This window comes from Ursus arctos, unplaced genomic scaffold (genome assembly GCF_023065955.2).
Source record: "Ursus arctos isolate Adak ecotype North America unplaced genomic scaffold, UrsArc2.0 scaffold_11, whole genome shotgun sequence".
NCBI classification, from domain to species: Eukaryota; Metazoa; Chordata; class Mammalia; order Carnivora; family Ursidae; genus Ursus; species Ursus arctos.
The window spans coordinates 73,298,839-73,370,927 of record NW_026622775.1 but is presented as its reverse complement, the minus strand read 5'-3'; the positions used below and the strand labels follow the sequence as shown (position 1 = coordinate 73,370,927).

Below are 72,089 nucleotides of genomic sequence, written 5' to 3'. Positions count from 1 at the left end.
AAATAGCTTTAGGAGAATAGGTATTATTTCTTCTTTGAATGTTTGGTAGAATTCCCCAGGAAAACCGTCCGGGCCTGGAGTTTTGTTATTTGGAAGGTTGTTTATCACTGACTCAATTTCTTCATCATTAATTGGCCTGTTTAAGGAATCAATTTCTTCCTGTTTCAATCTTGGTAGTTTATAGGTTTCCAGGAAGGATTCCATCTCTTCCAGATTGCTTAGTTTATTGGCATATAGCTGTTGATAAAAATTTCTAATAAGCCTTCCAATTTCAATGGTGTTCATCGTGACCTCTCCTTTTTCATTCATAATATTAATATTCGGGTCCTTTCTCTTTTCTTTTGGATGAGCGTTGCCAGTGGTCTGTCAATTTTATTGATTCTCTCAAAGAACCAGCTTCTAGTCCTGTTGATCTGCTCTACTGTACTTCTGGTTTCTACTTGATTGATTTCAGCTCTAATTTTGGTCAATTGCTTCCTTGTGCGTGGATTAGGCCTGTCCCTCTGTTGCTGTTCCACCTTCTTGAGGTGAGAATGTAAAAACTGCATTTTAGATTTTTCTATTCTTTTGAGTGAGGCTTGGATGGCTATGTATTTCCCCCTTAGGACTGCCTTTGCAGTATCCCATAGGTTTTTGGACTGTTGTATTTTCATTCCCATTGGTCTCCATAAATTGTTTAATTTGATTTTTGATTTCCTGGTTTATCGAGTCATTCCTGAGCAGGATGGTTCTTAGTCTCCAGGTGTCTGAGTTTCTTCCAAATTTTTCCTTGTGGTTGAGTTTCGATTTCAGAGCGTTGTGGTCTGAGAATATGCAGGGGATAATTTCAATCTTTTGGTATCGGTTGAGACCTGTTTTGTGTCCCAGAACATGGTCTATTCTTGAGAATGTTCCATGGGCATTAGAATAGAATGAGTATTCTTTGGTTCTGGGGTGTAGTGTTCTATATATATCTATGAGGTCCAACTTGTCAAGTATGGCATTCAAAGCCTTTGATTCTTTGCTTAGTTTTTGCCAGGGTGTTCTATTTCTGAGAGTGGAGTGTTGAGGTCCCCTACTATTAATGTATTTTTATTTATATGTCTCTTTATTCTGGTTAAGAGTTGGCTTGTGTATCTTGCTGCTCCCCTGTTGGGGGCATATATATTTATAATTGTCATATCCACTTGTTGAATACTTCCTTTAAGAATAATATAGTGCCCTTCTGCATCTCTAACAATAGTCTGTAGTTTAAAGTCCAATTTATCTGATATGAGAATTGCTACCCCAGCTTGCTTTTGAAGTCCATTTGCGTGAAAGATGGTACTCCATCCCCTTACTCTCAGTCTGAATGCATCTTTGGGTTCGAAATGAGTCTCTTGTAGACAGCAAATGGATGGGTCATTTCTTTTTATCCAATCTGCAACCCTTCTTTTTCTTTTGTTTTAAGATTTCATTTATTAATTTGACAGCAAAACAGCCAGTGAGAGAGGGAACACAAGCAGGGGGAGTAGGAGAGGAAGAAGCAGGCTCACAGCGGAGGAGCCTGATGTGGGGCTCGATCCCACAATGCCGGGATCACGCCCTGGCTGAAGGCAGACGCTTAACTGCTGTTCCACCCAGGCGCCCTGCATCTCACTGTCTTCTGGCATGAAAAAGGAAGCATGTGAAAAAGTGTGTACAAAAAGAGATGCATAAAGCGCGTTGCCTCACTCTATAAAAGAACACTGTATAAACATCATGTCTCAACTCACAACTTCTATTGTGAAGATGGAAGCCTTGGCAAGAGTGTGTGCAAGCACGTAGAGAAAGGGCTGTCTACTTAATTCTGAGAACCAAATCTGTCTAGATAGAAAACGATATCGAACCCACCTCCTGTCAAATGGATCAACCAGGGTTTTCTTCCCTATGTGTTGAAACTTAAGGAAAGTGCCGTAAACTTAGTAGGTGAGAGCACTGGGTAGATAGCATCTTACAAACCACGACTTCTATCATGAAGACGAAAATGTTTGCAACGTTGTGGTGAAAACATAAGGAAAGTGGCAGAGACATGGCTCCAAAAAAGGACAGTACCTAATCCATCTTTAAAGGCACGTGTTCTTTCATGAAGCTGGAAGCATATACAAGAGAGTGTTTCTCAGCTTAAGGGAATTATCGTATGCTTAACTTTACAAGAGAACTCCATAGAATACCCTCTGAAACATCTTTTCACATGACCCTGGAAGCATTGGCTAAAGGGTGAGGGAATGTGTAAAGAAATGCCATTTACTCGACTCTGAGCACCAATGTTCTGTATAGAGGAAGAGATTTCAAACATCCTGATGTATGAAGAGAGATTTTCAAATATCTCTGTTGAACCGTAAGAGAAGTGCCATATGCTTAACACTAAGAAAGAGCACCATCTAGAGACAACCTTCCAAATCACAACTACCTTCATGAAGATGGATGTATGTTCCAAAACTGTATGAAAACCTAAGGAACATGCTGTATGCTCAGGTAAGAACACCCTTGGAAAAGATCTCCCAACTCACATCTTCTGTAATGAAGATGGAAGTACATGCAGAAGTGTGAGTGAAAGCATAAGGAGAGGTCCTAAGTAGTTGTGAGTACCAGGTCAGTGTTGATAGGCAACATCGAAGTAACATGGTGACCCAGGAATATATATGCGTTGTTCAATACGTGCGTTGAACCTTAAGGAAAGAACAATATACCCAAATCTCAGTCAGAACACCGAATGGACACCCTCATCCAAGTCACATCTTCTGTTAGGAAGATGTCAAGATTTTCGAAAGTGTCTACAAATGCATAGGGAAAGGGACACCTACTTTACTCAAGGAGAGAACACTCTATATAAAAGCGTCTTGCACCTCACATCTGGTGTCATGAATTGGGAGCATTGTACAAAACTGTGCCTGCAAGCATCAAGATAATGCCTTTTGTTGAACCATGTAAGAACACTACAAGGAAAGTATCTCTCAACTCACATCAGTCATGAGGAGGAAAGCCCTTCAAAAGTTGTGTGAAAACGAAAGGAAAGTGCCATCAGTCAATTCAGCGAACCATGTTTTTGTAGAGACAAGGCAACATTGATCAGTGAAAACAGCAGGGTTTACCAATACGTGTGTTGAACCTTAAGGAAACAGCCATAGACGTAATCTCAGGAAGAAGAGTGTATGGAAAGGGTTTTCCAAGTCCCATAATCTGTCATGATGATGGAAGCATGTGTCTGATTGGGAATAAAAGCATAAGGAAAGGGACGTGAACCAACTTTAGGAAAGAACATTGTACCGAAGCCATCTTTGAAGTCACGTCTTCAGTCTTGAAGATGAAACCGTTTGTACAAGTGCCTAAGAAAACATAAGGAAAGTGCCATGTACTGAATCTACGAAGGAACACCGTAGAGAAACCATCTGGCATCTCACAGTCCTCTGTCATGAAAACGGAAGCTTGTGCAAATGTGTGTAAGAAAGAGACACATAAAGCTCCTGGAGCATGCAGGGGCGGCTGGCGGTGTTAGAAACACAGACAGAGAGACACTGGCCCTGTAGGTGAGAGCTGGGAAGCCAGGTGTGGGGCTCACATCCTGGACAGTGCAGGGTTGAGCAGCACCAACAGAAACAGAGTTAAAGTGGCCAGAACATCAGTGGAGAATGGTCCGCAATCCATCTGTTCTGAGACAGAGGCTGAGATTCGGCCACTGCTGCTCTGACTCTCAGAAGAAGCACAGCAAACCACCAGGGAAAGCCGCAAGAGAAAAGAAGCCTGGAAAGACCGGCTCACAGTGTGCCCACCCCCATCCCCCTTCGCAGGGTACACAGAGACTCTACCCAAACAGGGTTGCCCAAGTATCGGCACGGCAGGCCCCTACCTCAGAAGGCAGCCTGAAAAATCAAGAAGCCCCCATACCTAAGATCCCTATAAAACAAGGGCGCACGGCCTGGGTCGTGGTCAATAATTTGGGCTCTGGACAACACCACAACCTCTCCTCATCTGAATGATGAGGAGAAGTCCCCCCCCCCAGCAAAGAAAAGACAATGAGTTTGTGGCCTCTGCCACAGAACTTATGGATATGGATATAACCAAATTATCAGAAATGGAATTCAGAGTAACAATGGTCAAGATGATTTGTAGACTTGAAAAAAAATATTGACAAAATTGTTAATGAGAACATAGAATCTCTAAGGGCAGAAATGTGAGCGAATCTGGCAGAAATTAAAAATTCTAGGAGCCAAATGCAGTCAAAACTAGAGGCTCTGTTGGCCAGGGTGAATGAGGCAGAAGGACGTATCAGCGAATTGGAAGATGGGTTAGTAGAGGAAAAAGCTAAAAGAGAATCTGGACTCAAAAAAATCCACACACAGGAATGTAGGTTACGGGAAATGACTGACTCAATAAAACATTCCAGTGTCAGAATCATCGGCATTCCTGAGGACGTAGAGAAAAACAGAGGTCTAGAAGAGATATTTGAACAAATTGTAGCTGAAAACTTCCCTAATCTAGCAAGGGAAACAAACATTCGTGTCCAAGAGGCAGAGAGGACCCCTTCCAAGCTCAACCATGACAAACCCACGCCACGTCACGTCATAGTGCATTTCGCAAATATTAGATGCAAGGATACGGTATTGAAAGCGGCCAGGGCAAAGAAATTTCTCACGTACCAAGGCAAAGATATCAGAATTACGTCTGACCTCTCTCCACAGACCTGGAATGAGATAAAGGGTTGGGGGGCATTTTTAAATCTCTTTCAGAGAAAAACATGCAGCCAAGGATCCTTTATCCAGCAAGGCTGTCATTCAGAATTCATGGAGAAATAAAGACCTTCCAGAATCGTGGTCATTGACCAATTTTTTTAACCACAAAACCAGCCCTACAGGAGATATTAAGGGGGGGGGGGTTCTATAAAAGTAAAAAGGCCCCAAGAGTGATACAGAACATAAAGTCACAATCTATGGAAACAAAGACTTTACTGGCAATATGGCATCATTAAAATCACATCTCTCAATAATCCGTCTCAATGTAAATGGCCTAAATGCTCCCATAAAACACCACAGGGTTGCTGATTGGATAAAAAGACATGACCCATCTACAAACACTCATTTTGAACCTAAAGATACATTCAGACTAAAAGGATGGAATACCATCTTTCATGCCAATGGACCTGAAAAGAAAGCTGGGGTAGCAATTCTCATGTCAGACAGATTGGATTTGAAACTAAAGACTATAGTTAGAGACACATAAGGGCACTATATTATTCTTAAAGGATGTATCCAACAAGTGGATATGACAATTATAAATATATATGCCCCCAACAGGGGAGCAGCAAGATACACAAGCCAACTCTTAACCAGAATAAAGAGATATATAGATAAAAATACATTAATAGTAGGAACCTCAACACTCCACTATCAGCAACAGACAGAGCACCGGAGCAGAAAACCAACATAGAAACAAGAGCTTTGAATGCCATGCTAGACGAGTTAGACCTCATAGATATATATAGAACACTGTACCCCAGAACCAAAGAATACTCATTCTATTCTAATGCCCATGGAACATTCTCAAGATTAGACCATGTTCTGGGACACAAATCAGGTCTCAACTGATACGAAAAACTGAAATTATCCCCTCATATTCTCAGAGCACAACACTCTGAAATTGGAACTCAAAAACAAGGAAGATTTTGGAAAAAAACTCAAACACTTGGAAACTAAGAACCATCCTGCTCAGGAATGACCCAATGAACCAGGAAATCAAAAATATATTTAAACAATTTATGGAGACCAACGGGAATGAAAACACAATGGTCCAAAACCTATGGGATACTGCAAAGGCAGTCCTAAGGGGGAAATACATAGCCATCCAAGCCTCACTCAAAAGAATAGAAAAATCTAAAATGCAGTTTTTATATTCTCACCTCAAGAAGCTGGAACAGCAACAGAGGGACATGCCTAATCCACTCACGAGAAAGCAGTTGACCAAAACTAGAGCAGAAATCAATGAACTAGAAACCAGAAGTACAGTAGAGCAGATCAACAGGACTAGAAGCTGGTTCTTTGAGAGAATCAATAAAATTTACAAAACACTGGCAAGACTTATACAAATGAATAGAGAAAGGACCTAAATTAATAAAATTATGAATGAAAAAGGAGAGGTCATGACCAACACCAATGAAATTGGAATGATTATTAGAAACTTTTACAAACAGCTACATGCCAATAAATTCAGCAATCTGGAAGAGATGGAGGCCTTCCTAGAAACCTATATACTACCAAGACTGAAACAGGAAGAAATTGACTTTTTAAACAGGCCAATTAATTATGAATAGATTGAGCCAGTGATAAACAACCTTCCAAATAACAAAACTCCAGGCCCGGACGGTTTTCCTGGGGAATTCTACCAAACTTTCAAAGAAGAAATAATACCTATTCTCCTAAAGCTATTTCAAAAAATAGAAACAGAAGGAAAGCTACCAAACTCATTCTATGAGGCCAATATTACCTTGATCCGCAAAACAGGCAAAGACCCCCTCAAAAAGAAGAATTACAGACCAATTTCCCTAATGAATATAGATGCCAAAATCCTCAACCAGATTCTGGCTAATAGAATCCAACAGTACATTAAAACGATTATCCATCATGAACAAGTGGGATTCATCCCTGGGATGAAAGCGTGGTTCAATATTCGCATATCGATCAGCGTGATACATCATATCAACAAGAAAAGGCTCAGGAACCATATGATCCCCTCAACTGATCCAGAAAAAACATTTGACAAAATACAGCATCCTTTCCTGATTAAAACCCTTCAGAGTGTAGGAATAGAGGGTTCATTTCTCAATCTCATAAAAGCCATCTATGGAAAGGCTACAGAAAATATTCTCAATGGGGAAAAGCTGGAAGCCTTTCCCTTAAGATCAGGAACTCAACAAGGATGCCCACTCTCGCCACTATTATTCAACATAGTACTAGAAGTCCTTGCAACAGCAGACAACAAAAAGGGATAAAAGGTATCCAAATCAGCAAAGAAGTCAAAATGTCTCTCTTCGCAGATGACATGATACTCTATATGGAAAACCCAATAGAATACACGCGCAAAATATGAGAAGTTATAGAGCAATTCAGTAATGGGGTGGGATAGAAAATCAATGCTCAGAAATCAGTTGCATTTCTATACATGAATAATGAGACTGAAGAAAGAGAAATTAGGGAATCCAGCCCATTTACAATAGCACCAAAAACCATATGTTACCTAGGAATTAACCAGAGACGTAAAGGACTTATATTCTAGAAACTATAAATCACGTTTGAAAGACATAGAGGAAGACACAAAGAGATGGAAAAATACTCCATGCTCATGGATCGGAAGAATTAACATCGTTAAAATGTCCATGCTACCCAGAGCAATCTACACTTTCAATGCTATCCCGATCAAAATACCGATGAGATTTTACAAAGAACTCGAAAAAACAGCCCTTAAATTTGTATGGAACCAGAAAAGGCCCCGAATCGCCAAGGAATTGTTGAAAAGGAAAAACAAAGCTGGGGGCATCACAATGCCAGATTTCAAGCTGTACTACAAAGCTGTGATCACAAAGACAGCATGGTACTGGCACAAAAGCAGACACATAGACCAATGGAACAGAATAGAGAACCCAGAAATGGGCCCTCGACTCTGGGCAACTGATTTTTGACAAAGCAGGAAACAACATCCAGTGGAAAAAAGACAGTCTCTTCAATACATGGTGCTGGGGAAATTGGACAGCTACATGCAAAAGAATGAAACGTGACCACTCCCTAACACCATACACAAAGATAAACTCTAAATGGATGAAAGACCTCAATGTGAGACAGAAATCCATCAAAATCCGAGAGAAGAGCATAGGCAGCAACCTCTATGACATCAGCCACAGCAACCTTTTTTATGACACATCTCCAAAGGCAAGAGAGACAAAAGATAAAATGACCTTGTGGGATTTCATCAATATAAAAACTGTTGCACAGCCAAGGAAACAGAAAAACAAAGAGGCAGCCCACGGAATGGGAGAATACATTTGCAAATGATACTACAGAGAAAAGATAGGTATCCAAGATCTACAAAGAAGTTCTCAAACTCAATACGTGAGAAACAAATAAACATCATAAAATGGGCAGAAGATATGAACTGACACTTTTCCAGTGAAGACATAGAAATGGCTAACAGACACTTTAAAAAATGTTCAAAATCATTAGCCATCAGGGAAATTCATATCAAAATCACACGTAGATACAAACTTAAGCCAGTTAGAATGGCAAAAATTGACAAGGCAAGAAACAATTGTTAGGATGTGGAGAAAGGGGATCCCTCCTACATTTTTGATGGGAATGCAAGTTGGTACAGCCACTTTGGAAAAAGTTTGGAGGTCCCTTAAAAGATTAAAAATAGAGCTACCCTGTGTCCAGCCATTGCATTACTGGGTATTTAAACCAAAGATACAGACATAGTGAGGAGAAGGGCCATATGCACCCCAATGTTCATAGCAGGGCTGTTCACAATAGCTATATCGTGGAAGGAGCCAAGATGCCCTTCAACAGATGACTGGATTAAGAAGTTGTGGTCCAGGCAGGAGGGGTTAAGATGGCGGAGGAGTAGGGGACCCCTTTTTCAGCCGGTCCCCTGAGTCGAGCTGCATAGGTAACAGACCAGCCTAAATAACCACAGAATCAGCCTGAGATGCAGGAGGATACATCTGGATCTCTACAAATGAACATCTCCAGCGCTGAGTATTGAGGTACCAAGAGGGGAGCTGTAAACCGTGCACAGATATCGGAAGATAAACGGAAGGGGGAGGGAGCTGCCGCGTTTGGGCGCCGAAAAGCGGCAGCCACCTGCACAGGGGAGCGGGCGGACTCATGGAGGGCACCCGCGAGAGAGTGGACTGAGACCGGTGAACCGTGAACGCGCTCCACCAGGCATCTCCCGGAACACCGGAATCCCGGTGTGCTCACGGGATCCAAACTGAGACCGGGAGCTCCCGGAGCGCGCGCGGGGCGGCTGGCGGCTGTCGGGCCACCTGCACGGGGGAGCGGGCGGACTCGCGGTCGGCACCCGCGAAACAGCAGACTGAGACCCTGAACCGGGTGCGCGCGCCACCAGGCTTCTCACGAAACTCCGGAATCCTGGTGTGCTCACCGGGCATAGACTGAGACCAGGAGACCCGGGAGCGCCAGGGGCGGCCGGTGGCTGGCGGCATTAGAAACACAAAGGACAGAGATGCGCCGGCCCTGGAAGTGAGGGCAGGGACGCCGGGTTGGTGCGCACATCCCGGGACGCTGCAGGGTTGAGCAGCACCAACAGTAACAGAGTTAAAGTGGCCAGAACATCAGTGGAGAACGGGCCACAATCCCTCTGTTCTGTGACAATGCAGCCTCTGCTGCTCTGACTCTCAGAAGAGGCATAGCTGACCGCCAGGGAAAGCCGCCAGAGAACAAAAGCCTGGAAATACCAGCTCAGAGAGTGCCCATCCCCATCCCCCCTCGCGGGGGACATGGAGACTCTAACCAAACAGGGTTGCCTGAGTATGGGCGTGGCAGGTCCCTCCCCCAGAACAAGAAGGCAGGCTGAAAAATCAAGAAGCCCACAACCCCAGGCGCCTGGGTGGCGCAGTCATTGAGCGCCTGTCTCCGGCTTAGGGCGTGATCCCAGCGTTCCGGAAAGGAGTCCCTCATCGGGCTCTTCTGATGGGAGCCTGCTTCTTCCTCTCTCACTCCCCTGCTTCTGTTCCGTTCTTGCTGACTGTCTGTCTCCCTCTCTCAGATAAGAAAATAAATAAAATCTTTAAAGAAGAAGCCCACATCTCTAAGATCCCTATAAAACAAGGGGCACGGCCTGGGACCCAGTCAATAATTTGGGCTCTGGAAAACCCCGCAACCTCTCCTCATCAGAATGACAAGAAGGAGAAGCCCCCCACCCCAGCAAAGAAAAGACAGTGAGTCTGTGGCCTCTGCCACAGAAGTAACGGATATGGATGTAACCAAATTATCAGAAATGGAATTCAGAGTAACAATGGTCAAGATGAGTAGACTTGAAAAAAGTATTAAGGAAAATGTTACTGAGAATATAGAATCCCTAAGGGCGGAAATGAGAGCGAATTTGACAGAAATTAAAAATTCTATGAGCCAAATGCAGGCAAAACTAGAGGCTCTGACGGCCAGGGTCACCAAAGCAGAGGAAAGGGTTAGTGAATTGGAGGATGGGTTAATAGAGGAAAAAATGAAAATAGAAGATGGTCGTAAAAAAATCCACGCCCACGAATGTTGGCTATGGGAGATTACTGACTCAACGAAACGATCCAATGTTAGAATCATCGGCATCCCCGAGGGGGTGGAGAAAAACAGAGGTCTAGAAGAGATATTTGAACAAATTGTAGCTGAAAACTTCCCTAATCTAGCAAGGGAAACAAACATTCGTGTCCAAGAGGCAGAGAGGACCCCTCCCAAGCTCAACCACGACAAACCTACGCCACGTCACGTCATAGTGCATTTCGCAAATATTAGATGCAAGGATACAGTATTGAAAGCGGCCTGGGTGGCTCAGTCGTTAAGCGTCTGCCTTCGGCTCAGGGCGTGATCCTGGCGTTCCGGGATCGAGTCCCACATCGGGCTCCTCGGCTAGGAGCCTGCTTCTTCCTCTCCCACTCCCCCTGCTTGTGTTCCCTCTCTCGCTGGCTGTCTCTCTCTGTTCTCTGTCAGATAAATAAACTCTTCAAAAAAAAAAAAAAAAAAAAGAAAGCGGCCAGGGCAAAGAAATTTCTCACGTACCAAGGCAAAGGCATCAAAATTACGTCAGACCTGTCTACACAGACCTGGAATGAGAGAAAGGGTTGGGGGAGCATTTTTAAAGCTCTTTCAGAGAAAAACATGCAGCCAAGGATCCTTTATCCAGCAAGGCTGTCATTCAGAATTGATGGAGAAATAAAGACATTTCAGAATCGACAGTCACTAACCAATTTCGTAACCACGAAACCAGCCCTACAGGAGATATTACGGGGGGTTCTATAAAAGTAAAAAGGCCCCAAGAGTGATACAAAACAGAAAGTCACAGACAATACAAACAAAGACTTTAATGACAACATGGCAGCATTAAAAGCATATCTCTCAGTATTCAGTCTTAATATTAATGGTTTAAATTCTTCCTTAAAGCGCCACAGGGTTGCAGATTGGCTAAAAAGAAATGACCCATCCATTTGCTGTCTACAAGAGACTCATTTCGAACCCAAAGATGCATTCAGACTGAGAGTAAGGGGATGGCGTACCATCTTTCTCGCAAATGGACCTCAAAAGAAAGCTGGGGTAGCAATTCTCATATCAGATAAACTGGATTTTAAACTACAGACTATAGTTAGAGACGCAGAAGGGCACTATATTATTCTTAAAGGAAGTATTCAACAAGTGGATATGACAATTATAAATATATATGCCCCCAACAGGGGAGCAAGATACACAAGCCAACTCTTAACCAGAATAAAGAGACATATAAATAAAATACACTAATAGTAGGGGACCTCAACACTCCACTCTCAGAAATAGACAGAACACCCTGGGAAAAACTAAGCAAAGAATCAAAGGCTTTGAATGCCATACTCGACGAGTTGGACCTCTTAGATATATAGAGAACACTACACCCCAGAACCAAAGAATACTCATTCTATTCTAATGCCCATGGAACATTCTCAAGAATAGACCATGTTCTGGGACACAAAACAGGTCTCAGCCGATACCAAAAGATTGAAATTATCCCGTGCATATTCTCAGACCACAACGCTCTGAAATCGAAACTCAACCACAAGGAAAAATTTGGAAGAAACTCAAACACTTGGAGACTAAGAACCATTCTGCTCAGGAATGACTCGATAAACCAGGAAATCAAAAATCAAATTAAACAATTTATGGAGACCAATGAGAATGAAAATACAACAGTCCAAAACCTATGGGATACTACAAAGGCAGTCCTAAGGGGGAAATACATAGCCATCCAAGCCTCACTCAAAAGAATAGAAAAATCTAAAATGCAGTTTTTATATTCTCACCTCAAGAAGCTGGAACAGCAACAGAGGGACAGGCCTAATCCACGCACAAGGAAGCAGTTGACCAAAATTAAAGCTGAAATCAATCAAGCAGAAACCAGAAGTACAGTAGAGCAGATCAACAGGACTAGAAGCTTTGAGAGAATCAATAAAATTGACAGATCACTGGCAAGACTTATCCAAAAGAAAAGAGAAAGGACCCAGATTATTAAAATTATGAATGAAAAAGGAGAGGTCACGATGAACACCATTGAAATTGGAAGGATTATTAGAAATTTTTATCAACAGCTATATGCCAATAAACTAAGCAATCTGGAAGAGATGGAATCCTTCCTGGAATCCTATAAACTACCAAGATTGAAACAGGAAGAAATTGATTTCTTAAACAGGCCAATTAATGATGAAGAAATTGAGTCAGTGATAAACAACCTTCCAAATAACAAAACTCCAGGCCCGGACGGTTTTCCTGGGGAATTCTACCAAACATTCAAAGAAGAAATAATACCTACTCTCCTAAAGCTATTTCAAAAAATAGAAACAGAAGGAAAGCTACCAAACTCATTCTACGAGGCCAATATTACCTTGATCCCCAAACCAGGCAAAGACCCCCTCAAAAAGGAGAATTACAGACCGATTTCCCTAATGAATATGGACGCCAAAATCCTCAACAAGATACTTGCTAATAGAATCCAACAGTTCATTAAAAGGATTATCCACCACGATCAAGTGGGATTCATACCTGGGATGCAAGCGTGGTTCAATATTCGCAAATCAATCAGCGTGATTGATCGATATGGTGTATCAGCGTGATACATCATATCAACAAGAAAAGACTCAGGAAACATATGATCCTCTCAATTGATGCCGAAAAAGCATTTGACAAAATACAGCATCCTTTCCTGATTAAAACCCTTCAGAGTGTAGGAATAGAAGGTACATTTCTCAATCTCATAAAAGCCATATATGAAAAGCCTACTGAAAATATTATTCTCAATGGGGAAAAGCTGGAAGCCTTTCCCTTAAGATCAGGAACACGACAAGGATGCCCACTCTCGCCACTATTATTCAACATAGTACTAGAAGTCCTTGCAACAGCAATCAGACGACAAAAAGGGATCAAAGGTATTCAAATCAGCAAAGAAGAAGTCAAAATGTCTCTCTTCGCAGATGACATGATACTCTATATGGAAAACCCAAAAGAAGCCACTCCCAAACTATTAGAAGTTATAGAGCAATTCAGTAACGTGGCGGGATACAAAATCAATGCTCAGAAATCAGTTGCATTTCTGTACACGAATAACGAGAACAAAGAAAGAGAAATTAGGGAATCCATCCCATTTACAATAGCACCAAAAACCATACGTTACCTTGGAATTAACTTAACCAGAGACGTAAAGGACCTTTATTCTAGAAACTATAAATCATTCTTAAAAGACATTGAGGAAGACATAAAAAGATGGAAAGATATTCCATGCTCATGGATTGGAAGAATTAACATAGTTAAAATGTCCATGCTACCCAGAGCCATCTACACTTTCAATGCTATCCCGATCAAAATACCGAGGACATTTTTCAAAGAACTGGAACAAATAGTCCTTAAATTTGTATGGAACCAGAAAAGACCCCGAATCTCCAAGGAACTGTTGAAAAGGAAAAACAAAGCTGGGGGCATCACAATGCCGGATTTCGAGCTGTACTACAAAGCTGTGATCACAAAGACAGCATGGTACTGGCACAAAAGCAGACACATAGACCAATGGAACAGAATAGAGAGCCCAGAAATGGACCCTCAGCTCTTTGGGCAACTAAAATTTGATAAAGCAGGGAAAAACATCCGGTGGGAAAAAGACAGTCTCTTCAATAAATGGTGCTGGGAAAATTGGACAGCCACATGCAAAAGAATGAAACTTGACCACTCTCTCACACCATACACAAAAATAAACTCCAAATGGATGAAAGACCTCGATGTGAGACAGGAATCCATCAAAATCCTAGAGGAGAACATAGGCAGCAACCTCTACGACATCGGCCAAAGCAACCTTTTTCATGATACATCCCCAAAGGCAAGAGAAACAAAAGATAAAATGAATTTATGGGACTTCATCAAGATTAAAATTTTCTGCACAGTCAAGGAAACAGTCAGAAAAACTAAGAGGCAGCCCACGGAATGGGAGAAGATATTTGCAAATGACACTACAGATAAAGGACTGGTATCCAAGATCTACAAAGAACTTCTCAAACTCAATACACGAGAAACAAATAAATCAAAAAATGGGCAGAAGATATGAACAGACACTTTTTCAATGAAGACATACAAATGGCTAACAGACACAGGAAAAAATGTTCAAAATCATTAGCCATCAAGGAAATTCAAATCAAAACTTCACTGAGATACCACCTTACGCCAGTTAGAATGGCAAAAATAGACAAGGCAAGAAACAACAATTGTTGGAGAGGATGTGGAGAAAGGGGATCCCTCCTACATTGTTGGTGGGAATGCAAGTTGGTACAGCCACTCTGGAAAACAGTGTAGAGGTCCCTTAAAAAGTTAAAAATTGAGCTACCTTATGATCCAGCCATTGCACTACTGGGTGTTTACCCCAAAGATACAGACGTAGTGAAGAGAAGGGCCATATGCACCCCAATGTTCACAGCAGCAATGTCCACAATAGCTAAATCGTGGAAGGAGCCGAGATGCCCTTCAACAGATGACTGGATTAAGAAGTTGTGGTCCATATATACAATGGAATATTACTCAGCTATCAGAAAGAACGAGTTCTCAACATTTGCTACAACATGGATGGCAGTGGAGGAGATAATGCTAAGTGAAATAAGTCAAGCAGAGAAAGACAACTATCACATGATTTCTCTCATCTATGGAACATAAGAACTAGAATGATCAGTAGGGGAAGAAAGGGATAAAGAAAGGGGGGGTAATCAGAAGGGGGAATGAAACATGAGAGACTATGGACTATGAGAAACAAACTGAGGACTTCAGAGGGGAGGGTGTGGGGGAATGGGATAGGCCGGTGATGGGTAGTAAGGAGGGCACATATTGCATGGTGCACTGGGTGTTATACACAACTAATGAATCATCGAGACTTACATCGAAAAGCGGGGATGTACTGTATGGTGACTAACATAATATAATAAAAAATCATTATAAAAAAAAGTGTCTACGAATGCGTAGGGAAAGTGTCACCTACTTTACTCAAGGAGAGAACACTCTATGTGAAAGCATCTTGCACCTCACATCTGGTGTCATGAAGTGGGAGCATTGTGCCAAACGGTGTCTGCAAGCATCAAGATAATGCCCTTCATTTAACGACGTAAGAACACTACACAGAAAGCATCTCTCAACTCACATCAGTCAAGAGGAGGAAAGCCCTTCAAAAAGGTTGTGTGAAAACGAAAGGAAAGGTCCATCAGTCAATTCAGCGAACCATGTTTTTGTAGAGACAAGGCAACGTTGATCAGTGAAAACACCAGGGTTTACCAATACGTGTGTTGAACCTTAAGGAAACAGCCATAGACGTAATCTCAGGAAGAAGAGGGTATGGAAAGGGTTTTCCAAGTCCCATAAACTGTCATGATGATGGAAGCATGTGTCTGATTGGGAATAAAAGCATAAGGAAAGGGACGTGAACCAATCTTAGGAAAGAACATTGTACCAAAGCCATCTTTGAAGTCACGTCTTCGGTGGTGAAGATGAAACCATTTGTACAGGTGCCTAAGAAAACATAAGGAAAGTGCCATATACTGAATCAATGAAGGAACACCGTAGAGAAACCATCTGGCATCTCACAGTCCTCTGTCATGAAAACGGAAGCATGTGCAAAAGTGTGTAAGAAAGAGACACATAATGCTCCTGGAGCATTCAGGGGCCGCTGGTGGCTGGCGGTGTTAGAAACACAAAGGACAGAGACACACTGGCCCTGTAGGTGAGAGCTGGGATGCCAGGTGTGGGGCTCACATCCCAGACAGTGCAGGGTTGAGCAGCACCAACAGAAACAGAGTTAAAGTGGCCAGAACATCAGTGGAGAACTGTCCGCAATCCCTCTGAGACAGAGGATGAAATTTGGCCACTGCTGCTCTGGCTCTCAGAAGAGGCACAGCAAAACACCAGGGAAAGCCGCCAGAGAACAAAAGCCTGGAAATACCGAATTACTCTGTGCCCATCCCCATCCCCCCTTGCAGGGGACACGGAGACTATACCCAAACAGGGTTAACCTTAATATCGGCTTGGCAGGCCCCTCCCCCAGAAGGCAGGCTGAAAAATCAAGAAGCCCACATCCCTAAGATCCCCATAAAACAAGGGCTCATGGCCTGGGTCCCAGTCAATAATTGGGCTCTGGACAAACCCACAACTTCTCATTAGAATGTCTAGAAGGAGAAATCCGCCCCAGCAAAGAAAAGAAAATGAGTCTGTGGCTTCTGCCACAGAACTAATGGATATGGACATAACCAAATTATCAGAAATGGAATTCAGAGTAACAAAGGTGAAGATGGTGTGTAGACTTGAAAAAGTATTAACGAAAATATTGATGAGAATATAGAATCTCTAAGGGCAGAAATGAGACCAAATCTGGCAGAAATTAAAGTAAAAAAATAACAAATAACGTACAGTATCTTTGCTCAGTGTAGAATCCCTATCGTAAGTGGTTGTGGCAACGTAAAGAACATGCCATAAACTAATCTGTAAGAAACAACAGTGTACAAGAACAAATTAGCCCTAACACCATCATTCGTGAACATGGAAGCATTAACGAAAATGGTCGTGGAAGCCTACGAAAGTGCAAAACACGTATCTCTGAGAGACAACACTATACAAGGAAAGACCAATGAACACCATCTTTCATGATTATGGAAGCATGAATGAAAAGGTTCTGGAATTACCAAGACTTTGCCCCATCCTTTAGGTAATAAACCACCGTGTACAGGAAAACACCTTCAACTCATATCAACCTCCTCAATAGTGATCCCAACTCAACACTGGGTGTGTTGGCCTAGGGAAATGTCCACATACTTAGAGATAAGAAACAACGGTGTCAGGATAATTCCCTTCAAGTCACATCAGACTTCCTGAAGATGGAAGGAGGAATCAAAGTGGTTATGGTACCGTTAGGAAAGGCCTTCGAACATAAAGCTGAGAAAAAACAGTGTACAGGAACCCTCTTACAACATACAGTATCTTTGGTTAATGTGGAATCTCTATCATAAGTGGTTGTGGCATCGTAAAGAAAATCCTTAAGCTTTTTTATATGAAACAACAGTGTACAGGAACCCGCTTAGCCCTAACATCATCCTTCGTGAATATGGAAGCAGTAACCAAATTGGACGTGGAAGCCTGACTAAAGTGCCAAACACTTATCTCTGAGACACAACACTATACAAGGAAAGACCAATGAACATAATCCTTCACAAGTAAGGAAGAATTAATGAAAAGGTTCTGGAATCTCGGGGACTCTGCCCAATCCTTATTGCTAATGAACCACTGTGTACAGGAAGACACCTTCAACTCACATCAGCCTCCTCAACACTGATCCCGATTCAATTTTGGCTCTGTAGGCCTAGGTAAAGGTCCACATACTTATAGCTAAGAAACAACGGTGTCAGGATAATGCCCTTCAAGTTACATCAGCCTTCCTGAAGATGGAAGCAGGAATCTAGGTGGTTATAGTACCATTAGGAAAAGCCTACTGAGGGGCGCCTGGGTGGCACAGCGGTTAAGCGTCTGTCTTCAGCTCAGGGCGTGATCCCGGCGTTACGGGATCGAGCCCCACATCAGGCTCCTCCGCTATGAGCCTGCTTCTTCCTCTCCCACTCCCCCTGCTTGTGTTCCCTCTCTCGCTGGCTGTCTCTATCTCTGTCGAATAAATAAATAAAAACTTTAAAAAAAAAAAAAAAAGGAAAAGCCTACTGAAATATACCTGAGAAACCACAGTGTACAGGAAATATATTACAACGTACAATTTTTTGTAAGTGGTTCTGGCAACATAACTACAATGCCAAAAATTTATCTGTAAGAAACAACAGTGTACGGGAACCCACTTAGCCCTGACATCATTAATAATGAGTACGGAAGCATTCACCAACGTGGTCGTGGAGCCTTACGAAAGTGCCAAAAACTTATCTCTGAGACACAACAGTATACAAGGAAAGACCAATGATTTCTCAACATTTGCTGCAACATGGACGGTACTGGAGGAGGTAATGCTAAGTGAAATAAGTCAAGCAGAGAAAGACAATTATCATATTTTTTCTCTCAATTATGGAACATAAGAACTAGGAAGATCGGTAAGAGAAGAAAGGGATAAAAAGGGGGGGTAATGAGAAGGGGGAATAAAGCATGGTAGATAATGGACTCTGAGATAGAAACTGATTGTTTCAGAGGGGTGAGGGGTGAGGGAATGGGAGAGGCTGGTGATGGGCATTAAGGAGGGTACGTATTGTATGGTGCACTGGGTGTTATACGCAACTAATGAATCATTGAAATTTACATCAAAAACAAGGGATATACTGTATGGTGACTAACATAAAATAATTTAAAAAACACTAAAAAAAAGAAAATAGGAGGTTATGAATCACCAAAGGCACGCATACATATATCTAAGAAACAACAGTGTACAGGAAAGAACCCCTTACAATGGATATCAGCATTCACGCATATGGAAATATGATCCAAGGTGGAGGTGGAATTAGAGGGAAAGGACCACATACATATCCCAAGACAATACCACTTTAGAGAATAGCATTAACAATTAACATCATCTTTCATGAATATGGAAACATTAATGAAAAGTTTTTATTTTTTATTTTTATTTTTTAAAGATTTTATTTATTTATTTGACAGAGATAGAGACAACCAGCGAGAGAGGGAACACAAGTAGGGGGAGTGGGAGAGGAAGAAGCAGGCTCATAGCAGAGGAGCCTGATGTGGGGCTCGATCCCATAACGCCAGGATCACGCCCAGAGCTGAAGGCAGACGCTTAACCGCTGTGCTACCCAGGCGCCCCTAATGAAAAGTTTGTAAATCTTGAGGACCGTGCCCGAACCTTATTGGTAATATACCACCGTATACAGGAAAACACCTTCAACTAATATCAGCCTCCTCAACACTGATCCCTATTCAAGATTGGGTGTGTACGCCTAGGGAAAGGTCCACATAATTATAGCTAAGAAACAACAGTGTCAGGATAATGCCTTTCAAGTCACATCAGCCTTTCTAAAGACGGAAGCATCGGTCAAGGTCACTAGGGTACCCTCTGGTAAGGTCTATGAACATAAAGCTGAGAAACAACAGGGTACAGGAGCCATCTTACAACGTACAATATCTTTGGTTAATGTGGCATCCTTATCGTAAATGGTTGTGGCAATGTAATGAAAAGGCCATAAACTTATCTGTAAGAAACAACAGTGTACGGGAACCCACTTAGCCCTAATATCAAAATTCATGAATATGGAAGCATTAACCAAAATGGTTGTGGAAGCCTGACAAGAGTGCCAAAAACTTATCTCTGAGATGCAACACTATACAAGGAAAGACCAATGAACATCATCTTTCAAGAGTAAGGAAGATTTTACCATAGTGGTCTTGAAACATGAAATTTGTGCCCCATTCTTGTACGTAATAGACAGCAGTGTCTTTGAACCATCCTCCAATTAAAGCAACCTCCTGCATAGGGATCCCTTCGCAAAATTGTGTTGCAGTCCTAGGGAAATTACCGCACCCTTCTCTCTAGGAAACAACAGTGTCAGGATAATGTCTACCAATAATATCACTGATTAGAAATAGGGAAGCATGACTCAAAGTGGTTGTCGAAGCTTTAGGAAATGTCTAAGTACATATCTGTAAGAAAAACAGTGTATAGGGACTGCCCTCAGCTAAAATCACCCTCATGATTATACAATCCTTCAGAAAATAGGGGGTGTATGAATCACCAAACCGCATACATATATCTAAGAAAAAACCGTGTAGAGGATAGAACCCCTTACAATGAACATCACCATTCACGAATATGGAAACATGAACCAAGGAGGAGGTAGAATCAGAAGAAAAGGACCACATACCTATCCCTTGACAACACCACTTTACAGAATAGCATTAACAATTAACAGCATCTTTCATGAATATGGAAGCATTAATGAATAGTTTCTTGAATCTTGAGGACTATTCCCCATCCTTATTGGTAATGAACCATCATGTACAGGAAAACACCTTCAACTAACATCAGCCTAATCAATACTGATGCCTATTCAACATTGTGTGTGTAGGCCTAGGGAAATTTTCCCATACTTATAGCTAAGAAACAATGGTGTGAGGATAATGCCCTTCAAATCACATCAGCCTTCTGAAGATGGAAGCCTGAATCAAGGTGGTTATGGTTCCATTGGGTAAGTCCTCCGAACATATAACTGAGAAACAACAGTGTACAGGAACCATCTTACAACATACAATATCTTTGGTTAATGTGGACTCCCTATCATAAGTGATTGCAGCAACCTAACCAAAGTGCCATAAACTTATAGGTAAGAAAGAACATTGTACAGGAACCCACTTACCCATAATATCATCATTCATGAATATGGAAGCATTCATCAAATTGGTCACGGACGCCTGATGAAAATGAAAAACACTTATCTCTGAGACACAACACTATACAAGGAAAGACACAACACTATACATGGCTGCCATTTGGGACTCCAGAAAGCACTCTGAGACGGAGAAACCTCAGGGAACACCTGACCCAAGCCCAGACGAAACCAATTCCAGCAGATTCCTGGCCCCTAAACACTGTGCCGACAGTTTCCCCAACCCACTCTCCTCAGCCCCGATAGGGTCGCAGAGCCAGCCGATTGAGATTTCCATCCTCCTAGGGCCTGACATTAACATTAGGTTGGGTTCTCAGGGTTTCACTCCTAGAGACACAGCACAAAGATATAGGTATTGGGGAAGCCTGAGCCCGATTGGGGCCAAAGCATGCCACACAGAAAGAAAGAGTGCCATCTGGGACTCTAGAGGCTATTAGGAGCAGGAGAAATCTGCATATCCCACACAGTCAATCCCGTCCAGCTCCCGCATTCAGGAGACCCTTGGATGAAAACCCTGAGCCTTCCTTTCTCCACAACCCACCTACTCAAATCAGGACACGGCAATGCTGAGTTCAAAACCAAGATATGGTCTTTCCCATGCTCCTGAGCCCTAAGCCAAATGCTCCGTTGGGTTCCCAGAGACCATTCCAGGAGCCAAGCACCAAACACACAGGGACTGGGGAAACCTGAGCCACATTGGTGAATCAGCATGCCACAGAGAGGGAAACCGTACCATTTGGACCTGCAGAGGAAGAGAAATAAGAATGCCTACCTGATCCAATCCCAGCGAGACACCACTTCCACAGACCCCCTGTGGGCAACTCCTGTGTCTGACATTCAACCCAAAGCACACCCTCCTCTTAGGCCCCTGGAATCTCACATCGGATGGCTCATCTGAATAGCCATACACCTAGACCCTTGCCCTTACTACACGTTGAGTAGTGTGAGGTCCATTCCGAGACATCTAGCTCCAAGGACCAGGGAATGGGGACTGCTGAGCAATGTCAGGACACAAAGCCTGCCACACAGAAGGAAAGGTTGTCATCTGGGACTCCAGAAAGCACTCTGAGAAGGAGAAACCTCAGGGAACACCTGACCAAAGCAAAGAGAAAATCACTTCCAGTGGATTCCTGACCCCTAAACACTGTGCCGACAGTCTCTCCAGCCCACTCTCCTGAGCCTCAACAGGGTGGCAGAGCCAGTCGATTGGGCTTTGCAGCCTCCTAGGGCATGACACTCACCCTAGCTTGGGTACTCAGGGGTCCACTCCTAGAGAGATGGCACAAAGATATAGGGATTTGGGAAACCTGAGCCCTATCTGAGGCCTCAGCATGCCACACAGAAAGAAAACGTACCATCTGGGATGCAGAGGTATTCGGGGGCTGAAAAATCTGCATATCCCACTGAATCAATTCTAGCTGGCTCCCGCATTCAGGGTCCCCTTGGACCAAAACCCTGAGCCTTCCCTTCTCCACAACCCACCTACTCAAATCAGGACACAGCAATGGTGAGCTCAAAACCAGGAGATGGTCCCTCCCAGGCTCCTGAGCCCTAAGCCAAATGTTCCGTTGGCTTCCAAGAGGTCTTTCCAGGAGGCAAACACACAGCGACTGGGGAAACCTGAGTCATACCTGCAAATCAGCATGACATGCAGATGGAAACTGTGCCATTTGGACCCGCAGAAGGAATGCAGAGCAGAAGTTATGAATTCCCAGCTGTTCCAAACCCAACGAACCCCACATTCAAAGCCCCCCTGCCTGCAACTGCTGTGTTTCAGATGCAACCCAAATCACGCCCTACTCTTGGCCCCTGGAAGGTCACATCTGCTGGCTGATCTTTAGGGCCATGCGCCTAGACCCACGCCTTAATTCTAGTTTGGGGTCTGTTACGTTTATTCCCATACGCCTGACTCCAAAGCACAGGGATCAGGTACCACTGAGCAATGTTAGGCAGTAGCCTGCCACACAGAACTATAATATGCCATTTGGGACTCCAGAAAGTTTTGCGAGAAGAAACCTAAGTGAACACCTGACCTAAGCCCAGCGAATCTCCACTTTCAGCGGAACTCTAGGCCCTCATCCGTGACACTGGCACTCTCCTCAGCCCCCAGGTCAGTTTGTTTAGAGCCGGTCAATCGGGCTTTCCATACTCCCCTCCATGACAGTAATCATAGGTTGGATTCTGAGTAGTCCACTCCCAGAGGTCTGCCTCCAAAGATACGGAGATGAAGAAGCCTGAGTCATACCTAAGGCCTCAGTATGCCACCCAAAGCGAAACCGTTTTATTTGGGACTCCAGAAAGGAGGTCGAGGGGGAGAAATCCTAATTACTTCTGTACTTGATTCCCTCGATCCCCTGCATTCACTGGCTCATGGGCACAAACCCACTGCTTCACACTCACCCCAACCCATGCCATCAATCCCCGCCCCCACCGTGGAAATTCTGGACACATCCACCCTATTGGAACTCTCATTCTCCTATGCCTTACCCCTAACCCTAGATTTGGTGTGAGAGGTCCATTCTGAAAAGGCTGGAGTGGGAGACATGGATCCTGAGGGCGGACCTGTGGCCCCCCTCCAAGGCCGGGCATCATCCTTGCCTCACAGGGGATCCATGAAAGTGTTCTATCAGATGACTGATGGGGCTCCCTCCTGAAGAACTCAGACACAGAAAGGCAATTACAGATGCTCACATGTACATACAACATGGGGAAAGAAATTACTGAACGCATAGATTCGGAGAATAGATTTGTGGGTGCCTGATTCAGAGGAGGATGGGAAGGGTGAAGGTGGTCAAAGATACAGGTTTGTGTGTTAAAATCCAACAGCCATGGAATGTTCTGTGCAGCATGGAGACTAAAGTGAACCCCGCAGGATGGGGTACAGGTTCCCCAGCTCTTTGAAAGTACAGTACTCCTAGGAAACCTTTCAGAGCAGAAAGGGTGTAAAGAAGGAATGACCATTAATTAATATGGAAAAATTAGTGACCATGCTCAGACTCCTAAATTTACTTATTGTTGGCATTTCTCAGGACCCAGGACACAATTCCTAATGGATGCCGAAAATAAATGGAGAGAAAGCACAGCAGATGCTCACAAACAGAATTCAAAGCGCTGGTGGCTGGACACGGAGAGCGGTTTACAGGAAGGAGCTGGTTACGGTGCACGCTGCATCTGTCGTGCTTCTCCCCAAACAGATGCTGAATGCAAAGCTCACCGTTCAACTCTTTTCATAAGGAACATCCTCTTCAGGTTTCTTCCCATTAGTGAAACCAGGTGATAATGGAGATATTTCCAAAAAGCCAAGTGTCTTCCCATGAACTTTTAAAAAATGGGGAATACTTATACTTCACCGTTGCTGAGGGAGGAAATGTGAAAGCTTCTCCTGGAAACAAACCTCAGCAGATCCACCCAGAAAGGCACCTTCCTCAGCATGCCGAACGCGGACTACCTCCTACCCCCAGATACCTTCTCCTTCCCCTCGCTCAGGACAACCCACAACAGCTGGGAGTTACCCCAGGTCCTCCTTTCTCCCATCCTCAATATCTAAGCTGTCGGCAAATTCTGTGAGCTCCATCTTCAAGACGTACCCACCGTAGGACTCACCACTCCTTTCAAGGCCGCCTGTCTGGACCACACTGGAGCCCATCTCTTGCCTGAGTTCCTGGAAAAGAGTCATCATTGACCTCCCTCAACCCTCTGTCATCTGTTCTCAACCCTGCAGCCAGGATGACCCAGTGAAACAGGGTCCCATGGGGTCACAGCCCTGCTATGGCTTTCTGTCACACTCTGTCACCTTGATGATGCAAGTCCTAAGCTGTTGCCTGTGGTCACAGGGCCATCTTGTAGCTCATGGATGCACCTGGTATGCTCCTTCCCTGGGGCCTTTGCACATGCTTTCCATTCTGTTTAGAATGCTCTTCATGTGATATCACTGACCTTCCCTAGATCTTGACTCAAGCATCACCCTCCTAGTGAAGTACCACCTGACCCCTATGTGAATACCAAACACCACCCCCACCTTCCCTTCAGCACCCCCAGTCCTGTCTCCTCCTTTATATTTCCATAGCACTTATTATAATCTCCAGTTCATCTTGGCAGGGAAGAAACTGAGGCATCAACTGATGGCTTCATCACCTACTGCTCCCAATTTCCTGGTCCAAAGTCCAGGGGAAAAGGTGCCCCAGGACTCTTACACAGCCAGGATGCCCGGGACGAGGGGGTCCATCCACCTCCTGCACCCTGAACACCATCAGGTAAGGGAGCCATATGAGGAATTCACCTGTACACGAAACCTGAAACCAGAAACCTTCCTCGATGACAGGTGAGCACACACATTTACTCCTCTTCCCTGAGGTGCTCATCCAAGAAACCTGAGCAGAGATGCTGCCCAGAACCCAAATATCCCTCTGGCCAAAATCCTGGGAAACAGACATCTGATCTCAGCACCCTGCCAGGCTTGGATCGGCTCAGTGAGTCCTAAGACCCAGAGACTTCTTTCCACTCCAGCTCAATCCTTCTCACAGAGAAGCAAACTCCAGCCTCACAAACATGCTCATCATTAGCTCTGGAATTCCCTGTGTTGTGTCTACACTGGCCCACACAGTGGTCCCATGCAGAACACTCCACAAATGTCCTAGGTTTACAAGCCACTTTCAAGCTGCCCTTAGAAAGGCAGAAACTGGCCCAAGAGGCAGACCAGCCAAGTGATTTGATGTGCTGCAAACTCGGACAACATCCTCCCTGAACACCAATGCTTCCGAGTCCAAGTGTCCAAACTTCGCTCACTGGGCACTGAGAACCATGTAAGCATGAACACTGCTCTTTCGATTCACTGACCTCCCAGGCCTTCCAATCAGAACCAAGCTCCAGTCACCACTCTATTTTCCCTTCAGAGAGAGAGGTCAAATGATGGAATAAAACACTCCCTGTGTACAGCACACTTTTATCCACATAGAATTCCTTGGTCTTTCTCATTCGGGCAGCCCTACAAGACCCACACCAAAGAGAGATACCACAAGTTCAATCATCATGTATATATTTGACCTTGTGTTCTTTCTTCTGATAATTTTATTTCAAAGTCAATGTCTCTCTTGCTTCTTAAAATAATAATTAATAATTAATAATCATGATAATGATGATGATGATATGGTCACCTAAGGATTTGGATCTCCATTGCCAGATGGCATGGCTCTTGTCCAGATAAGGATGAAGACAAAACCTCAGCCCATAAAGCAAAGCCCACAACCTCAGGGATCCCGACACGCCTCATGGGTGAAGAGTTCCGATGCTACATGGACTTGTCTGAGTCCAAACGATACAGGCAAACTCCAGCATTCATTCTGTTTTCTTCATTAATTCCCCAGCTCAAGTCGCAAGTGACTCACCAGGTCAAGCTTCCAGAGCCCTGGATGGGTCTCCGGGTAAGCACCCCCACCCCGGGGGGGGGGGGGACATGAACACCAACAAAGGATTCTTTTAATACTTCACAAGACTGTTTTCCCATTCTTTAATTAAACTGGGAAATAAAAACGCACAGATAGCCCCTTCTACTAGCCGGTCCGATTCACTTCACTGGTCGATATAAGAGCAGGAAATAAAAGAGTTACGGATTTTCTGAGGACCCATCATGTCCATCACTTCAGGTTTGAAACTTCACACACATGCAAGGAAAGAAGCTCCAGCAAACATCTCAGCCTGGCAACTCTGACTGCCTGAATTGGAGTGACAGGGACAAACGATGATTCTGTGTGTGCTGGCTGAGGCTGGTGGCCCTGAAGAAGGGACTCGGCCAGCTCTCCACCTGTGCCTCAACTGTCCTCAGCCAGGAACCAGCTCACAGCCCTCACCTGTCACAACGTTCACATGGGAGACCACAGCCACCCCAGGAGCGCGCCCTGCCCATACCCTGCTGCAGAATGCACTCAGCTCTCCTCTGGGACCCGTCACCTCTACCCAGACCTGGAACCCCCATCTGCTGCAAAGCTCCAGGATTCCCCCTCCTTTCCCAAAATTACACTGGCCCAAGGCTTTCCTGAGAAAGGGAGAAGGCTACCTAATGAATGGTTCACACCTTCTTTCCTTTTCTTTCATATTTATCTCCACTTACCTTCCTACCTGGGCAAACTGTTAAGTGATGTATGCATGGAACATGAACGTGTTCTGAGATCTCAATCTTTCATTGCAGCCTTCTCAGGCCTCCTTATGCAATAAAATACCATATCCCTAGGACAGGGAGTTTTAAAATTATTATTTACAGAATAATAGAGTCCAAATCACCTCGTTTTTAGTTGCTCTTCAATAGGCAGAAGAGTTTCTGTGTAAAGACTTTCCACAGATATGACCTTCCATCAATTTCTTTATTTTCTTTTTAAAATTTTTTTTATTATGTTATGTTAGTCACCATACACTACATCCTTAGTTTTTGATGTAGTGTTCCATGATTCATTGTTTGCGTACAACACCCAGGGCTCCATGCAATACGTGCCCTCCTTAATACCCATCACCGGCCTATCCCAACCCCCCACCAAACCCCTCTGAAGCCCTCGGTTTGTTTCCCAGAGTCCATAGTCTGTCGTGGTTCATTCCCCCTTCTGTTTACCCCACCCTTCATTCTTCCCTTCCTTCTCCTACTGAGCTCCCTGCTATTTCTCCTGTTCCATAAATGAGTGAATCCATATCAAAATTGCCTTTCTCTGCTTGACTTATTTCACCTTCCAGCAATCTCATAAGGAGGAAACAGAAACTCTGTGGGATAACCTGACTCACCCAGCGTCAAGCAAGTAGTTCCAGAACTCAGCCCAGGGCTCCCGTCACCAGGCCCCTTGAAGCCACCAGCATGACTCTATCCAAAGGAATTCCCAAAGACTCTCCTTCTGACTGCACCACCAAAGAAATGACAGAGAGAATATGGCACCTCAAAATATTGAGTTGATACATCTAGTAAAGCTAGATAGTCAAGCTTAACTTTTAAACAGGAAAAGGCTGCTTTGAATAATTTTGAATTTTCCCTCGACCCTCATTGTAATTCTTGGGATGAAAAGACTAATCAGTAATGAAACATCACCTTTGACAAATGACAAGACATCATCCATATCTGTATCTGACGACAAAAAGCCATCTAACCCTAAATGGTGGCCACTCACCCATATCGTAGGCCCAACTGAATAAACACTGTTAGATGTATATCTTAAAAATACACAAAGAGTAAATCTAACCTTCCCTTTCTAATGAAAGAGTGTTTCTAGGAAACAGCTGTTCAAAATACATTCATAAGCAGTCAATGAACAGAGAAAATGGGATCCCCTGCAAAGTGCTCTAAGCTCAGAAACTAAGTACCTCCTTCACCAAATTCAGAACACTGACAACTATTACTTAAGTTTTACTTCATGGCTCAACTAGAGAAAAGAGAAAAGCCCAGGAGATAGTGGGTTAATGAGAGGTGTTACCTCCAGTCCTGACGTGGATATGACATTTCTCCAAATGGACCTGCCGCTTTCTCTGAATGCTGGTGTCCTGTGTCAAGCTGCCTCACTGACTCAGATGCAGACGTTCAAAACCTCGGGACTCATGGAGCCAGAGAAGAGAAGTGTTGTTAGGTGGGGAGAAGGCGGCTCCTCGGACCTAAAACCAGCATGCCTGCTGCAGTTTCTGGGAGAAGGGGAAACACAGACTTGTCTTTTAGTAGTAATTATCTTCCAGCCCATTGCCACCATTCCCAGGGAACAGGCAGCACAATGCTGAAGTTGGGTAACGGCTCTGGGGCTTCCTAGTGCCACACATGTGCCTGAAGGAACAGGGAACACCCTGCTGAACTTGGGGAACTGCTCAAGGTCCATTACCTGCACTGTGTCGGGGTACAGGGGCACCGCACTGAAGTTGGGGACCGTGCGGTCCTTACTCTCGCTCTTGCTGGGGAACAAGTGAAACCCTGGAATGTCTGCGACCAATACCACAAAAGCTCTGCTGAGCAGGTGCCCTGGAGTCCATGGGTTTGCTATGTAAGGCCAGTTGACAGAGAGTAGGCAGAAGAGACTATCAAGGGAAAAAGAAAACTCAACTGAGTCTCCAAATGAACTCCCTCCACATGCCCTTCCAGAACCCCACCTCTCACCCGGCGTGCCCCTACTCCCAGACCATGCCCCACACAGGCACACAGCATGCATTCACTCAGCCAGGAACTCCACACGTTGAATCTCTCAGAGCTCCCCTTCCCTGGTTCCTAGTCTGCATCCTAGGTCTGCTCTGGGTTTGCCCACAGAGACGTAGCTCCACCCCCATGGGGTGATTGCTTGGGGAGTATGATGCTTCCAACTCCTTGAATGCCAGGCAACCGGCCCCATGACTCACAACTCTGGGAGTGCAGAGGTCCAGGAGGCACCTCCTTGGCTAAACGCCCTGAGCAGGCATGACGGGGATCATGGGCAGGGCTGCAATCTCACACACACACACACACACACACACACACACGGCCCCTTTCGCGGACCCCTCTAGCTGCAGACCACCCTCAGAGCCCTGCCCCTTCCCTTCTGCACCAACCCTTCCTACAGGTGTGTGCCTGGCTTCTGGCTAGGTCAGCTGCTCTCAGACTGTTCCAGCTTTGGGCTTTAGGAAATGGCAATGCTTTCATGCATGTCCAAGGCAATTTTAAGCCCCAAAAGGAATGCTCCAAGCGGGAATAGCTTTGCCTTCTTGTCTCACCCATGGAGTGGATAGTGCTTCTCAGACCTTCAAAGCATCCTTCTAGGATGAGCCCATTTGTGCTGGAATCTATATACACATGCTTGGTTCTGCAGGGTAGGGGCCAGGAGGAACAGCCGGCCTTCTGTGCTGTCACGGTTGTGAACCAGGAACATTTATTTTTCACTTGAAAAGAAAACATAGTGTTATTGTCAACACTAAAGGAAGGAACATTTTAAAACATTTTAGAGAGAAATGAAGAGAGTTTTATTCAAACCCAAGTCAGGTCAGATGCCTGGGAGACACAGTCTTCACAAAGAAGGGAGTGCTCCAGGGAAGGAACATTTAGGGCAGGGTTATATATTTGTTCTGTTTTGTGTTAGGTACAGTTACCCATCACGATGAGGCAGAAGATTCCAGAAAGTGACAGACTTATCTTTTCAGTATGTACAAGTCGGTATGACTTTAATCTTACGGGGGACAGAGAGGTTCTTTTGTGTTCTCACCTTGATGTTGGCAAGGGCATTTTTTTGTTCTCTTTTTTCTTTTTGAAACAGATGGACAATATGTGCTGGGGGCAGAAATAGGGCCCATGCTTTGAGGGTTTGCCCGGTCATTTTGAGCTGGGTGAAATGATAAAGGAGGGTTTCCCTAGGAAGTCAAGATCAGGGTCCACAGATGGTATGAGATAAAAATTACTCTTATCCTTATCACCACTACCAAATGGAGGAGCTTGAGATGAAAGCACCTTTCCCATAGCTCAGAGACATCAAAAGGACCCCTACAGAAGGTTACCTGCTCCATGGTCAACACAGGTAACAGAGGCGTTTACGGTCTCTGGACTCCTCCCTTGTCCTGCCCAAATCTCTGAAGCATAGAGATCATTTACAGTCAGAATTTTAGACATCTTAGAGATGTCTGGCACCATTCCCTTGGACTACAGAATACAACAGAATAGCTCACTGTCACAATACGAAAGTGCCCCTGGATACACTAAGTTCTTTCTCCGCAACTTTTGCCTCATGGAAATCGTAATCCTAACATAGAAACACTGCGATAGTTGGGAAGTAAATAATCAGAGGTAAGGGAATATTTTAGCAATCTTTAGAGGCATTGTCTCACTCTGTAGAAGAGGCTGAGTGTTTTCAAATAGTCTTTCCGACCTTTTCACCAAGAGCTTCCATCAATTAAAAAAGGATAGTTCTTTCAGGCACTTTAATATCAGAAAAATAGTATAGTATCTCTATTCTAAGGGATCTTTAAGTCTCTTACTCAAAGGTCCTCCACTGAGATAATTATCTTCATGGTCATGATGGGCAGAGGTGAAAAGGCAGCCGAATTCGTTCCATTTGGCCACACAACAAGAAAATCCTAATACTTCCTAGGTTTCCAGATCAACAAGACCAGAGGTAAGAGCGAAATGGTACCCTGTATGGAAGAACAAGGGTTTTGGAGTCAGTTTGGAGATCCCACTTAGGTTTCTGACACTAAAATCCTCTGTAATTCATATAATCTCTGAGCCCTTGTCTATCCATCTAGGAAATAGGACTCATTCTATATACACCCTAGTTGAGAAGTTTAAGAGGGAGAATGCTAAACAGAGCCACTATGCAATCTCCCAAGAGCAGGTGCTCAGGAGCCATAATTACCATTGGGTCTATTTCTTTTCCAGAGAAAAGGACACATGGTGAAACCGTTTTTTGAAAAGATGACTCACAAGATGATTTTTAAACCTTAAGGAAGGTCAAGAAGCTGCTGTTGTGTCGTAATTCTCTCAGAAATCATGTTGATAGACTGGTGGGGACAATAGCACCATCATCACTAGGAGAGGGGAGCTCCCATCTCCATATGGCTATGTTGACTCCCTTAACTCAATGCCACCAAGAAGGAAAGCTGGAGGGAGGTGGTGGTGGGCCCAGGCCAAGACTGCCAGGTGTGGCTGGCACATGCAGAACTCTGATAGGAGGCTTAACTCCTGTCTACGTTAGGATAGTCAGTGTTCTTCAGAGACAAAGGGCCATTGTGTGTGAGCCCTGATGTAGAAAAGGTGGCAAATATCCACTGCGATCCCCTCTCTGACCCTTAAGATATGCAGCAAAGTTACATTGAATTTTTAAACATAGAGGGACTGCCTGGTCTTCTTTTGATGAGGACTAGGGCTCTATTCCTTGGAGGCCTAAGAATAGAATCTAGTTATTTTCAGTATTTTAAAATGTAGACATGATTCATGGTCCAACATATCATCTGTTTGGGTAAATAGTCTATGACCGCTGGAAAATAATGTATTCTGCACTTATTATCGAATGTTCCATAGACGTCAATTAGGTCATAGTTGTGACCGAGTTTTGTCTGCTCTATCAAATATTAAGAAAGGCATATTAAAATTTCCAAACAAAATTTCCAAAGAAAAGGAGGAAAGCCATTAGAAAATGTTGTGTGAACACGAAAAGAAAGTGCCATCAGTCAGTTCAGAGAACCAAGTTTGGGTAGAGAGACGGCAACATTGATCAGTGAAGAGAGCAGGGTTTCCCATTACATGTGTTGAACCTTAAGGGAACTGCCATAGATGTGAAAGAGCACCATCTAGAGACAACATTCCAAATCATATCTACGTTCATGAGGATGGATGGATGTTCCAAAAGTGTGTATGAAAACGTAAGGAACATGCTGTATGCTCAGGTAAGGACACCCTTGGGAAAAGATCTTCCAACTCACATCTTCTGTAATGAAGAAGAAGTACTTGCAGAAGTGCAAGTGAAAGCAGAAGGAGAGGTCCTATCTAAGTAGTTGTGAGAAGAAGTTGATAGAAGGCAACATCAAACCAACATCAGGACCGATGAACACACCCAAGTTTTCCAAAAAGTGTGATGAACCTTAAGGGCAATTTTCACAAATCTCAGTCAGAACACCGAATAGACACCATTGTCCAAGTCAAGTCTTCTCTTAGGAAGGTGGCAAGTTTTTCAAAAGTGTCCATGAATGCATAAGTAAGGTGTCACCTGCTTTACGCTAGGAGAGAACACTCTATATAAAAGCATCTTGCACCTCACATCTGGTGTCATGGATTGGGAGCATTGTGCAAAATGGGGTCTGCAAGCATCAAGATAATGCCCTTCGTTTAACTACTTAAGAACACTACACAGAAAGCATCTCTCAACTCACATCTGTCATGAGGAGGAAAGCCGTTTGAAAAGGTTTTGTGAAAAGGAAAAGAAAGTGCCATTATTTAATTCAGCGAACCAAGTTTGTGCAGAGAGACAGCAACATCGATTAGTGAAGGCACCAGTGTTTCCCAGTATGTGTGTTGAACATTAATTAAACTGCCATAGACGTAACTCTCAGTAAGAAGAGGGTATGGAAAGGGTCCTCCGAATCCTAACGTCTGTCACGATGATGGATGCATGTTTCCGAGTGGGAATGAAAGCATAAGGAAAGGGCCATTAACCAGTCTTTAAGAAAGAACAATGTGGCAGGATACAAAATCAATGCTCAGAAATCAGTTGCATTTCTATAAACAAATAATGCGACTGAAGAAAGAGAAATTAGGGAATCCATCCCTTTTGCAAGAGCACCAAAAACCATATGTTACCTTTGCATTAAGTTAACCGAGACTTAAAGGATCTGTATTCTAAAACTACAAATCACTCTTGAAAGACATTGAGGAAGACAAGAAAAGATGGAATAATATTCCATGCTCATGGATCAGAAGAACTAACATAGTTAAAATGTCCATGCTATCCAGAGCAATCTACACATTCAATGCTATCCTGATCAAAATACCGATGACATTTTTCAAAGAACTGGAACAAATAGTCCTTAAATTTGTATGGAACCAGAAAAGGCCCCAAATCTCCAAGGAACTGTTGATAAGGAAAAACAAAGCTGAGGGCATCATAATGCCGGATTTCGAGCTGTACTACAAAGCTGTGATCACAAAGACAGCATGTACAAGAACAGACACATAGACCAATGGAACAGAATAGAGAACCCAGAAATGGACCTTCAGCTCTTTGGGCAACTAATCTTTGATAAAGCAGGAAAAAACATCCGGTGGGAAAAAGACAGTCTCTTCAATAAATGGTGCTGGGAAAATTGGACAGCTACATGCAAAAGAATGAAACATGACCACTCACTCACACCATACACAAAAATAAACTCCAAATGGATGAAAGACCTCGAAGTGAGACAGGAATCCATCAAAATCCTAGAGGAGAACATAGGCAGCAACCTCCACGACATCGGCCAAAGTAAACTTTTTCATGACACATATCCAAAGGCAAGAGAGAAGATAAAACGAATTTGTGGGGCTTCATCAAGACAAAAAGCTTCTGCACTGCCAAGGAAACAGTAAAAAAAAACTAAGCACCAGCCCACGGAATGGGAGAATTTATTTGTAAATGACACTATAGATAAAAGACTGGTATTCAAGATCTACAAAGAACTCCTCAAACTCAATACACAAGAAAAAAATAAGCAAATTATAATATGGGCAGAAGATGTGAACAGACACTTTTCCAATGAAGATGTACAAATGGCTAACAGACACATGAAAAAATGTTCAAAATCATTAGCCATCAGGGAAATTCAAATCAAAACCACACTGAGATAATACCTTATGCCAGTTAGAATGGCAAAAATTGACAAGGCAAGAAACAACAATTGTTGGAGAGGATGTGGAGAAAGGGGATCCTTCCCACTCTGTTGGTGGGAATGCAAGTTGGTATAGCCACTCTGGAAAACAGTGTGGAGGTCCCTTATAAAGTTAAAAAGTGAGCTACCCTATGATCCAGCCATTGCACTACTGGGTATTTACCTCAAAGATACAGACGTGGTGAAGAGAAGGGCCATATGCACCCCAATGTTCATAGCAGCAATGTCAGCAATAGCTAAATCGTGGAAGGAACCGACATGCCCTTCAAGAGATGACTGGAGTAAGAAGTTGTGGTCCATATATACAATGGCATATTACTCAGGTAACAGAAAGAACGAGTTCTCAACATTTGCTGCAACATGGACGGCACTGGAGGAGATAATGCTAAGTGAAATAAGTCAAGCAGAGAAAGACAATTATCATATGATTTCTCTCATCTATGGAACATAAGACCTCGGAAGATCGGTAGGGGAAGAAAGGGATAAAGAAAGGGGGGTAATCAGAAGGGGGAATGAAGCATGAGAGACCATGGACTCTGAGAAACGAACTGAGGGCTTCAGAGAGGATTGCGGTGGGGGATTGGGATAGACTGGTGATGGGTAGTAAGGAGGGCACATATTGCATGGTGCCTTGGGTGTCATACGCAACTAATGAATCATCGAACTTTACATTGGAAACCCGGGATGTACTGTATGGTGACTAACATAATATTAAAAAAAACTTAAAAAAAAATTGTATCAAAGCCATCTTTCAACTCACGGCTACGTGAGTGCCGGACTCACCCTGCCTCCCCACCAACATCGGGCCCGCTGGTGCGTCGCTGGTCATTCAGGGTGGGAGAACGGGCAGAGCCCTCAAGTCTCTGGTGAATTTTGAAGGCCATCTGCGCCAAAACACTGGGGCCCACGCTGGAGCTTGCCAGCACCCTCACCTCGGCCCGCCCCTCCGCTCTGCGCTCTCCGCACAGCTGGCGGATCGGGCCTGCCAGCCTCCTGGGGGCTAACTCTAACCCTAGGTCGGCCCCAGAGGGGCCCCTCCAAAGGGGCCTGCTGCCACAACGCCAGGGATTGGGGACCCCCGAGCCACAGCACCGGACTCACCCTGCCGCACCGCTGGCACACGAGCCCCTAGGGGTACCGCCGTTCATTCAGGGCGGGAGAACGGGCAAGGCTCACCATGCCCACGGCGACTTTCAAAGGCCCCCGGCACCAAAACGCTGGGGCCCACGCTCCGGTTTGCCAGCGCGTTCACCTGGGCCTGTGCTCCACTTGGCGCACAGCCGGCGGTTCGGGCCTGCCAGCCTCCTGGGGGCTAACCCTGACCCTAGGTTGGCCCCCGAGAGGCCCCTCCCAAGGGGCCTGGCACCACAATGCCAGGGATTGGGGACCCCAGAGCCCCAGCGCGGGACTCACCCTGCTGCCCCTCCGCCACCCAAGCCACTAGGGGCGCCGCCGGTCATTCAGGGCGGGAGAAAGGGCAGGGCCCTCCAAGCCGCCCCCGACCTTCGAAGGCACCCGCACAAACAAGCTTGGGCTATTGCTCAGGCTCGCCAGCGCCCTCACCTCAGCCCAACACTCTGAGAGCCGCACAGCCGCGGATCGGGCCTGCTGGCCTCCTGGAGGCTAACCCTAACCCTAGGCCAGCCCCAGAGGGACCCATCCCAAGGAGCCTGGCGCTGCAACGCTGGGGATTGGGGACCCTCGAGCCTCACACCGGACTAACCCTGCCGCCGTGCCACCACCCGGGCCGCTAGGTGTGCCGCCGGTCATTCAGGGCGGGAGAAGGGGCAGGGCCCTCTGAGCCCCCAGTTAACTTTGAAGGCCCCCCGCGCCAAATCGCGGGGGCCCACGCTCCCGCTCACCAGCGCCTTTACTTCAGCCCATCCCTCCGCTCGCCATCTAGCCGGCGTATCGGGCCTGCCGGCCTCCTAGGAGCTAACCCTAACCCAAGATCGGCCCAAGAGGGGCCACTCCCAAGGGGTCTGGCGCGGGAATGCTGGGGATTGTGGACCTCTGAGCCACAGCGCCGGACTCACCCTGCCGCACTGCCGCCACCCAGGCCGCTAGGGGCACTGCTGGTCATTCAGGGCGGGAGAACGGGCAGGGCCCTAGGAGCCCCCAGCGACTTTCAGAGGACCCCCGTGCCAAAACGATGGGGCCCATGCTCCCGCTAACCTGCGCCCTCACTTCGCCCGCCCTCCGCTCGCTGCACAGCTGGCAAATCGGGGCTGCCGGCCTCCTGGGGGCTAACCCTAACCCTAGGTCGGCCCCTGAGGGGCCCCTCCCAAAGAGACTGCCGCCGAACGCCGGGGATTGGGGACCCCCGAGTCGCAATGCTGGACTCACCCTTGCGCCCCGCCGACACCCGGGCCACTAGGGCACCGCCGATCATTCAGGGCGGGAGAACAGGCAGGGCCCTCCCTGCCCCGGTAACCTTCGAAGGCCCCCAGCGCCAAAAAGCTGGGGCCCACTCTCCCGCTCGCCAGAGCCCTGATCTTCGACCGCGCCTCCGCTCGCCCCAGACGGCGGATCGTGCCTGCCGGCCTCCAGGGGCTAACCTTTACCCTAGGTCGGCCCCTGAGGGGCCCCTCCCAAGGGGCCTGGCGCTGCAACGCTGGGGATGGGGACCCCCGAGCCCCAGCGCCGGACTCATCCTGCCGCCCCGCCGTCACCCGGGCCGCTAGGGGAGCTGCTGATCATTCATGGCGGGAGAACTGGCAGGGCCCTCCAAGGCCCGGCGACCTTCTAAGGCCCCCCCGCCAAATGCTTGGGCCTACGCTTCCCTCGCCAGCGCCCTCACATCGGCTTGCCCCTCCGCTCGTGGAACAGCAGAGGGATCGGGCCTGCCGGCCTCCTGGGGGCTAAGCCTGACCCTAGGTCGGCCCCCAAGGGGCCCTTCCCAAGTGGCTTGGCGCCAAACGCAGGGGATTGGAGACCCCTGAGCTGCAGCGCCGGACTCACCCTGCCGCCAAGCCGACACCGGGCCTGCTGGGGCGTCGCCGGTCATTCACGGTGGGAGATCCGGCAGGGCCCTCAAGACTCCGGCGTCTTTCGAATGCCATCCGCGCCAAAACGCTGGGGCCGATGCTCACGCTCGACAGTGCCCTCAACTCGGCCCGCCTCTCCGCTCACCGCACAGCCGGCGGATCGGGACTTCCGGCCTCCTGGGGGCTAACTCTAACCCTAGGTCGGCCCCAGAGGGTTCCCTCCAAGGGGCCTGGCGCCGCAACGCTGGGGATTGGGGATCCCCGAACCATAACGCCGGACTCACCCTGCTGCCCCGCTGCCACCCGGGCCGCTAGGGGCGCCGTCAGTCATTCAGGTCAGGAGAACGGGCAGGGCCCTCCGAGCCCCCAGTGACCTTCGAAGGCCCCCAGAGCCAAAACGCTGGGGCCCACGCTCCTGCTCTCCAGCGACCTGACCTCGGCCCACCCCTCCACTCGCCGCACAGGCGGCGGATTGAGCCTGCCGCCTCCTGGAGGGTAACCCTAACCCTAGGTTTTCCCCCCGAGGGGCCCATCCTAGGGGCCTGGCGCTGCAACGCCTGGGATTGGGGATTCCGGAGCCACAGCGCCGGACTCACCATGCCGCCCCACCACCACCTGGGCCCCTAGGGGCGCCGCCGGTCATTCAGGGCAGGAGAACGGGTAAGGCCCAACTAGGCCCTGGAGACCTTCCAAGGCCCCCCGTGCCAAAACGCTGGGTACTACGCTCCCGCTCGCCAGCGCTCTCACCTCAGCCCACCCCTCCGCTCGCTGCACAGGGGCAGATCGGGTCTGCTGGCTTCCTGGGTGCTAACACATACCCTAGGTCAGTCCCTGAGGGTCCACTCCCAAGGGGCGTGGCCCCGCAAGGCCCGGGATGGGGACCCCTGAGCCCCAGCAATGTACTCAACCTGCCGCTCCGCCACCACCCAGGCCACTTGGGGCGCCGCCGGTCATTTAGGGTGGGGGAACGGGCAGGGCCCTCCGAGCCCCCGGCGACGTTCGTAGGTCCCCCGCACCAAAACGCTGAGGCCCACGCTCCTGCTCTCCAGCGCCCTCACCTCGGCCTGCCCCCCTACTCTAGCCGCACAGCTGGCGGATCCAGCCTGCCAGGCTCCTCGGGGATAACCCTAACCCTAGGTGGGCCCCAGAGTGGCCTCTCCCAAGAGGCCTGGTGCCGCAACGCCATGGATTGGGGACCTGCAAGCCGCAGCGCCGGGCTCACCCTGCCGCCCCGCCGCCACGCAGGCCGCTAGGGGCGCCGCCGGTCATTCAGGGCGGGATAACCGGTAGGGCCCTCCGAGCCCCTGGTGAAATACGAAGGCCCCCCACGCCAAAATGCTGGATACCACGCTACCATTCGACTGCGCCCTACCACGGTCCATCCCTCCGCTCACCGCACAGCCAGCGGATCGGGTCTGCCGGCCTCCTGGGGGCTAACCTAACCTTAGGACAGTCCCCGAGGGGTCCCTCCCAAAGGGCCTGGCGCTGCAACGCTGGGGATTGGAGACCCCCGAGCCCCAGCGCCGGACTGACCCTGCCACCCCGCCGCCACCCGGGGCACTAGGGGCGTCGCCGGTCCTTCATGGCGGGAGAACGGGCAGGGCCCTCCGAGGCCCTGTGACCTTCGAAGGCCCCCCAAGCCAAAATGTTGGGGCCCACGCTCCCACTCACCAGCGACCTCATCTTGGCTCACCCCTCCATTCGCCGCAGAGCCGGTGGATTGAGCCTGCCGGCCTCCTGGGGGCTAACTCTAACCCTAGGTTGGCCCCCGAGGGGCCCCTCCCAAAGGGACTGCCGCGGAACGCCAGGGATTGGGGACCCCCGAGTCGCAACGCTGGACTCACCCTTCCACCCCACCAACACCGGGCCGCTAGGGCACCACCGATCATTCAGGGTGGGAGAACAGGCAGGGCCCTCCCTGCCCCGGTGACCTTCGAAGGCCCCCAGCGCCAAAACGCTGGGGCCCACTCTCCCGCTCATCAGATCCCTGATCTTCGACCTCGCCTCCGCTCGCCACAGATGGCAGATCGTGCCTGCCAGCCTCCAGGGGCTAACTTTTACCTTAGGTCAGCCCCGGAAGGGCCCCTCCCAAGGGGCCTGGAGCCGCAACGCCTGGCATTGGGGACCCCTGAGCCTCAGCGCCAGATTCACCCTGCTGCCCCGCCGCCACTCAGGCCGCTAGGGGCGCCTCCAGTCATTCAGGGCGGGAGGAGGGACAGGGCCCTTCGAGCCCCCAGCGACGTTTGAAGGCCTCCCACTTCAAAACGCTTGGGCCCACACTCCCTCTCGCCAGCGCCCTCACCTTGGCCCACCCCTCCGCTTGCTGCACAGCCGGCAGATCAGGCCTGCCGACCTCCTGGGGGCTAACCCTAACCCTAGGTCGGCCCCCGAGGCGTCCCTCCCAAGGGACCTGGCGCCACAACGCTGGGGATTGGGGACGACCGAGCCCCAGCGTCGGACTCACCCTGCAGCCCCGCCGCCACTCAGGCAGCTAGGGGTGCTGCCTTTCATTCAGGGCGGGAGAACAGGCAGGGCCCTCCGAGGCCCCGGTAATCTTCAAAGGCCCGTTGTGCCAAAACGCCAGGGCCCACGCTTTCGCTCGCCAGTGCCCTCACCTCGGCCCGCCCATCCGCTCCCCGCACAGCAGCGGATCGGGCCTACCAGCCTCCTGGGGGCTAACCCTAACCCTAGGTCGGCCCACGAGGGGCCCCTCCCAAGGGGCCTGGCGCCGCAACGCCGGGGATTGGGGACCACCGAGTCGCAACGCTGGACTCACTCTTATGCCCCGCCGACACCCGGGCCCCTAGGGTGCCGCTGATCGTTCAGGGCGGGAGAATGGGCAGGGCCCTCTGAGCCCTCGGCGACTTTCGATAGCAGCCTGTGCCAAAACGCTGGGGCCCACGCTCCCGCTCGCCAGCGCCCTCACCTCGGCCCGCCCATCCGCTCGCCGCACAGCAGCGGATCGGGCCTGCCGGCCTTCTGGGGGCTAACCCTAACCCTAGGTCGGCCCCCAAGTGGCCCCTTCCAAGGGGCCTGGCGCCACAACGCTGGGGATTTGTGACCCCCGAGCCCCAGTGCCGGACTTACCCTGCCGCCCCGCAACCACCCGGGCCGCCAGTGGCGCCACTGGTCATTCAGGGTGGAGGACCGTGCAGGGCGATCCGAGCCCCCAGCGTCCTTCAAAGGGCCCCCGCGCCAAAACGCTTGGGCCCAGGCTCCCGCTCACCAGCGCCCTCACCAGGGCCCGCCCCTCCGCTCGACGCACAGTGGGCAGATAGGGCCTGCCGGCCTTCTGGGGGCTAACCCTAACCCTAGGTCAGCCCCCGAGGGGCCCCTCCCAAAGGGCCTGCACCACAAAGCCGGGGATTGGCGACCCCCGCGCCCCAGCACCAGACTCACCCTGCCGCCCTGCTGCCACCTGGGCCGCTAGGGGCGCCACCAGTCATTCAGGGCGGAGGAACAGGCAGGGCCCTCCGAGACCCTGGCAAACTCTGAATGCCCCTGAGTCAAAATGCTTTGGCCCATGCTCCCACTCGCCAGCGCCCTCACCTCGGCCCGCCCCTCCGCTCACTGCACAGCTGGCGGATCGGGCCTGTCAGCCTCCTGGGGGCAATCCCTAACCCTAGTTCGGCCCCCGAGGGGCCCCTCTCAAGGAGACTGGCGCTGAACACTGGGGATTGGGGACCCCCGAGCCTCAGCACCGAACTCACCCTGCTGCCCCGCTGGCACCCGAGCCGCTAGGGGTACCGCCATTCATTCAGGGTGGGAGAACGGGCAGGGCCCTCCGAGCCACCGACGACCTTCGAAGGCCCCCCACGCCAAAACGCTGAGACCCACGCTCCCATCGCCAGCGCCCTCACCTCAGCCCTTCCCACCACTCACCGCAGAGCTGGCAGATCAGGCCTGCTGGCCTCCTGGGGTCTAACCCTAACCCTAACTCTAAACCTAAACCCTAAACCCTAACCTTAACACTAACCCCTAAACCTAACCCTACCCTCAACCCTACACCTTCCCCTAAACCTACCCATAACCCGTACCCTAACCCTAACCCGTACCCTAAACCTTACCCTAACCCTAAACCGTACCCTAACCTGTACCCTAACCCGTATTCTAACCCTAACACATACCCTATCCTGTACCCTAACCCTAACACGTACCCTAATCCGTACCCTAACCCTAACCCAAACCCATACCCTAACACTATCCCTAAACCGTCCCCTAACTCGTACCCTAACCCTAAACCCTAAACCCTGAACCTAACCCGTACCCTAACCCTAACCCGTACACTAACCTGTAGCCTAACACTACCCGTATACTAACCCTAACCCTAAACCCTAACCCTAACCAGTACCCTGCCTTAACACTAACCCGCAGCCTATCCCGTACCTTAACACTTACCCTAACCCGTACCCTATCCCTAACCTGGACCCTAACCCATACCCTAATCCGAACCCTAACCCTAACTAGTAACTTAACCTGTACCCTAACCCATACCCTAACCCTAAACCGTACCCTAAACCTAACCCGTTCCCTAAACCGTACCCTAACCCTAACCCTAACCTAAACCTAACCCGTATCCTAACCCATACCCTAAACCACACTCAAACCCAAACCCGTACCCTATCCCTAACACAAAACGTAACCCTAACGATAACCCATACCCTAACCCTAACCCATACCCTAATCCATACCCTAACCCTAACCCGTACCCTAACCCTAATCCTAAACCGTAACCTAACCCGTACCGTAACCCTAACGCATACCCTAACCTTAACCCATATCTTAACCCTAACCTGCACCCTAAACCGTACCCTAACCCGTCCCTAAACTGTACCCTAACACGTACCCTAACCTGTACCCTAACCCTAACCCATACCCTAACCCGTACCCTAACCCTAACCCGTACACTAAACCCAAACCTTAAACCCTAACCTGTACCCTAAACCCTAATCCGTACCGTAACCCATAACCCCTAACCTGTAACCCCTAAAGCCAACCCTAACCCGTAACCTCACCTTACCCTAACCCTAACCCCTACCCTCACCCGAACACTAACCGTAACCCGTACACTAACCCTAACCCGTACCCTAATCCGTACCCTAACCCCGGGGATTGGGTACACCTGAGCCCCACCACGGGACTCAGCCTTCCACCCCTCAGGAAACCATGCCCCTTGGGGCGCCGCAGAGCATCCCGTGCAGGAGAACTAGTAGGGCCCCCCTGAGCACCCAGCGATCCTCGGCGGCCCCCTACACCCCAACTCTGAGGCCCACGCTCATCCCGCCCCGCACCTTCCCTTCAGCCTGCCACCAAGCTCGTCGCAGAGCTGGCAGATCAGTCCTGCCCGGTTCCTGGGGCCTAGTGCTGACCCTAGGTCAGCTAGGGAGGGCTCCTCCCCCGGGGCCCGGTGCCGCAGCCCCGGGGACTGGGGACACCTGAGCCCCACTGCAGGACAAAGCCTGCGACCCCACAGGAAACCGTGCCTCTTGGGAGGCTGTAGAGCATTCAGGGTGGGAGAACCGGGAGGGCCCCCAGAGCCCCCGGAGAACTTCAGCGATCCCTAAGCCCCAACCTTGATGCCCATGCTCACCCCACCCCGTACCCTCACCTCAACCCGTGGCAGAGCTCGCCACATAGCGGGCAGATCTGGCCTGCGGGGTTCCTGGGCCCCAACCCTAACCCTAGTTCATCTGTGGAGGGGCCCCTCCCCAGGAGCCTGGAGCCGCAGCCGCGGGGATTCGGGACACCTGAGCCCCACCGCAGGACTCAGTCTGCCACCCTGCAGGAAACCGTGCCCCTTGGGAGGCCATAGAGCATTCAGGGCGGGAGAACCAGGAGGGCCCCCCTGAGCCCCCAGTGAACTTTGGCAGCCTCCCGCACCCCAACCCTGAGGCCCACGCTCACCCTCCCCACACCCTCACCTCAGCCTGTGTAGCTCACCATACAGCCAGCAGATCGGGCCTGCGGGGCTCCTGGGGCCTAACCCTAACCCTAGGTCAGCCGCGGGTTTGGCGGCCTCCCCAGGAGCCTTACACCGCAGCCCCGGGGAATTGGGATACCTGTGCCCCGCCTCAGGACTCAGCTTGCCAGTCCACAGGAAACCGTGCCCCTTGGGGCGCTACAGAGCATACAGGGCACGAGAACGTGGGGAGGCCCCCGGAGCCCGTCCCCACCTTTGGCAACCCCCGTGCCCCAACCCTGAGGCCCATGCTCACCCTCCCCCATGGCCTCATCTCAGCCCTCCACGGAGCTCGCCGCACAGCTTGCTAGATTGGCCCTGCCGGGCCCCTGGACCCTAACCCTTACCCTAGTTTGGCCACAGAGGGGCCCCTCCCCAGGATCCTGGCGCCCAACTCCGGGGGATTGGGGACACCCAAGCCCCACCGTAGGACTCAGCCTGCAGCCCACAGGAAACTGTACCGTTTTGGGGCACAATAGAGCATTCAGGGCAAGAGAACTGGGACACCCCCTCAGAGCCCCTGCTGGTGAACCCCGACCTTTGTGAGCCCTTCCGGATCAAACCCCAAGGCTCACACTCACCCGCCCTTGTGCCCTCATCTCAGTCGGCCTGGGAGTTCTCTGAGCACTGGGCAGTTCGCACCTGCTGTCTCTTGAGGCCTAACCTAACCCTGGGTCTTCTGCTGAGGGTCCCCTCCCCGTTTGCCTGCCTCCAAGGTACCAGGCATTGGGCTCACCTCTGCACGACTAGAGGACTCAGCCTGCCCCACTGCAGGAAACTGTCCGTTTGGGGCTGCAGAAAGGATTCATAGCAAGAAAATCGGAGGGCCCCCCTCAGCCCATCCCAGGGAACCCCCACTTTCAGAGATCTCCCCGGATCCAATTAGTAGCTTCACACTGACCTTTAAACTTGCTCTCCATGGAGATCTTTTGAAATTCTCCACAATTCCAACCGATGGCATCATCCAGCTTCAGTGCCTTACCCAGCTTTAGGTCTTGAGATGGATTAAAATGGGAAGTCATTTCACTGATGACGATGTACTGGTGACCAAAAGATACATGCATAAATGCTTCATATCACTTGGCTTCAGGGAAATGCAAATCTAAACCCCTATAGATGCCATATCACACGAGGCCGAATATCTAAAAATAAGAAGACATGAAACTATACATGTTGGAGAGGATGTGGAGAAACGGGAACCCTCTTACACCCCTGTGCGAATGCAGTCCGGTACAGCCACTCTGGAAAATGGTACGGAGTTTCCTCAAGACGTTATAAATAAAGCTACCCTATGTCCCAGCAATTGCACTACTGGGGATTTACCCCAAAGAGACAGAGGTAGTGAAGACGGGACACATGCACCCCAGTGTTCATAGCAGCAATATCCATAATAGACAAGCTGTGGAAAGAGTGCAGATGACCATGGACAGATGAATGGATAAAGAAGATGTGGATCATATATATAATGGAATATTACTCAGCCATCAGAAAGGATGAATACTTACCATCACACCGACCTGGGTGGAGCTGGAGGGTATTATGCTGAGTGGAATAAGCCAATGAAAGAAAGACAATGATCATATGCTTTCACTCCTATGTGGAATATCAGAAACAGGGAAGAAGACCATAGGGAGGGAAAATAGAAAGGGAAGTCATCAGAGGGAGAAAACCCATGATAGACTCTTAACTATCGCAACAAACTGATGATTGCTGGAGGAGAAGTTGGGGGGGGGGTAACTGGGTGAGTGGCATTAAGGAGGTCACACGATACAATGAGCACTGGGTGTTCCACACGACTGGTAATTTATTGAAGACTACATCTGAAACTAATGATGTACTGTAAGTTGGCTAATTGAATTTAAATTAAAGAATAAAAGACCTCGAATAAACAATCCTAAACATTTGTATGGAACCACTAAAGATACTGAACAGCCAGTGCAATGTGGAAAAGAAAAACAAAGCTGGAGGACTCACAATTTCAGATTTCAGGTTATACTACAAAGCTGCAGTCATCCTAACAAGAGAGTACGGCACAAAAATAGACACAGCGACCAAAGGAACAGGATACAAGTTCAGACAGAAACCCACAATTATGTGGTCCATGAATCTTCCACAAGGCAAGCAATGATATCAAAAGGGAAAAGGACAGTCTCTACAACAAATGGTGTTGGGAAAACTAGACAGCTACGCACAAAAGAATGAAATTAGACTGCTTTCTTACACAATACAGACAAACACAAAACAGTTTCAAGACCTCAATATGAGACCTAAATCCACAAAAATTCTACAGGAGGGAAGACAGTAACTTCTTGACATGGACCATACCAACGTTTTTCTAGACTGTCTCCTGAGGCAAAGGAAATGAAAGCAAAAATTAACTATTGGGAATAGAGCAAAATAAAAAGTTTCCACACAGCAGAAGAACAATGAAAACGTAAAAATAATAAGACAACCTACTCAAAGGGAGAAGATGTTTGCAAAGATCATATGCAATAAAAGGATAGTGTCCAAAACATAGAACTGATACTACTCGACCCCCAAAAAACAAATAATTCAGTTAAAAAATAGGCAGAAGACATGAAGAGACATTTCTCCAAAGAAGAAATACAAATGGCCAACAGTCCCGTGAAAAGATGTTCACCATCACCCATCATCAGGAAAATGTAAATCCAAAGGACAATGAGGTATTACCTCACACCTGTCAGAATGGCTAACATCAAAAGCACAAGAAAGAGCAGGCGTTGGGAGGATGTGGATAAAGGGGAATCCTCGCGAACTGTGGGTGGGAATGCAAACTGTGGTGGCCACTGTGGAAAACAGTATGAAGGTTCCTCAAAAAATTAAATATAGAACTACCCTACAATCCAACAATCACACTACTGGTATTTGCCCAAAGACTATAAAAACAGCAACTTAAAAGGATACGTGCACCCCTATGTTTCTTGCACCATTATTTACAATATCACAATATGGAAGCAACCCAAGTGTCTGTAGAAAAATTGACAAATGAGATGATAGATGTGTGTATTCACACACACACACACACACACACACACACACACACACACACACAATGGAGTATTACTAGGCTTGAATGAAACCTTGCCATTTGCAGCCACATGGATGGAGCTCGAGAGTATTATCCTAACTGAAATCAGTCAGTCAGAGAAAGACAAATCCCATATGATGTCACTCTTATACGGAACTTAAAATAAACAAAACTAAATAAATAAAAGAGAAAAAGGAGACACACCAAAATACAAACTCTTAACAATAGAGAACAAATGGATGCTTACCAGAGAGGAGGTGGATAGAGGGATGAGTGAAATAGATGAAGCGGATTAAGAGGACACTTTTCTGGATGACCACTGAGTAATATATAGAATTACTGAATCACTCTCTTGTACACCTGAAACGAATGTAACACTGTATGTTAGCTCTACTGGAATTAAAATAAATTTTTTAAAAAGATTTTTCTTTCAGGAACCTCTTTGAAAAAGCTTTTCCTCTGCAATGTGCATAAGCCCTACTTGGGAGGATTCACTCTACAATAATTATTCATTCTATGCCTCGAATTCAGATTTCACTGAGTTCTTACTGTGGATCCCAGCCCACGGGAGCCATGGTCCTTTTCTGTCCAGGCTCAGCACCTATGCCTTCAAGATTGGAAGTAGAGACACATGTCACTTCACAGTCCAGAAAGCTATTATTGTTTCTGTTTCAGTGTGAGAGAGTCACAGACTTTGGGACAGGTTTCAGAACAGGTTTATTATGGATCCTGGATCTCTACTTCAATGTTCATTACCTGGGTCCATTTGGCTAATAGGTTCCCTGTGGATGGGCTTGCTTCCAAGCACATACATGGAGGATACAAAGGTGGGTGGGCTTGGTGCGGGACAGGAAGAAGACCAAAAACAGACAAGGGTCCGACCCCTCCCCTGATCCAGGAACTGCTACAGGAGAGGGTATGGGAGGTAGAATCCATGCGAAACTCCAAGGTCACCAGCTGAACACAAGAGGCACAGGTCAAGGGATCTGGAGATGCAGGGGTTGAAGGCTGCTCTGAGCTACCTCTGGGAGGAAGGGAGGGAAGGAATGGGAAGGAGACACTGCCTGCCCCTGGCCCATGCCAGCTGCCCACCGCTCCGACACGCATCCGTCTACACAGCTGACACACAGCCTGGGCTCAGGATGGGCTGGCTCGGGTCCCTCAATCCTCAGTGGGACAGCTGGCCCCAGGGCTCAGAGACAGGCTGAGGGAGATGAGAGGGAAAGCTGCCCCACCCAGATCATCCCCTCCTTGAGCAGACAGCCCTTCAGAACTGCTAAAAAAAAAAAAAAAAACCCACTAACGGCGTTGAAAGACATGCCATGGATGAACTAAGGCATAGAGATATGTAAAATAACATTCACTTTTAAGTTCAGAGCTGTCATCTCAGGAAGTGGGGAGAGCTTCCCTGAAGAAGACTGAGGGGAGGGCAGGCCATGCTGAAAAGGGAGACATGGCTCTCCTGATTGGGGACCTGCAGCCCCCTTCCAGGGCAGGACATCATCCTCGCATCACACGAGATCCATGGAAGTGTTCCATCAGGGCCAGATGTTTGTCTCGAGAAGGCTACCCTGGCATCGGACTGCACAGGGCACCAGGGACGAGGGCCAGATGGAGGACGGACAATACCCCGGAGGCCATGGGGCAAGAGCAGAGGCACACGACCTTGAAGATGATGATGAAAAGCAGGAGGTGGCAGCATGGAGCCGGCCCAAAAGTGCCATGGGAGCAGTGCCCACAGCTACACTGACTGGGGGCCTTCTGTGCCAGGTGTGGCTGACTTCAGTGGGCTCCAGACTAGTCCTGACCACAAGTCTAGGAAGTGTGCACCACCCCCGGCCTCCTCTCCCCTTGCAGCTGCTAGGAATCACGGTCACAGACCCTGGTCAGCTTTCGTGGAAACCAAGCAGTGGCTCCCCCGCATGCTGCACCTCTGGTGGTGGTCCAGTGCGACCCTCGTGCCTGGCCAGACACTGATGTCTACCTGTCTCCACACAAATCCACAGACAGGAGGGTGTCCCTGAATTCCACAGCACCTGATGAAACAGATCCACGGAACCCAACACCCAGTGGGTCACTCGGGACCTCACCTATGAGGTCATGGAGCTCACCATACCCTATTTCCGTCACTTCCCACAGAAAGCCTGGTTCTGATCCCCCACAATACCATACATCCTGGTTGCTGACCTGGGGTCATGCCATGAACCCACATGGCACCTTTCTTTTAGAGAAGCCTATGCCTACACCTCCTAGAAAATATTTCTAATGAAGTACAAGCCCATCAGGACTACGGTGTGAACGGTAGCACACAGCCTGCATGGTAGTAGTCAGTAATTCTAACAAGGGTTAACCCCACCCCCCGTCTCACAAAACCTTCCTCCGTCCCCACGGAACTCATGGTCTGCCCTCAGAAAACCCTCCAGGAAACAAACCTTTCGTCTGAATGCTCTCTTCACCTTCTGCTACAAATCTTGTCCAACCACAATGATATGAAACTAGAAATCAGTCTCAAGAAAAAAATGGGACAGTCAAAAACAGGGGGAGATTGGGGGGCCTGGGTGGCTCAGTCATTAAGGATCTGCCTTCAGCTCAGGTCGTGATCCCAGGAGCCTGGGATCTAGCCCCGAATCAGGCTCCTTGCTCAGTGGGAAGCCCGCTTCTCCCTCTCCCACCCCCCTGCTTGCGTTCCCTCTCTCGCTGTCTCACTCTCTGCCAGATACTTAAATAATCTTAAAAAAATATGTGGAGATTTAACAACATGCTACTGAACAACCAACAGTCAAAGAAGAAATCAAAAAAAAATTTAGAAGTACCTTGACACTGATGAAAAAGACAACCTACAAAAACTTATGGGATGCAGCAAAAGTAGCTCTACGGGGGGGACGTTCATAGAAATTCAAGTCTTCATCAATCCATGAGAATGCTCTCCAATAAACAACCTGATTTCTGTGGTAAAGAAGTAGAAAAAAAAACAGCAAACAAAGCCCCAAATTAGTAGAAATAAGGAAATAACAAAAAGGAATGCATAAATAAATCCAACAGAGACTAAAAAGACAAAAAAAAAAAAACCACACACACACACACACACACACACACAATGAAAATGAGAGCTGCCTTTTTTGGAAAGATAAACAAAACTGACAAACTTAGCTAGACTCACCAAGAAAGACAGAGGACTCGAATGCAATCAGGAAAGAAAGATAATGGATTCCTGTCTCATATCAAAATCAAAAGAACTCTTCAACCTTGGACACAACAACTTCTTGCAAGCCACGTCTCTAAAGGCAAAGGAAATAAAAGCAAAAATGAACTATTGGCACTTCATCAAGATAAAAAGTTTCTGCACGGCAAAGCAAACGATCAACAAAACAAAAAGGCAACCTATGGAATCGAAGAAGATATCTGCAAATGATATTACAGATAAAGGGCTGGTATCCAAGATCTATAAAGAACTCCTCAAACTCGACACCCAAAAAATGGGCAGAAGACACAAAGAGATACTTGTCCAGAGAAGACATACAAATGGCCAACAGACACATGAAAAAATGCTCCACATCACTTGCCATCAGGCAAATACAAATCAAAACTACAATGAGATACCACCTTACACCAGTTAGAATGGTTAAAATTAACAAGGCAGGGGGCACCTGGGTGGCACAGCGGTTAAGCGTCTGCCTTCGGCTCAGGGCGTGATCCCGGCATTATGGGATGGAGCCCCACATCAGGCTCCTCCGCTATGAGCCTGCTTCTTCCTCTCCCACTCCCCCTGCTTGTGTTCCCTCTCTCGCTGGCTGTCTCTATCTCTGTGGAATAAATAAATAAAATCTTGAGAAGAAATTAACAAGACAGGAAATAAAAAAAAGTCAGAGAGGATGTGGAGAAAGGGGAGCCCTCTAACACTACTCGTGAGAATTCAAGCTGGTACAGCCACTTTTGGAAACAATATGGAGATTCCTCAAGACGTTGAACACAGAGCTATCCTACGACCCACCAATTGCACTACTGGGTATTTACCCCATAGACACAGAGTAATGAAAAGAAGGGGCACCTGTATCCCAATGTTCATAGCAGCAATGTCCCTAATAGCCAAACTGTGGAAGGAGCCAAGATGTCCTTCAGCAGATGAATGGACAAAGAAGATGTGGTTCATCTATACAATGGAATATTACTCAGTCATCAGAAAGGATGAATACCCACCATTTACACCAACGTGGATGGACCAGGAGGGGATTATGCTAAGTGAAATTAAGTCAAGCAGAGAAAGACAATTATCATATCGTTTCACTCCTATGTGGAATGGAAGGAATAGCATGGAGGACATTAGGAGAAGGAAGGGAAAAGTGAAGGTGGGGAATGAGAGGGGGAGATGAACCATGAGAGACTATTGACACTGGGAAACAAACTGAAGGTTGCAGAAAGGGAGGGGTAGGGGAATGGGTTATCCTGGTGATGGGTATTAAGGAGGGCACGTGTCATAATGAGCACTAGGTGTTATATGCAAACAATGAATCCTGGAACACTACATCAAAAACAAATGAAGTACTGTAGGGTGACTAACATAATTTTAAAAAAAGAGAAAGATATGAAATCCATACAGGAAAACGGTCACTATTTGCAAATGACATGAAATCCCAAAAGATTCCACAAAAAAAAAAAAAAAAAAAAACTGTTAGAATAAACAAATTCAAGAAAGCTGCAGGATATAAAGTCAATATACAGAGACCTGTTGTCTTTATTTTTTTTCAGATTTTATTTATTTATTTGACAGGAAGAGAAAAAGCACGAGCCGGGGGAGTGTCAGAAAGACGGAGAAGCAGACCCTCGCTAAGCGGGGAGCCCAACACGGGGCTCGATCCCAGAACTCTGACCTGAGCAGAAGGCAGACGCTTCACCTATGGAGCCACCCAGATGACCCAACTTCTTGCATTTCTGTATACTGATGACACACTTTCGCAAAGAGAAATTAAAAAAGCAATGCCATTTACAATTGCATCAAAAAAAAAAATCTAGGAATAAAAGTAACCAACAATGAGAAAGACATAGTACACTCAACACATGGCAGAAAAGAAATGAAAAACATGTGTGTCGAGGGGGGGCAGAATGTATGGGTCAAAGATTTGGAAGGCAACACAAACAAATGGAAGCATACGCCATGCTCCTTAACTGGAAGAGTTAATTATGTGAACATGTCCATCGTACCCAAAGCAATCGACAGATGTGATGAAATCCCCATCTGAATTCCAGTGGCATTATTCGAGGAAATAGAAAACAGTCCTCAAACTTGTATGGAATCACAAAAGACCCCAAATACCCAAAGCAACCTGGAGAAAGAAAGGTGCAGTCAACACACTCCTGGATTTCAAGCTAGATTACAAAGCTGTTGTCATCAAAACAGGATGGTGCTGGCAGAAACACAGACACCAGGTCAGTGGAACAGAACAGAAAGCTCAGAAACTTACCCACACGTAGATGACCCTAACTTACGACACAGCAGCAGAAGATATGCCATGAGGGAAGGACTGTCTCTTCAGTGAGCGGTAACAGGCAAACTGGACACTAAATGCAGAAGAATATAACTGGGTCACTTTCTTACACCACACACAAAATTTTTAATGGGTGAATGATTTGAACATAAGACCCGAATCCATAAACCTCCAAGAAGACACAGGTACTAAGTCTCTCGACATTGGTTTTGGCAAAGAGTCTTCAGATCGGACACCAAATGCAAAGGCAACAAAAGCAAAAATAAACAAGTGGAACAACATCAAACTGAAATCTTCCACACGGCAAAAGAAACCATCAAAAACTTAAAAGCCCACTGACCCAATAAGAAAAAAATATCTGCGAATCATATGTGTGAGAAGAGGCTAATATCCAAAATGCACACAACACTCATACAAATCAAAACAAAAAAAACTGTATAAAAAATGGGGTGAATATGTGAATAGATACTGTCCAAAGATGGCACACAGGTGCCAACAGACAGAAAAAGTTGTTCGACATCACTAATCGTCGTCAGGGAAACATCAGTCAAACCCACAATCGGCTATCCCCTCACAACTGTTGGAACAGCAGTTGTCCCAGAGACAGACACCAGGTGGGGTCAAGGGTGTGCAGACGAGGAGACACTGTGCGCTGTTGGTGGGAATGGAAATTGGTGCAGCCACTGTGACAAACGGTATGGAGGTTCCTGAAAAAATAAATGCAACTACCACATGACCCAGTAATGGCTCTACTGAGTATTGATTTGGAGAACACAAAAATACTGCCTCAAAAAGACAGATGCACTCCCACGTTCACTGCAGCATTATTCACAAGAACCAGACATGGAAACACAGACCTTGGGGGCCTTATGCCAAGTAACTCAGACACAGAAAGACAAATACCAGATGCTCTCATGTACATTCCACGTGGAATAAACAAATACTGAACGCACAGATACTGAGAGCAGATTGGTAGGTGCCAGATTCGGGGATGGGGTGGTAGAAACGGGTGAAGGTGGTCCAAGTCTCAATGTTTGAGTGAGAAAATCCGACAGTCATGAAATGTTCTGTCCAGCGTGGAGACTAAAACTAACCCCGCAGCATGGGGTATAGGTTTCCCTGCTCTTTGAAAGTACAGGGCTTCTGAGAAACCTTGCACAGCAGAAATGGTGTAAAGAAGGAATGACCGTTCATTTACACGGAAAAATTGGACAGTGTGCTCAGACTCCAAGATTCCTTCTCTTTGGCTTTTCTTAGGCCTCAGGACACAAGTTTCTAACGGAGGCCCAGCATAAATGAAGATAAAGCACAGCAGAGGCTCACAGACACAATTCAAAGTGCTGGTGGCTGGATGCGGAGAGCGGTTCCCAGCGGAAGGAGCTGGTTGGGGTGCACGCCGCCTCTGTCGTGCTTCGCCCCAAAACAGATGCTGAACGCGATTCTCACTGTTCACCTTTTTTCATAAGAGGGAAATCCTCTTTAGGTCTCTTCCTCTCACTGAAGCTGGGTAATAACGTAGTTCTTTCAAGAAAGCCAAGTGTCTTACTGTGAACGTTTAAAAGCTGGGGGATACTTGTACTTGAGCATTGCTGAGGGAGGAGATGTGAAAGGTTCTCCCAGACACAAACCTCAGCAGATCCACCGGGAAAGGCACCTTCCTCAGCATGCGGAACACGGACTACCTCCTTACCCCAGAAACCCTCTCCTTCCCCTCGATCAGGACAACCCACAACAGCTGGGAGTTACCCCAATTCCTCCGTTCTCCTGCTCCTAATAGCTAACTCATCAGCAAATCCTGTGAGCTCCATCTTCAAAATGGACCCAGAATAGGTCTAACCACTCCATCCAAGGCCACCTGTCTGGTCCACAGTGCCTGAGTTCCTGGAAAAGCTTCGTCATTGACCTGCCTTGCCATCTTCAACCCTCTGTCATCTGTTCTCAACGCTGTAGCCACGATGGCCTAGTGAAACAGGGTCTCATGGGGTTAGAGCCCTGGAATGGCTTTCTGTCGCCCTCTGTCACCTCCCTGAGGTCATGTCCTAAGCTGCCCCCTGTGGCCACAGGGCCTTCTTGCTGCTCCTGGACATATCTGGAATTCTCCTGCCCCAGAGCCTTTGCACATGCTTTCCCTTCTGTTTCGAATGCTCTTGATGTGTTCTCACTCGCCTTCTGAGAAGTCTGAATTGGAGTGACAGGGACAGAAGGTGAGGCTGTGTGTGTTGGGTGAGGCTGGTGGCCCAGAAAAAGGTTTTCTGCCAGCTCTCCACCTGTGCCTCACTTGTCCTCAGCCAGGAACTTGCACACAGCCCTCACCTGTCACAACTCTCACACAGGAGACCCACAGCCACCCCTGGAGCCCACCCTGCCCACACCCTGCTGCAGAATGCATTCAGCTCTCCTCTGGGACCCCTGTCAGCTTTACCCAGACCTGGAACTCCCCCGTCTCCTGCAAAGCTCCCGGATTCCCCCTCTTCTTGCAAAATCACACTGGCGCAAGGCTTTCATGAGAAACCTATAATGCTAACTAATGAAAGGTTCACACCTACTTTCCCCTTCTGTTGCCTTTCTCTCCTTCTGTCCTACCTGTGCAAACTGTAACATATCAGTGGAACATGAACATGCTCTGAGATCTGAATCTTTCATTGCAGCTTTCTGAGGACTCCTTATGTGATAAGAAACTAGTGTATCTTACAACAGGGTGTTTTACAACTATCATCTATAGAACAGTACAGCCCAAATCACTACAATTTTACCTCACTCTTCATGAAGCAGAACACTTTTTCCTTTCTTCTTTTACTTAAATTCCAGTTAGTTCACATGCCATGGAATATTCGCTTCAGGGGTAGGATTTAGTGATTCCTCACCTGCATACAGTACCCAGTGCTCATCACAAGCGCCCTCCTTAATACCCCTCACCCATTTAACTCTTCCCCCCACACCCCTGTCCTGCAGCAACACTCAGTTTGTTCTCCAAGGTTGAGTCTATTTCCTTGTTTGCCTTTCTCATCACCCCTCAACTCTGTTCATCTGTTTTCTTTCTGAAATTCCACAAGCGTGAGAGCATAGGATATTTGTCTTTCCTCACTAATTTTGCTTAGCTTAATACACTCTAGATCCATCCACATCCTTGCAAATGGTAAGATTTCATTCTTTTTGAAGCTGGGTCATATTCCTATATATATATATATATATATACACTCACACTCACACACACACACACACACACACACGCACACACACACACACATATACACGTATCCCACATCTGCTTTATCCATTCATCAGTGCATGGACTTTGGGATTCTCTCCAACATGTGGACATTGTTGCTATAAACATCATGGTGCATGTACCCCCTTCGAATGTGCATTTTTGTATCTTTTGGGTAAGCACCTAGGAGAGCAATTGCTGGATCATGTGGTTGTTCAATGTTTAACTTTTTGAGGAACCCCCACACTGTTTCCCAGACTGTCTGCACCACTCTGCATTCCCACCAACAGGATGGGAGGGTTCCCCTTTAAGCAGAACATTATCTGCTGGCAATTTCATAAGAGGAAACAAAACCTCTGCGAGATGCACCCAGGGTCAGGCAAGCAGTTGCAGAATTCACCCCAAGGCTCCTGACGCCAAGCCCCTTGAAGCCACCAGCATGCCACTATCCAAAAGAATTCCCAGACTCTCCTTCTGACTCCACCACCAAAGAAACTACAGACAGAATATGGCACCTCAAAATATCGAGATAATAGTAAAACTAGAAAGTCAAGCTCAACTTTTAAACAGGAACAGGCCCATTTGGATAATTTTGAATTTTCCCTCCACCCTAATTTTAACTCTTCTGGTGAATAAACTAATCAATGATGAAACATCACCTTTGTCAAATGACATCATCCAAGTCTGTATCAGATGAAAAAAAGCCATCTAACTCTAGATGCTGGCCACTCAACCATATCTTAGGCCCAATTGAATAAACACTGTTAGACGAAGGAACAAATTAGATGTTACAAACAGGCACAGAGTGAATCTCACCTTCCCTTTCTAATAAAAGAGGGTTCCTAGGAAACAGATAGTCAAAATACATTTGTAAGCAATAAATGGACAGAGAAATTGTGATCCCCTGCAAAGTTCTACCTGCAGGGAAACTAAGTAATTCTTGCACCAAACCCAGAATGCTGACAGCTACTTCAATTTTACTTTGTGGCTCAACTAGAGAAAAGAGAAAAGCCCAGGAGGTTTTGGGATAATGAGAGGTTTTACCTCCAGTCCTGACATAGATAGGACATTATGCCAAAATAGCTGTGTTTTCTCTGAACACTGGCGTCCTGTGACAAGCTGCCTCCCTGACTCAGATGCTGACGTTCAAAACCTCGGGTCTCATGGAGCCAGAGCAGAGAAGTGCTGTCAGCTGGGGAGAAGAAGGCACCTCTGACCTAAAGCCTGCACACCTGCTTCGGTTTCTGGACGAAGGGGCAACACATACTTGTTGTTTAGCAGTAATTATCTTCATTCTCAATAGACCAATGACCTTGCCTTTTCTGGAAAGCAGACTTACTCTTCTAAAGAAACCCTCAATTCGTCTATTCCCAATGCAACTAGAGTGGGGTCTGGTTTACGCCCGCCTCCAGGCCCCCACCTGGAGGATTCTCCTGCATGATTCTAACAGCCAATTACCACTAACTCGGGGGCACACGGGGCATAATGCTGAAGTTGGGGGATGGCTCTGGGGCTTGCTACTGCCACCCCTGTGCCTGGGGGACCAGGGCACACCCTGCTGAACTCTGGGTACTGCTCAAGATGCATCACCTGCACTGTGTCAGAGAACCGGGGGACACCCCACTGAAGGTGGGGATTCTGTGAGGTCCTTACCCGCACTCTTCCCGGGGAACAGGGGAAACCCTGAAATTCTGCAACCCATCCCACAAAAGCTCAGGTGAGTGGGCGCCCTGGAGTTCACGGGTATGGGGAATAAGGCCAGTTGAGGACATGGGGCGGAAGAGACTTTAAAGGGAAAAAGAAAACTCACCTGAGTCCCCACCATGAACCCTCTCCACGTGCCCTTCCAGAACCCTGCCTCCCACCTGGGGCGCACCCTACCCCCCCGACCCCCACCCCGGGGCATGCTGCTCACTCACCAGCCCGGACCTCCGCAGGGCAACTCTCTCTCTCCCAGTGCCCCTTCTTCTGCCCCAGGTCTGCAACCCGCTGCAACTCTGGGACCGCCCACAGAGACGTAGCTCCACCCCCAAGCGGTGATTGGTCGGGGAGGGTGGTGCCCTAGCCCCTTGGATGCCGGGCAACCCGCCCTCAAGCCCCTGGAACCCTGAAAGTGCAGGGGGTCCAAGAGGCGCCTCCTCTACTCAACACCCAGCACAGGCATGGGTGGGGTCGTGGGCCGGGCTCCCCCCACACACCTGGCCCCTTCCAGGGACCCCTCTAGCTGCAGACCACCCTCAGCGTCCTGCCCCTTCCCTTTCTGCACCAGCCCTCCCTGCTGGGGTGTGCCTGGTTCTGGGCAAGGTCAGTGGCTCTCAGACCCTCCAAGGCTTGGGCTTTAGGACATGCAATGATTTCATGCATTTTCAGTATGTACATGTCAGTATGACTTTAATCTTATGGGAGCCAAAGAGGTTCTTTATTTTTTCTTATCTTCATGTTGGCATTTTGGGTTATTGTTTTCTTCTCGAAACAGATGTACAACATGTGCTTGCGGCAGAAATAGGGCCCATGCTTTGAGGTTTTGCCCAGTCATTTTGAGCCGGGTAAAATGTTAAAGGATAGCTTCCCTGGGAGCCCAGGATCAGGGCCCACAGATGATATAAGATAAACATTACTTTTATCATTATAATTGCTCCTAAGTGGAGGAATTTGAGAGGAAAGCACCTTTCACAAGAGTACCAAGAAATCAAAATGATGCCCACAGAAGGCTACCTGCTCCATGGTCAGCACAGGTAACAGAAGTGTTCACAGTCTCTGGACTCCTGCCCTTCTCCTGCCCAAATCTCTGAAGCACACAGACCACTTAAAATCAGAATTGTAGAACTGCTAGACACCTTAGACATGTCTGGCACCATTCCCTTGGACTGCAGAAGAAAACACAGTAGCTCGTTGTCACAAACTAATTTCAACATGAAGTGCCCCCTGGATGCACTAAGTTCTTTCTCCGCAAATGTTGACTAATGTAAGTCACAGTCATACCAGTTAAACACTACGATGGCTGGGAAGTCATCGTCGGTAAGGGAATATTTTAGCCATGTTTATAAGCATTGGCTCACTTTGTAGAAGAGGCTGAGCTGAGTGTTTTTAAATACTATTTCAGGTACAAGAGAGGAGTTAAGATGGCGGAGGAGTAGGGGACCCCTTTTTCACAGGTCCCCTGAGTCGAGCTGGATAGGTACCAGACCAGCCTAAACAACCACGGAATCAGCCTGAGACGCAGGAAGATACATCTGGATCTCTACAAATGAACATCTCCAGCGCTGAGTATTGAGGTAAAAAGAAGTGGGGAGCCGTGAAACCGGGCACAGATATCGGAAGATAAACGGAAGGGGGAGGGAGCCGCCGCGTTCGGGCGCCGGGAAGCGGCAGCCACCTGCACGGGGGGAGCGGGCGCACTCACAGAGGGCACCCGCGAGAGAGCGGACTGAGACCGGTGAGCCGGGAGCGCGCGCCACCAGGCATCTCGCGGAACCCGGGAATCCCGTGTGCTCACGGGATCCAGACTGAGACCGGGAGCTCCCGGAGCGCATGCGGGGCAGCTGGCAGCTGGCAGGCCACCTGCACGGGGGAGCGGGCGGACTCACGGTCGGCACCCGCGAAACAGCAGACTGAGACCCTGAACCGGGTGCGCGCGCCACCAGGCTTCTCACGGAATTCCTGAATCCCGGTGTGCTCACGGGATCCAGACTGAGACCAGGAGCTTCTGGAGCGCGCGCAGGGCGGCTGGCGGGCCACCTGCACGGGGGAGCGGGCGGACTCGCGGTCGGCACCCACGAAACAGCAGACTGAGACCCTGAACCGGGTGCGCGCGCCACCAGGCTTCTCACGGAACTCCGGAATCCTGGTGTGCTCACGGGATCCAGACTGAGACCGGGAGATCCGGGAGCGCGCGGGGGCGGCTGGCGGCTGGCGGCATTAGAAACACAAAGGACAGAGACGCGCCTGCCCTGGAAGGGAGGGCAGGGACGCCGGGTGTGGGGCGCACATCCCGGGACGCTACAGGGTTGAGCAGCACCAACAGTAACGGAGTTAAAGTGGCCAGAACATCGGTGGAGAATGGGCCGCAATCCCTCTGTTCTGTGACAATTCAGCCTCTGCTGCTCTGACTCTCAGAAGAGGCACAGCAGACCGCCAGAGAAAGCCGCCAGGGAACAAAAGCCTGGAAATACCGGCTCACAGCGTGCCCACCCCCATCCCCCCTCGCAGGGGACACGGAAACTCTACCCAAACAGGGTTGCCTGAGTATGGGCCTGGCAAAATACAAACTCTTAACAATAGAGAACAAACGGATGGTTACCAGAGAGGAGGAGGTGGATAGAGGGATGAGTGAAATAGATGAAGCGGATTAAGAGGACACTTTTCTGGATGACCACTGAGTAATATATAGAATTACTGAATCACTCTCTTGTACACCTGAAACGAATGTAACACTGTATGTTAGCTCTACTGGAATTAAAATAAATTTTTTAAAAAGATTTTTCTTTCAGGAACCTCTTTGAAAAAGCTTTTCCTCTGCAATGTGCATAAGCCCTACTTGGGAGGATTCACTCTACAATAATTATTCATTCTATGCCTCGAATTCAGATTTCACTGTGTTCTTACTGTGGATCCCAGCCCACGGGAGCCATGGTCCTTTTCTGTCCAGGCTCAGCACCTATGCCTTCAAGATTGGAAGTAGAGACACATGTCACTTCACAGTCCAGAAAGCTATTATTGTTTCTGTTTCAGTGTGAGAGAGTCACAGACTTTGGGACAGGTTTCAGAGCAGGTTTATTATGGATCCTGGATCTCTACTTCAATGTTCATTACCTGGATCCATTTGGCTAATAGGTTCCCTGTGGATGGACTTGCTTCCAAGCACATACATGGAAGATGCAAAGGTGAGTGGGCTTGGTGCGGGACAGGAAGAAGACCAAAATCAGACAAGGGTCCGACCCCTCCCCTGATCCAGGAACTGCTACAGGAGAGGGTATGGGAGGTAGAATCCATGCGAAACTCCAAGGTCACCAGCTGAACACAGGAGGCACAGGTCAAGGGATCTGGAGATGCAGGGGTTGAAGGCTGCTCTGAGCTACCTCTGGGAGGGAGGGAGGGAAGGAATGGGGAGACACTGCCTGCCCCTGGCCTATGCCAGCTGCCCACCGCTCCGACACGCATCAGTCTACACAGCTGACACACAGCCTGGGCTCAGGATGGGCTGGCTCGGGTCCCTCAATCCTCAGTGGGACAGCTGGCCCCAGGGCTCAGAGACAGGCTGAGGGAGATGAGAGGGAAAGCTGCCCCACCCAGGTCATCCCCTCCTTGAGCAGACAGCCCTTCGGAACTGCTAAAAAAAAAAAAAAAAAAACCACTAACGGCGTTGAAAGGCATGCCATGGATGAACTAAGGCATAGAGATATGTAAAATAACATTCACTTTTAAGTTCAGAGCTGTCATCTCAGGAAGTGGGGAGAGCTTCCCTGAAGAAGACTGAGGGGAGGGCAGGCCATGCTGAAAAGGGAGACATGGCTCTCCTGATTGGGGACCTGCAGCCCCCTTCCAGGGCAGGACATCATCCTCGCATCACACGAGATCCATGGAAGTGTTCCATCAGGGCCAGATGTTTGTCTCGAGAAGGCTACCCTGGCATCGGACTGCACAGGGCACCAGGGACGAGGGCCAGATGGAGGACGGACAATACCCCGGAGGCCATGGGGCAAGAGCAGAGGCACACGACCTTGAAGATGATGATGAAAAGCAGGAGGTGGCAGCATGGAGCCGGCCCAAAAGTGCCATGGGAGCAGTGCCCACAGCTACACTGACTGGGGGCCTTCTGTGCCAGGTGTGGCTGACTTCAGTGGGCTCCAGACTAGTCCTGACCACAAGTCTAGGAAGTGTGCACCACCCCCGGCCTCCTCTCCCCTTGCAGCTGCTAGGAATCACGGTCACAGACCCTGGTCAGCTTTCGTGGAAACCAAGCAGTGGCTCCCCCGCATGCTGCACCTCTGGTGGTGGTCCAGTGCGACCCTCGTGCCTGGCCAGACACTGATGTCTACCTGTCTCCACACAAATCCACAGACAGGAGGGTGTCCCTGAATTCCACAGCACCTGATGAAACAGATCCACGGAACCCAACACCCAGTGGGTCACTCGGGACCTCACCTATGAGGTCATGGAGCTCACCATACCCTATTTCCGTCACTTCCCACAGAAAGCCTGGTTCTGATCCCCCACAATACCATACATCCTGGTTGCTGACCTGGGGTCATGCCATGAACCCACATGGCACCTTTCTTTTAGAGAAGCCTATGCCTACACCTCCTAGAAAATATTTCTAATGAAGTACAAGCCCATCAGGACTACGGTGTGAACGGTAGCACACAGCCTGCATGGTAGTAGTCAGTAATTCTAACAAGGGTTAACCCCACCCCCCGTCTCACAAAACCTTCCTCCGTCCCCACGGAACTCATGGTCTGCCCTCAGAAAACCCTCCAGGAAACAAACCTTTCGTCTGAATGCTCTCTTCACCTTCTGCTACAAATCTTGTCCAACCACAATGATATGAAACTAGAAATCAGTCTCAAGAAAAAAATGGGACAGTCAAAAACAGGGGGAGATTGGGGGGCCTGGGTGGCTCAGTCATTAAGGATCTGCCTTCAGCTCAGGTCGTGATCCCAGGAGCCTGGGATCTAGCCCCGAATCAGGCTCCTTGCTCAGTGGGAAGCCCGCTTCTCCCTCTCCCACCCCCCTGCTTGCGTTCCCTCTCTCGCTGTCTCACTCTCTGCCAGATACTTAAATAATCTTAAAAAAATATGTGGAGATTTAACAACATGCTACTGAACAACCAACAGTCAAAGAAGAAATCAAAAAAAAATTTAGAAGTACCTTGACACTGATGAAAAAGACAACCTACAAAAACTTATGGGATGCAGCAAAAGTAGCTCTACGGGGGGGACGTTCATAGAAATTCAAGTCTTCATCAATCCATGAGAATGCTCTCCAATAAACAACCTGATTTCTGTGGTAAAAAAGTAGAAAAAAAAAACAGCAAACAAAGCCCCAAATTAGTAGAAATAAGGAAATAACAAAAAGGAATGCATAAATAAATCCAACAGAGACTAAAAAGACAAAAAAAAAAAAAACACAAACACACACACACACACACAATGAAAATGAGAGCTGCCTTTTTTGGAAAGATAAACAAAACTGACAAACTTAGCTAGACTCACCAAGAAAGACAGAGGACTCGAATGCAATCAGGAAAGAAAGATAATGGATTCCTGTCTCATATCAAAATCAAAAGAACTCTTCAACCTTGGACACAACAACTTCTTGCAAGCCACGTCTCTAAAGGCAAAGAAAATAAAAGCAAAAATGAACTATTGGCACTTCATCAAGATAAAAAGTTTCTGCACGGCAAAGCAAACGATCAACAAAACAAAAAGGCAACCTATGGAATCGAAGAAGATATCTGCAAATGATATTACAGATAAAGGGCTGGTATCCAAGATCTATAAAGAACTCCTCAAACTCGACACCCAAAAAATGGGCAGAAGACACAAAGAGATACTTGTCCAGAGAAGACATACAAATGGCCAACAGACACATGAAAAAATGCTCCACATCACTTGCCATCAGGCAAATACAAATCAAAACTACAATGAGATACCACCTTACACCAGTTAGAATGGTTAAAATTAACAAGGCAGGGGGCACCTGGGTGGCACAGCGGTTAAGCGTCTGCCTTCGGCTCAGGGCGTGATCCCGGCATTATGGGATGGAGCCCCACATCAGGCTCCTCCGCTATGAGCCTGCTTCTTCCTCTCCCACTCCCCCTGCTTGTGTTCCCTCTCTCGCTGGCTGTCTCTATCTCTGTGGAATAAATAAATAAAATCTTGAGAAGAAATTAACAAGACAGGAAATAAAAAAAAGTCAGAGAGGATGTGGAGAAAGGGGAGCCCTCTAACACTACTCGTGAGAATTCAAGCTGGTACAGCCACTTTTGGAAACAATATGGAGATTCCTCAAGACGTTGAACACAGAGCTATCCTACGACCCACCAATTGCACTACTGGGTATTTACCCCATAGACACAGAGTAATGAAAAGAAGGGGCACCTGTATCCCAATGTTCATAGCAGCAATGTCCCTAATAGCCAAACTGTGGAAGGAGCCAAGATGTCCTTCAGCAGATGAATGGACAAAGAAGATGTGGTTCATCTATACAATGGAATATTACTCAGTCATCAGAAAGGATGAATACCCACCATTTACACCAACGTGGATGGACCAGGAGGGGATTATGCTAAGTGAAATTAAGTCAAGCAGAGAAAGACAATTATCATATCGTTTCACTCCTATGTGGAATGGAAGGAATAGCATGGAGGACATTAGGAGAAGGAAGGGAAAAGTGAAGGTGGGGAATGAGAGGGGGAGATGAACCATGAGAGACTATTGACACTGGGAAACAAACTGAAGGTTGCAGAAAGGGAGGGGTAGGGGAATGGGTTATCCTGGTGATGGGTATTAAGGAGGGCACGTGTCATAATGAGCACTAGGTGTTATATGCAAACAATGAATCCTGGAACACTACATCAAAAACAAATGAAGTACTGTAGGGTGACTAACATAATTTTAAAAAAAGAGAAAGATATGAAATCCATACAGGAAAACGGTCACTATTTGCAAATGACATGAAATCCCAAAAGATTCCACAAAAAAAAAAAAAAAAAAACTGTTAGAATAAACAAATTCAAGAAAGCTGCAGGATATAAAGTCAATATACAGAGACCTGTTGTCTTTATTTTTTTTCAGATTTTATTTATTTATTTGACAGGAAGAGAAAAAGCACGAGCCGGGGGAGTGTCAGAAAGACGGAGAAGCAGACCCTCGCTAAGCGGGGAGCCCAACACGGGGCTCGATCCCAGAACTCTGACCTGAGCAGAAGGCAGACGCTTCACCTATGGAGCCACCCAGATGACCCAACTTCTTGCATTTCTGTATACTGATGACACACTTTCGCAAAGAGAAATTAAAAAAGCAATGCCATTTACAATTGCATCAAAAAAAAAAATCTAGGAATAAAAGTAACCAACAATGAGAAAGACATAGTACACTCAACACATGGCAGAAAAGAAATGAAAAACATGTGTGTCGAGGGGGGGCAGAATGTATGGGTCAAAGATTTGGAAGGCAACACAAACAAATGGAAGCATACGCCATGCTCCTTAACTGGAAGAGTTAATTATGTGAACATGTCCATCGTACCCAAAGCAATCGACAGATGTGATGAAATCCCCATCTGAATTCCAGTGGCATTATTCGAGGAAATAGAAAACAGTCCTCAAACTTGTATGGAATCACAAAAGACCCCAAATACCCAAAGCAACCTGGAGAAAGAAAGGTGCAGTCAACACACTCCTGGATTTCAAGCTAGATTACAAAGCTGTTGTCATCAAAACAGGATGGTGCTGGCAGAAACACAGACACCAGGTCAGTGGAACAGAACAGAAAGCTCAGAAACTTACCCACACGTAGATGACCCTAACTTACGACACAGCAGCAGAAGATATGCCATGAGGGAAGGACTGTCTCTTCAGTGAGCGGTAACAGGCAAACTGGACACTAAATGCAGAAGAATATAACTGGGTCACTTTCTTACACCACACACAAAATTTTTAATGGGTGAATGATTTGAACATAAGACCCGAATCCATAAACCTCCAAGAAGACACAGGTACTAAGTCTCTCGACATTGGTTTTGGCAAAGAGTCTTCAGATCGGACACCAAATGCAAAGGCAACAAAAGCAAAAATAAACAAGTGGAACAACATCAAACTGAAATCTTCCACACGGCAAAAGAAACCATCAAAAACTTAAAAGCCCACTGACCCAATAAGAAAAAAATATCTGCGAATCATATGTGTGAGAAGAGGCTAATATCCAAAATGCACACAACACTCATACAAATCAAAACAAAAAAAACTGTATAAAAAATGGGGTGAATATGTGAATAGATACTGTCCAAAGATGGCACACAGGTGCCAACAGACAGAAAAAGTTGTTCGACATCACTAATCGTCGTCAGGGAAACATCAGTCAAACCCACAATCGGCTATCCCCTCACAACTGTTGGAACAGCAGTTGTCCCAGAGACAGACACCAGGTGGGGTCAAGGGTGTGCAGACGAGGAGACACTGTGCGCTGTTGGTGGGAATGGAAATTGGTGCAGCCACTGTGACAAACGGTATGGAGGTTCCTGAAAAAATAAATGCAACTACCACATGACCCAGTAATGGCTCTACTGAGTATTGATTTGGAGAACACAAAAATACTGCCTCAAAAAGACAGATGCACTCCCACGTTCACTGCAGCATTATTCACAAGAACCAGACATGGAAACACAGACCTTGGGGGCCTTATGCCAAGTAACTCAGACACAGAAAGACAAATACCAGATGCTCTCATGTACATTCCACGTGGAATAAACAAATACTGAACGCACAGATACTGAGAGCAGATTGGTAGGTGCCAGATTCGGGGATGGGGTGGTAGAAACGGGTGAAGGTGGTCCAAGTCTCAATGTTTGAGTGAGAAAATCCGACAGTCATGAAATGTTCTGTCCAGCGTGGAGACTAAAACTAACCCCGCAGCATGGGGTATAGGTTTCCCTGCTCTTTGAAAGTACAGGGCTTCTGAGAAACCTTGCACAGCAGAAATGGTGTAAAGAAGGAATGACCGTTCATTTACACGGAAAAATTGGACAGTGTGCTCAGACTCCAAGATTCCTTCTCTTTGGCTTTTCTTAGGCCTCAGGACACAAGTTTCTAACGGAGGCCCAGCATAAATGAAGATAAAGCACAGCAGAGGCTCACAGACACAATTCAAAGTGCTGGTGGCTGGATGCGGAGAGCGGTTCCCAGCGGAAGGAGCTGGTTGGGGTGCACGCCGCCTCTGTCGTGCTTCGCCCCAAAACAGATGCTGAACGCGATTCTCACTGTTCACCTTTTTTCATAAGAGGGAAATCCTCTTTAGGTCTCTTCCTCTCACTGAAGCTGGGTAATAACGTAGTTCTTTCAAGAAAGCCAAGTGTCTTACTGTGAACGTTTAAAAGCTGGGGGATACTTGTACTTGAGCATTGCTGAGGGAGGAGATGTGAAAGGTTCTCCCAGACACAAACCTCAGCAGATCCACCGGGAAAGGCACCTTCCTCAGCATGCGGAACACGGACTACCTCCTTACCCCAGAAACCCTCTCCTTCCCCTCGATCAGGACAACCCACAACAGCTGGGAGTTACCGCAATTCCTCCGTTCTCCTGCTCCTAATAGCTAACTCATCAGCAAATCCTGTGAGCTCCATCTTCAAAATGGACCCAGAATAGGTCTAACCACTCCATCCAAGGCCACCTGTCTGGTCCACAGTGCCTGAGTTCCTGGAAAAGCTTCGTCATTGACCTGCCTTGCCATCTTCAACCCTCTGTCATCTGTTCTCAACGCTGTAGCCACGATGGCCTAGTGAAACAGGGTCTCATGGGGTTAGAGCCCTGGAATGGCTTTCTGTCGCCCTCTGTCACCTCCCTGAGGTCATGTCCTAAGCTGCCCCCTGTGGCCACAGGGCCTTCTTGCTGCTCCTGGACATATCTGGAATTCTCCTGCCCCAGAGCCTTTGCACATGCTTTCCCTTCTGTTTCGAATGCTCTTGATGTGTTCTCACTCGCCTTCTGAGAAGTCTGAATTGGAGTGACAGGGACAGAAGGTGAGGCTGTGTGTGTTGGGTGAGGCTGGTGGCCCAGAAAAAGGTTTTCTGCCAGCTCTCCACCTGTGCCTCACTTGTCCTCAGCCAGGAACTTGCACACAGCCCTCACCTGTCACAACTCTCACACAGGAGACCCACAGCCACCCCTGGAGCCCACCCTGCCCACACCCTGCTGCAGAATGCATTCAGCTCTCCTCTGGGACCCCTGTCAGCTTTACCCAGACCTGGAACTCCCCCGTCTCCTGCAAAGCTCCCGGATTCCCCCTCTTCTTGCAAAATCACACTGGCGCAAGGCTTTCATGAGAAACCTATAATGCTAACTAATGAAAGGTTCACACCTACTTTCCCCTTCTGTTGCCTTTCTCTCCTTCTGTCCTACCTGTGCAAACTGTAACATATCAGTGGAACATGAACATGCTCTGAGATCTGAATCTTTCATTGCAGCTTTCTGAGGACTCCTTATGTGATAAGAAACTAGTGTATCTTACAACAGGGTGTTTTACAACTATCATCTATAGAACAGTACAGCCCAAATCACTACAATTTTACCTCACTCTTCATGAAGCAGAACACTTTTTCCTTTCTTCTTTTACTTAAATTCCAGTTAGTTCACATGCCATGGAATATTCGCTTCAGGGGTAGGATTTAGTGATTCCTCACCTGCATACAGTACCCAGTGCTCATCACAAGCGCCCTCCTTAATACCCCTCACCCATTTAACTCTTCCCCCCACACCCCTGTCCTGCAGCAACACTCAGTTTGTTCTCCAAGGTTGAGTCTATTTCCTTGTTTGCCTTTCTCATCACCCCTCAACTCTGTTCATCTGTTTTCTTTCTGAAATTCCACAAGCGTGAGAGCATAGGATATTTGTCTTTCCTCACTAATTTTGCTTAGCTTAATACACTCTAGATCCATCCACATCCTTGCAAATGGTAAGATTTCATTCTTTTTGAAGCTGGGTCATATTCCTATATATATATATATATATATACACTCACACTCACACACACACACACACACACACACGCACACACACACACACATATACACGTATCCCACATCTGCTTTATCCATTCATCAGTGCATGGACTTTGGGATTCTCTCCAACATGTGGACATTGTTGCTATAAACATCATGGTGCATGTACCCCCTTCGAATGTGCATTTTTGTATCTTTTGGGTAAGCACCTAGGAGAGCAATTGCTGGATCATGTGGTTGTTCAATGTTTAACTTTTTGAGGAACCCCCACACTGTTTCCCAGACTGTCTGCACCACTCTGCATTCCCACCAACAGGATGGGAGGGTTCCCCTTTAAGCAGAACATTATCTGCTGGCAATTTCATAAGAGGAAACAAAACCTCTGCGAGATGCACCCAGGGTCAGGCAAGCAGTTGCAGAATTCACCCCAAGGCTCCTGACGCCAAGCCCCTTGAAGCCACCAGCATGCCACTATCCAAAAGAATTCCCAGACTCTCCTTCTGACTCCACCACCAAAGAAACTACAGACAGAATATGGCACCTCAAAATATCGAGATAATAGTAAAACTAGAAAGTCAAGCTCAACTTTTAAACAGGAACAGGCCCATTTGGATAATTTTGAATTTTCCCTCCACCCTAATTTTAACTCTTCTGGTGAATAAACTAATCAATGATGAAACATCACCTTTGTCAAATGACATCATCCAAGTCTGTATCAGATGAAAAAAAGCCATCTAACTCTAGATGCTGGCCACTCAACCATATCTTAGGCCCAATTGAATAAACACTGTTAGACGAAGGAACAAATTAGATGTTACAAACAGGCACAGAGTGAATCTCACCTTCCCTTTCTAATAAAAGAGGGTTCCTAGGAAACAGATAGTCAAAATACATTTGTAAGCAATAAATGGACAGAGAAATTGTGATCCCCTGCAAAGTTCTACCTGCAGGGAAACTAAGTAATTCTTGCACCAAACCCAGAATGCTGACAGCTACTTCAATTTTACTTTGTGGCTCAACTAGAGAAAAGAGAAAAGCCCAGGAGGTTTGGGGATAATGAGAGGTTTTACCTCCAGTCCTGACATAGATAGGACATTATGCCAAAATAGCTGTGTTTTCTCTGAACACTGGCGTCCTGTGACAAGCTGCCTCCCTGACTCAGATGCTGACGTTCAAAACCTCGGGTCTCATGGAGCCAGAGCAGAGAAGTGCTGTCAGCTGGGGAGAAGAAGGCACCTCTGACCTAAAGCCTGCACACCTGCTTCGGTTTCTGGACGAAGGGGCAACACATACTTGTTGTTTAGCAGTAATTATCTTCATTCTCAATAGACCAATGACCTTGCCTTTTCTGGAAAGCAGACTTACTCTTCTAAAGAAACCCTCAATTCGTCTATTCCCAATGCAACTAGAGTGGGGTCTGGTTTACGCCCGCCTCCAGGCCCCCACCTGGAGGATTCTCCTGCATGATTCTAACAGCCAATTACCACTAACTCGGGGGCACACGGGGCATAATGCTGAAGTTGGGGGATGGCTCTGGGGCTTGCTACTGCCACCCCTGTGCCTGGGGGACCAGGGCACACCCTGCTGAACTCTGGGTACTGCTCAAGATGCATCACCTGCACTGTGTCAGAGAACCGGGGGACACCCCACTGAAGGTGGGGATTCTGTGAGGTCCTTACCCGCACTCTTCCCGGGGAACAGGGGAAACCCTGAAATTCTGCAACCCATCCCACAAAAGCTCAGGTGAGTGGGCGCCCTGGAGTTCACGGGTATGGGGAATAAGGCCAGTTGAGGACATGGGGCGGAAGAGACTTTAAAGGGAAAAAGAAAACTCACCTGAGTCCCCACCATGAACCCTCTCCACGTGCCCTTCCAGAACCCTGCCTCCCACCTGGGGCGCACCCTACCCCCCCGACCCCCACCCCGGGGCATGCTGCTCACTCACCAGCCCGGACCTCCGCAGGGCAACTCTCTCTCTCCCAGTGCCCCTTCTTCTGCCCCAGGTCTGCAACCCGCTGCAACTCTGGGACCGCCCACAGAGACGTAGCTCCACCCCCAAGCGGTGATTGGTCGGGGAGGGTGGTGCCCTAGCCCCTTGGATGCCGGGCAACCCGCCCTCAAGCCCCTGGAACCCTGAAAGTGCAGGGGGTCCAAGAGGCGCCTCCTCTACTCAACACCCAGCACAGGCATGGGTGGGGTCGTGGGCCGGGCTCCCCCCACACACCTGGCCCCTTCCAGGGACCCCTCTAGCTGCAGACCACCCTCAGCGTCCTGCCCCTTCCCTTTCTGCACCAGCCCTCCCTGCTGGGGTGTGCCTGGTTCTGGGCAAGGTCAGTGGCTCTCAGACCCTCCAAGGCTTGGGCTTTAGGACATGCAATGATTTCATGCATTTTCAGTATGTACATGTCAGTATGACTTTAATCTTATGGGAGCCAAAGAGGTTCTTTATTTTTTCTTATCTTCATGTTGGCATTTTGGGTTATTGTTTTCTTCTCGAAACAGATGTACAACATGTGCTTGCGGCAGAAATAGGGCCCATGCTTTGAGGTTTTGCCCAGTCATTTTGAGCCGGGTAAAATGTTAAAGGATAGCTTCCCTGGGAGCCCAGGATCAGGGCCCACAGATGATATAAGATAAACATTACTTTTATCATTATAATTGCTCCTAAGTGGAGGAATTTGAGAGGAAAGCACCTTTCACAAGAGTACCAAGAAATCAAAATGATGCCCACAGAAGGCTACCTGCTCCATGGTCAGCACAGGTAACAGAAGTGTTCACAGTCTCTGGACTCCTGCCCTTCTCCTGCCCAAATCTCTGAAGCACACAGACCACTTAAAATCAGAATTGTAGAACTGCTAGACACCTTAGACATGTCTGGCACCATTCCCTTGGACTGCAGAAGAAAACACAGTAGCTCGTTGTCACAAACTAATTTCAACATGAAGTGCCCCCTGGATGCACTAAGTTCTTTCTCCGCAAATGTTGACTAATGTAAGTCACAGTCATACCAGTTAAACACTACGATGGCTGGGAAGTCATCGTCGGTAAGGGAATATTTTAGCCATGTTTATAAGCATTGGCTCACTTTGTAGAAGAGGCTGAGCTGAGTGTTTTTAAATACTATTTCAGGTACAAGAGAGGAGTTAAGATGGCGGAGGAGTAGGGGACCCCTTTTTCACAGGTCCCCTGAGTCGAGCTGGATAGGTACCAGACCAGCCTAAACAACCACGGAATCAGCCTGAGACGCAGGAAGATACATCTGGATCTCTACAAATGAACATCTCCAGCGCTGAGTATTGAGGTAAAAAGAAGTGGGGAGCCGTGAAACCGGGCACAGATATCGGAAGATAAACGGAAGGGGGAGGGAGCCGCCGCGTTCGGGCGCCGGGAAGCGGCAGCCACCTGCACGGGGGGAGCGGGCGCACTCACAGAGGGCACCCGCGAGAGAGCGGACTGAGACCGGTGAGCCGGGAGCGCGCGCCACCAGGCATCTCGCGGAACCCGGGAATCCCGTGTGCTCACGGGATCCAGACTGAGACCGGGAGCTCCCGGAGCGCATGCGGGGCAGCTGGCAGCTGGCAGGCCACCTGCACGGGGGAGCGGGCGGACTCACGGTCGGCACCCGCGAAACAGCAGACTGAGACCCTGAACCGGGTGCGCGCGCCACCAGGCTTCTCACGGAATTCCTGAATCCCGGTGTGCTCACGGGATCCAGACTGAGACCAGGAGCTTCTGGAGCGCGCGCAGGGCGGCTGGCGGGCCACCTGCACGGGGGAGCGGGCGGACTCGCGGTCGGCACCCACGAAACAGCAGACTGAGACCCTGAACCGGGTGCGCGCGCCACCAGGCTTCTCACGGAACTCCGGAATCCTGGTGTGCTCACGGGATCCAGACTGAGACCGGGAGATCCGGGAGCGCGCGGGGGCGGCTGGCGGCTGGCGGCATTAGAAACACAAAGGACAGAGACGCGCCTGCCCTGGAAGGGAGGGCAGGGACGCCGGGTGTGGGGCGCACATCCCGGGACGCTACAGGGTTGAGCAGCACCAACAGTAACGGAGTTAAAGTGGCCAGAACATCGGTGGAGAATGGGCCGCAATCCCTCTGTTCTGTGACAATTCAGCCTCTGCTGCTCTGACTCTCAGAAGAGGCACAGCAGACCGCCAGAGAAAGCCGCCAGGGAACAAAAGCCTGGAAATACCGGCTCACAGCGTGCCCACCCCCATCCCCCCTCGCAGGGGACACGGAAACTCTACCCAAACAGGGTTGCCTGAGTATGGGCCTGGCAAAATACAAACTCTTAACAATAGAGAACAAACGGATGGTTACCAGAGAGGAGGAGGTGGATAGAGGGATGAGTGAAATAGATGAAGCGGATTAAGAGGACACTTTTCTGGATGACCACTGAGTAATATATAGAATTACTGAATCACTCTCTTGTACACCTGAAACGAATGTAACACTGTATGTTAGCTCTACTGGAATTAAAATAAATTTTTTAAAAAGATTTTTCTTTCAGGAACCTCTTTGAAAAAGCTTTTCCTCTGCAATGTGCATAAGCCCTACTTGGGAGGATTCACTCTACAATAATTATTCATTCTATGCCTCGAATTCAGATTTCACTGTGTTCTTACTGTGGATCCCAGCCCACGGGAGCCATGGTCCTTTTCTGTCCAGGCTCAGCACCTATGCCTTCAAGATTGGAAGTAGAGACACATGTCACTTCACAGTCCA

The 72,089-nt window shown here is 48.0% G+C and overlaps 2 long non-coding RNA genes across 2 annotated transcripts; both read right to left on the bottom strand.

Moving 5' to 3' along the window:
• Nucleotides 1–27,308: 27,308 nt before the first annotated feature.
• Nucleotides 27,309–28,687, bottom strand: LOC130543372 (uncharacterized). The gene is made up of 3 exons (XR_008958694.1): nucleotides 28,471–28,687; nucleotides 28,078–28,279; nucleotides 27,309–27,508 (listed from the first exon to the last, which is right to left on the bottom strand). It is a non-coding gene; the product is annotated as an uncharacterized LOC130543372 (long non-coding RNA).
• A 642-nt stretch (nucleotides 28,688–29,329) lies between these two features.
• LOC130543371 (uncharacterized) lies at nucleotides 29,330–46,278 on the bottom strand. The gene is made up of 3 exons (XR_008958693.1): nucleotides 46,201–46,278; nucleotides 43,806–43,944; nucleotides 29,330–29,494 (listed from the first exon to the last, which is right to left on the bottom strand). It is a non-coding gene; the product is annotated as an uncharacterized LOC130543371 (long non-coding RNA).
• Nucleotides 46,279–72,089: the final 25,811 nt, after the last annotated feature.